At 23.9% G+C, this 72,089-nt stretch overlaps 4 protein-coding genes across 4 annotated transcripts; 2 read left to right on the top strand and 2 right to left on the bottom strand.

Moving 5' to 3' along the window:
* Positions 1–8,957: 8,957 nt before the first annotated feature.
* Positions 8,958–10,172, top strand: LOC145842460 (kelch-like protein 25). Its single transcript, XM_082949917.1, has one exon. It carries the CDS (start codon positions 8,958–8,960, stop codon positions 10,170–10,172), a length of 1,215 nt encoding a protein of 404 aa, XP_082806043.1.
* A 27,107-nt stretch (positions 10,173–37,279) lies between these two features.
* Positions 37,280–39,349, bottom strand: LOC145842450 (uncharacterized). The gene is made up of 2 exons (XM_082949905.1): positions 37,882–39,349; positions 37,280–37,293 (listed from the first exon to the last, which is right to left on the bottom strand). The coding sequence occupies exons 1-2, from the start codon at positions 39,347–39,349 to the stop codon at positions 37,280–37,282; spliced, it is 1,482 nt and encodes a 493-aa protein (XP_082806031.1).
* A 535-nt stretch (positions 39,350–39,884) lies between these two features.
* LOC145842441 (uncharacterized) lies at positions 39,885–42,038 on the bottom strand. The gene has a single exon (XM_082949894.1). It carries the CDS (start codon positions 42,036–42,038, stop codon positions 39,885–39,887), a length of 2,154 nt encoding a protein of 717 aa, XP_082806020.1.
* Positions 42,039–62,443: 20,405 nt separating this feature from the next.
* Positions 62,444–66,475, top strand: LOC145842432 (kelch-like protein 25). Its single transcript, XM_082949881.1, has 3 exons — positions 62,444–62,639; positions 64,236–65,200; positions 66,452–66,475. The coding sequence occupies exons 1-3, from the start codon at positions 62,444–62,446 to the stop codon at positions 66,473–66,475; spliced, it is 1,185 nt and encodes a 394-aa protein (XP_082806007.1).
* Positions 66,476–72,089: the final 5,614 nt, after the last annotated feature.

Genomic DNA, 72,089 nt, shown 5'->3' with positions numbered 1-72,089 from the left:
ATTTTTGTGAGCTTGAGACAATCATAGTTTTTTCTTAATTATTAATGAGAAATTGTTGAACTATATTTACTTATATCATATTTTAGAACAAAACTGCTTTTAATTTTACTTTTTAGATATTGTTTAAATTTTACTTGACAATCACTTGAAGAATTAAAATATTCAGGATTACTCATGACATTTTTAGGTCACTCAGGACAGATTTAAGCAAGGTTTCGACAAAATCTTAATATTAAAAAGAGTTTAACTTTTCAAAAATCTCAGGACTTTACAATAACTCAGGGTTGTTCGAAATTTTAAACAAGCTCAGGTTGAGTTAGGCCACTTAGTTGTTTTATAAAAACTCAAATTAAAATTTTTAAAAAATATCAAGTTAGTTTTGTAAACCTTCAAAAGGTTTTAGTTGTTTTAATTAAAACATTTTAAATTATTTATAATAAAAAACTATTTTATTACCATGACGAAATATTTTAAAAACTCAAGTTGGAATGCTTGAAAAGCTAATTAGTTATATCCTCAAACAAAATTGGCAACTGTCATATCAAGATATTGTATATTTAAGGAAGACTCTACTCAATGGTATGTTACTGATTTTTTGATTAGTGAATATTGATATAACAAGAAACCAAATCTTGATGTCATACAATGCAATCAGTTGTAGTAATTCGAGCTGAGAGCAAAAACTTGAATCAGGTTTGCAACAAACTAAGTATCCTTAAAACAATTTAATTTTTTTTTAAACTCTAAGATAAGGTAACGTAAGATATCAAATGATATTTAGCAGCTGAAACAAATAGTGTTATAAAAAAATTTAAATAGTTGATGGTTTTAATGATTTCTGGAGTTTACCATTAAAACTAATTGAAAAAACATTTACTGAATAAATGCTTAATAAATTACAACAGTTGTGTTAAATTAAATGCTTGAATAAATATAATGATTTTTTGAATAGTGAATATTTAAATAATAACAGGGTTAAAAATTTAATGCCATTACAATAAAATCAGTTGTAGCTGGTAGAGCTTAAAGAAACAACATTTAAATAGGGTTAAATAAAAGTTAGATACTCATAATAATTTGTTTTTTTAAATCAAGGTAACTATAGCTAGATTTTTTTAATATATTTCAGATGATAAAGACTAGTAAGGTTTTGTTAAAGATTTTTCAGTTTTAATTTTAAATTGTTAAAGATACTCGTTTTTTATATACATCATAAATTAAATATAGTTGTAACTAACTCTATAATATGATATATTATAGCCATGTTTAATGTTCAAAAACTTAGTTTCTATTAATATTATATTTTTTTAGGTTATCAAAAATTTATTACGAATATAAAAGATTAAAAATAAATCAGGATGACACTAGACTTATTTAGGATTCCATGAAAGATTCCATGAAAGATTCCATCAAAGTTGCTACTTTTAAAAAATAACTTAGGATAAGTTTGGTCTATAAGGGTACTTTTTTAAACTTTAAAGTGGCAATCCTAATAATTTCAAAACTGATTAAGGATTGAAGACTGTTTTAAATAGTAAAATATAACTAAATTTCGAAAAAATAATTCTAAATTTATTCTTCAAATGAAGATTTAAATTTCAAATTTTAACTTATTTAAATGACACAGAAATTATAATAACTAACTTAATCTATTAGTAAATAGCAAATTGATTTTTAATTATAATTACAACTGTACAGGGTTGCTAAAAAAATAAAAGCTAGAATTTTACAATTTAAGCTAAGAAACCTGTGAAAACCTGGAATTTGAGAAACTTGAACGAAAATTACTAAAAAACCTGTAATTTTAAACAACTTGTACATGTTATGCATAACTTTTTTTATTTTACAAGAAATTCTATCATAGAGATAAAGTTCTTGTTTTCATTATTTCTTTTTAATTAAAAAACTGTTTCAAAAAAGCTACCAAGAATTTTTCCAAGATTTTTATACTATTTAAGTCAGTTTTTTTTACCTTAAAGTATTTACCAAGTATATCAGACTATAACCTAGAGTCTCTGCTACTATTATTAAATGGAATTAGATGTGAAAATTTCTTTCATTAATTAAATTTGTAGGTCAAAAACTGCATATATGTTGCAAAAAGTGCTCATGGATATTATAAAGTTTTATTTTGTAATAGTGAATATTTAAGTTACAATACATGAAACTTGATGTTATACAAAGCAATCAGTGGTGTCTGGTAGAACAAAGACTAACGTCATTCATTAAGAGTTGCCACAAGCCCAAGATACTCAAGAATTATTTTAAATCTCACGGTGACTCAAGGTATCTAAGGAAAAAACTAAATTAAGATCAAAACAAGTTTTGATAATTCAGAACATTTTGAAGTATTTAAAATCTTCAGGGCGACTTAAAAATCTAAAGATAGTTTGAAGTTTATAAAATAATTTTAGATAACTCAAAATATATTATTCTCAGGGTAACTTAGGCTAGCACATTTTTAATACGCAAAGTATATTAGACCAGTTTGGTAATATCTTAAAGGAATCCAGGTAGTTTATGTGAGTTTGAGAAAATTATAGTCCTTTTTCTTAATACTAATGAAAAATTGTTGTTCCATATTATCTAATTGTTTTTATTTTAGAACAAAAATTGTTTTAATTATTTTTTTATGCTTCTATAAGTTATTAGATTGTATATAATTAATTTTTGATAATTATTTGAAGGATTATAAAAATCAGGATCACTCAAGACATTGTAAGGTCACTCAGGACAGATTTAAGCAAGGTTTCTACACAATCTTAACACTAAAAAGAGTTATAATTATTCAAAATCTCAAGGTTTTACAATAACTCAGACTTGTTTGAAATTTTAAACCAGCTCATGTTGACTTGAGCCAGTTAGTTGTTTTATAAAAACTGAAGTTAAGGTTTCTAAAAAATATCAAGATAATTTTTTATATCATAAAACGTTTTAGTTGTTTCAGTTTAACTATTTTAATTTATTTTGAATTGAAACTATTGTATTAACATGACGAAATATTGTAAAACTAAAGTTAGAATGCTTGAAAAGCTCAAAAGTGATATCCTCAAACAAATTTGGCAACTGTCATACTAAGATATTGTATATTTAAGGATGACTCTACTCAATGGTATTTTATTAAATTTGTGATTAGTGAATATTGAAATAACAAGAAATCAAATCTTGATGTCATATAATGCATTCAGTTATAGCAATTAGAGCTGTGAGTAACAAATTGAACAAGGTTTGTCACAAACTCAGGATACTTAAAAAAATTTGATTTTTTTTTATAAATCTCATAGTAACGTAAGATATCAAAGGATATTTATTAGCTAAAAAAAATGTATAATAAAAACTATTGAATAAGTTGATGATTTTTATGATTGAATTTCTTGAGACTACCATTAAAAAAATTTGGAAAAAGATTTACTAAATAATTGCTTAATAAATTACAACACCCGTCTTAAATTAAATGCTAGTAATATAGTAGTAGTAAAGAAGTAACAATAAATGCTCTGGTAGTAATTTGATGATTTTTTGAATAGTGAATATTTAAATAATAATACGGTATTAGGGTTTACTGCAATTACAATAAAATCAGTTGTAGCTGGTAGAGCTTAAAGAAACAACATATTAATAGGGTTCATTAAAAGTTAGATACTCATGATAATTTGTTATTTTTTTAATTATTTTTAAATCAGGGTAACTAAGGCTAGATTTTTTTAATATATTTCGGATGAATAAGGCCAATACGGTGTTGTTAAAGATAATTTAGTTCAAGTTTAAAAATCATAAAAGATCCTAGTCTCTTTTATACATCATAAATTAGATTTAGTTGTTCCAAAATCTATAATATGCTCTGTTATAGCCAGGTTTAAGTTCAAAACATTAGTTGATATTAATATTATATTTTTTAGGTTATCAAAAAACTTTATTACAGATTGCAAAGATTAAAAGTAAATCAGGATGACTCAGGACTTATTAAGTTCTCTCATGAAAGAGTTCATTAAGGTTGTTGCTCTTAAAAGATAACTCAGGATAAATTTGGTCTACAAGGGTAGTTTTTTGGACTGAAAAGTGGCAATCCTAATAATTTCAAAACTTATTAAGGATTTAAGACTGTTTTTTACAATAAAGTATAACTTAAATTCTGATAAAAAGTTCTAAATTTTTTCTCAGAATCAAGATTTACATTTCAATAGTTTTAACTTATTTAAATTACAAAGAAATTATGATAACTAATTTGATATACTAGTAATTAGCAAATTTATTATAAATTATAGTTACAACTATACAGGGTTGTTAAATAAATAGAAACCTGATAATTCTAGAATTTTACAATTTAAGCTAATAAACCTGTGAAAACCTGGAATTTCAGAAACTTGAACAAAACTACTGAAAAACCTGTAATTTTAAACAACTTGTAAATTTTAAGAAGAAATTTTTATTTTACAAGATAATCTATCATACAGAAAATGTTATTTTTATTTTTTCAATTAAAAGACATTTCATAACAGCTTTCAAGTATTTATACTATAAGAAACAGTTTTTTTTCTTTAAGTAATTACCATGTATATCAGACTATAACATAGATCCACTGTTCTATTATTAAAAAGAATTAAATGTGAAAGTTGCTTTCATTAATTAAATTTTAAGGTCAAATATTGCATATATGTTGCAAAAAGTGCTCATGGGTATTGTTAAGATATTTTTTTAACAGTGAATATTTAAATTACAATAAATGAAACTTATTTTTATACAAAGCAATCAGTTGTGTCTCGTAGAACAAAGACTAAAGCTATTCAATAAGAGTTGCCCAAGATACTCAGTAATTTTTTTTTATGTCAGGGTGACAGGGAAAAAACTAAATTAAGATAAAAACAAGTTATGATAATTCAGAACATTTTGAAATATTTAAAATCTTCAGGGTGACTTAAAAATTTAAGGATAGTTTGAAGTTTATAAAATAATTTGGATAACTCAAAATAGCTCAGAATGTATTAATCTCAGGGAAACTTAGGCTAGCTTATTGTTAATACTCAAAGTGTATTAGACCAGTTTGGTGTTATCTTTAAGGAATCCAGGTAGATTTTGTGAGTTTTAGAAAATTATAGTCCTTTTTTCTCAATTATTAATGAGAAATTGTTGTTTCATAATTAATAATATCATATTTTAAAACAAAATTTGTTTTAATTTTTTTTTTTGATTTTGTAAGTTATTAGATTGTTATTAAATTTGTTGGAAATTATTTGAAGAATTAAAAATAATCAGGATTACTTAAGACATTTTAAGGTCACTCAGGAATGATTAAAGCAAGGTTTCCACACACTCAGAAAATTAAAGACGATTTTATTTTTTTTTAATTTCAGAGTTTTACAATAACTCGGTTTGTTTGAAATTTTTTAAAGCAACTCAGGATGACTTAGTTTTTTTATAAGAGGTTCAAACGAAGATTTTTAGAAGATATCAAGCTTCTTTTTTTTTCAAAAAAGGTTTTAGTTGTTTTAGTTCAAACATTTTGATTTATTTATATATTTAAAAATATTCTAAGACCACGACGAAATTTTTTAAAAACTAAAGTTGAAATTCTTTAAAAGCTAATTAGTGATTTTCTCAAACAAATTTGACAACTATCATATTTAAATATTGTATAATTAAGGATGAGTCTACTCAATGGTATTTTACTGAATTTTTGATTAGTGAATATTAAAATAACAAGAAATCAAATCTTGATGTCATACAATGCAATCAGTTGTAGCAATTAGAGCTGAGAGCAACAACTTGAATCAGGTATACCACAATTTCTAATTTTGATAATTTGAAATTTTTATTATTCTCAGGGTAACTTAAAATATCTAAGGATATTTAGCAACTATAAAAAAGAATAACTGAAAAAAAAATAAATAGCTGAGGATTTTCAAGATTGATTTTCTGGAGTCTACCATATAAAAAAAAATATGAAAAAATATATACTAAATAAATGCTTACTAAATTACAGCATCTTTGTTAGTTTAAACTCTGGTGGCAATGTAATGATTTTTTTGAATAGTGAATATTTAAATAATTACAGGGTATAAAGGTTTAATGCTATTACAATAAAATCAGTTATAGATGGTATAGCTAGGAGAAACAACATAGAATTAGGGTTGATTAAAAGTTAGATACTCATGATAATTTTTTTTTTGATTAAGGTAACTAAGGCTAGATACATTTTATTTATGATGAATGAGGCCATTTTGGTGTTATTAAGGTAAATTCAGTTTTATTTTAATAGTTATTATGAATCCTAGTCTTGTTTTATACATCATAAGTTAGATATAGTTGTTCAAAGTTCTATAATATATTATATTGTAGCCAGGTTTAAAGTTTTAAAAACTAAACTTTTTTGATAATATACGTATTAGATTACCAAAAATAAAGTAATTGCGGATTATACAAAACATTAAAATAAAAGATTTTATTAATTAAACTAAACTTTAGATTTTTTTAGTTACAATTCTATTTACTACCATTAAAATATTTTGTTTCTAAACTTAAATCCATTATTAACGAATAGATTAAAATAATTTTCTAAATTAAATTAGAATTAGTTAGTATAAAAATAGCTGAATATAAATTACTATGTTTAGAATTTTTAATACAAGTTAAAAGTACATTATTAAGTGATGTCAGGTGAAAGTAATATGGACCACATTGATGTTAAAGTAATAGAAGTTGAAAATGACCAAGAAGGTATAACAAGTCTAAGTGGAACTTGTAAAAATTCAGTAGTTGATTGTTTTAAAAACAAATGCATGAAGTTTTATATAAAACAATTAGATGATAAAAGTGAACAAGCTTACAACACTTTCAACACTACAGGTAAGATAATTTATAAAATATTTCAATACTGATCTTATTGTTAAAGTTCGTTTTAAACTTTTTCTCTTATTTTATAAGTTTAATGTTCAAATCAAAGTAATTTTTAGCGTATATAAAAGCTTATAAATTTAGAAAAAGAAGGCTTAATACTACTTTATAGATGTTATAAAGCATTGTTTAACAGTTTTGATTACTGTAAACTACTACAAAATATCAACTTAGATAATTATAAGTGAGCTCAAAGATATTAAAGGCATATACGATTTTAGTGATCTATATTAATGTTAGCATTTAGTTTTATATCAAAGATTAAACTTAAAACTATAAGTTTTTTGCTTTAAACACAAAAGTTTTCAAAAAATTTAAGATATAGTCATTTTCTTTGAATTTTAGCAATATATTCATATTAATTGCAATATTTTTACCGTAAAACTATTTAAAAAATTAAAATATCAATATAAATATTTTTTTGTTTTTTTCTTGGTATTTAACTCAAGTTGTCAGGTAATATTTTTTGAACTAAGAAAAATCCTCTTTATCAGACTTAGAAAATTTATGACCAATAAAAGACAAAACATCTTAAAAATGCCTAATTAGAAGATTAATATTTCGATATTTTTAACAATTAAAATGATTATATTTAGAAGATAAGTTAATTGCTTAAGCTATAAAAAAGTTATAATTTTAAACACTTACTTCTTTTTCAAGTTTATTAGCTTTGCTTTTATCTAAATTTTTTTAAATCTTTTGTATTTGTCCTCTTATATTTCAAAAGTTTGTTGAGTTATCAGAAAAGTCAACAAAATAAAGTTCTTTGATATAGTATAAAATTATAAAAACAAATGTCTTCAATAAAGATTACAAATGTGTTCTAATGACAAAAGAGGATATGAGGTTTAGTTTACTAAACTTTGATGAATAAAACCTTCAAATAACTACATCATATAGAACAACCTTATATTATCCATTGTTTTTGTTTACAATATACAAATATATCCAAATTTATAGAAATAACGACATAGTTCAACATTAAACTCATTTTTAAACACAGCAATAAAGAAAATTCTATATTAAGAAAACAATTTAAAACATTTATATTATTATTTAAATTTTACTTTAGACATTTTAATTTAATTTTAATTTCAAGCCTTAAAATGTCAAATTGAATTTTTAAAACTCTTGTAGATGTCTAGATTTACATTCTTGTGGGTTTTTCTTTTACAGCTCGATTTCACTTTAAGTTTATAAACATTGGCAAGCCACACCTTATATTATGCGTTCGTAGCCTACTTTTCACTTATAATGTTTTAATTTAAAATAATAGTTTTTTTACTTATTGACTACAATTAACAACTATTTGTATTGCAGCAAATAACGGCATAATATAAACAGGGTTGCTTAATAATTTTGAATAAATTAAAACCTAAAATTTGACAAATTAGGTTTAAGAAATATACAGTTGAGAAATTTTGAAAAAACCCTGGATTTTTGAACAAAAGTCACCATCGTGAATTAAAAACTTTTAAATCTTAAATTGTGATATTTTGATTTGGCAAAAAACATCCTGATATCCATCTATCTTATAAAAAAATTATTGCTAGCATGAAAAGTTTACTTATCAAAAAACAACATTCAAGAAACTTTAAGATTTTTGTTCATTGCATATATTTTTATTCTTTATACTTTGAAATCAGTTTTAAACTAAAAGTATATACTAAAAGCAATTTTAAAATAAGAAAAAATCTTAAAGACCACGGTAAAAGTTTCAAAAAAACATTGACAATCCTATTAAAACCAATTAAAACGTTAGAATCATTACTGAAAATTTAGATTATCAGTTTCAAAATGTTTCAATAACTTTAAACAACTTTAAAATTTTATACTTAAACATTGGTATTTTTTCAGATGTACCAAATATAAAAGAAGACAAAAACATTTTATTTTTAAAAAGAAATAAGCTTATGTTAAAAGAAGATACAAGCACAAAGATCTGCCAAATGATTAAAAGTAAAATAGCTTTTTATAATGTTTCTACTTTTTATAGTTTAGCTAAACTACACAAGCTAGCGACTGTATCTGAACTATCCTTAAGATACATAGAACGTTGCTTTCCAATGGTAGTTGAAACTCAAAACTTTCTGCACTTAGATTTTAATATGATTGCAAACATACTTTCAAGTTCTGAACTAGATATTCACTCGGAAATTGAAGTATTTAATGCAGCAATTACTTGGTTGAAATACAACAGTGAAGAACGTTTCAAATATGCAAAACAATTGCTTCTAAAAGTCCGACTTCCTTTGTTGTCAGAACAAACATTGAAATATGTTATGGAAAAAAATTCATTACTTTATGAAAATAATGATTGTGTAAAAATGTTGAATAAAGTTTTAGTTGACGAATACTACTTTCAATGTAAGTCAAGTATTTATTACACAAGTAGGTATTGTTACCAAAATAAATATAACTTATTAATTTGTGGTGGTAATGATGATAGTTTGGATGAAGTTGTAAGTAAGGTACAACAAATTGATGGAAATTTTGTGAATAATACTGAAAATCTAACTCAAATGAAAAGTGAAAGATATAGTTTCAAAGCTGTTAGTTTAAAAGGTGAAGTTTATGTTTTAGGTGGTTTTTATGATGAAAGTAAATTGATAAAATCTGTCGAAAAATATTCACCTTCTTCTAATACATGGAGTGTTGTAACTTATATGTTTGATGTACGTTTTAACTTTTGTGCTTGTGCATTTATGGATACAATTTTAGTTTTTGGAGGTAGCTATGATGAAGACGACTTTGTAACTAATACTTGCCTACAATTTGATACAAAAAAAGAAAATTTGTCAGTCGAATGTTGGAATAAAATAACTAAAATGAATGTAGCTAGAAAGGATGCAGCTTGTTCAATTTTTAAAGGAAACATTGTAGTTTCAGGTGGATCAGATAGTTATGATAATGATTTCAACTCAGTAGAATTATTTGATGTGTTTAGTAATAAGTGGTCACCAATGCCTGATATGATAAATTATCAAAGTGGTCATAGTTTAGTTGTTGTAAAAGATAAACTGTTTGTGATCGGTTTTGTAATGAAAAATTGTGAAGTTTTTGACAACGTTTTTAATAAGTTTATTGCTCTGAAATCACCTTACAGTGAATTTATTTTTTCAAATAAAGCTTTATCTATTGGAAATAAAGTTGTAATACTTCAAAATATAGAAGCATTAGTAATTTGTTATGACGTTGATAAAGATGAATGGTCTGAAGAAACTTGTGACATAACAAAAGATCTTGAAGATTTTTCTGGTGCGAAGTTACCTTGGTGTTAAAAATAATTTCTCAAATTAGACTGAATACTTTTTAACTTTTATTTAAAGCCTAGATTGATAGTTGAAGTTTATGTATTATAAAAGGATTGTTAATTAACCAATAAGTAGTTTGACTGTTGTGTTTTTGTTTATTGTGTAAAAAAAATTTTAAATTAAAAAATATAATAGTTTAATTTGTTGTAATGTTAACTTAAATATTATATTAGTTATTTCAATACATAAAAGTATTACAATACTATATTGATTTGAAACAATTGCTCAAGGTAGAAGTTGGTTGTTTTTTGTCGGCAGACGAATACGATGTCTTTGATCGGTCGCAGCATATAGTTAAATAAAAAATAAGTATTTAATGGTTGAGCGTGACATTTTTAATTAAGACTGATAAAACATTTTGTTTTAATTCTAAAATACTTCGATTTAATTGTTTTATTACAAGAGCTTAATGAATAATACAAATGGTTTGTGACCATTAAATAACCACTGTCTCAGTCTTTTACCAAACAATAAATTTTTTTTTAAACATTATTAACTCATATTCAAGTTGAAGCTGTTAATTTAACCTGTTCGAGCGTAATTTATAACTGATGTTTAATTGGAGGTTTATAAAACTGTAGATAGCTTGTACTACTTATACAAATACAATTGCGACTGTTAGTTAAGAATGTTATTACAATGAAAAAACGTGCAAAATAAAAATTAGAAATTAACGCAAAATAAAATAATTCAGCATAACAGTCTGAGTTAAAAACAATCGACATCGTAACGCTACTAACGAAATTTAATAAATATGCATGGTTGATTATGAATAACAATCACATAAAAAAAGTACAGACAAAATCAACAAAAAGCTGAAAAGCAAAATCCAAAAGCTACATTTAACTTATTAACTGCTTATAACATGAAACAATTTTATATTATTTATACAATATATATAATAGATTATATACTACTGTAGAGAAAGAATTCGGTAAACGGTTCCCGGAAATTGTTAACCAAAACTTTAGCCCAACGCACCCGTGCCATTAAATTTTCAATAGAAAACTGTTGAAAGATTCAAAATACATAAAGATTTCATCCAAACATAAAGAGCCAGATAATGTCAAAAAGTTAGAAGATAAAGCAAAGGAACAAAAGCAATGCAGCTGCAGAGATAAATGCATGGTGGATGGCAACTGTTTATTAACAAATGTTATCTCTAGAGTGATGGCAATAACATCAGAGAAAAGTAAGCAGTATGTTGGCTCATCAGGTTTATCGTTTGAAAGTAGGTACACACGGCATAAATGTTCTTTCAACAACAGTAAATACAGAATAAAAACTACGCTTTCGAAATATATCAGGTATTTGAAGGATAGAAATAAAAAGTTTAGCATTAACTGGGACACTTTAACAAGAAAAAAAAAATATTTAAAGCATGGCTTTACTATTTGCAATATAGAAAAACATGAGATCTCAAAATTAAACTAAAATCTAGCTTTAAATATACGAAATGAACTTTTTAATAAATGTAAACATTTTTCAAGGTTGTTTTTTAAACAGTTTTGAACATATATGCAATCTTAGTATGTCCTACATTTTTAAATTATTTACTTAGTGACGTAATAATACCTAAAATTTTCGTTTAATTTCATGTACACTTTTTCATATGTTTTAAAATATTATCACAATAAACAAAACTAAAATATGTTCTGTTTAACAGAATAGTGGAACAATTGTGTTAGTAAAACGTTTTGAACTACTAATATATATAATTTATTGGGAAAATTCAATTTTAAAAATTCCAGTACATACGTCTCAAAAAAAAAAGATATTGTCTTTAATATTCAGCTGGTTCAATTTGAAATAAAAAGCATTTTGGTAAACAGAGATGCAAAAGTTATACAAAAAGCAATATGAAGTAATAATTTAACCCGTTGTCGATTGTTAAATTAACTTTTGTACAAGCCGTTTTGCATGATTCAAGTTTACGTCATAATCTATTTATGCTTAAATTTTTAACATTCATTTGTGTGTTTTGTTTTGTGCTTTATTTTGAACTTGTTTTGAAGTTGATGAGTGCATAAGCAAAAAACTCGAGTCCTTTGAGTTTTGCATCTTTAAATAAACCTTTTTATTAAAATAGCCCTCAAGGTGGGCTCCGTGTGAAAGTTTTAATTTATAGATTTAAATAACTTATTTCTATGTATATATATATATATATATATATATATAGATATATAAAGTAGTTTTATTAAATTTTTCATAGTGTTTAGTAAAGACTATATATATATAAATATATTTTATAGTTATTGTATATTACATCAAAGATAAATATATATAAATACATCGTTAAACAGGTTGTATATGCACTGAAAGACAAGAGATGCCTAAACAAAAGAAGCGAGTTTTTATCGTCTTGTATATATATAAAATAATCGTATTTAAAATTAAAAGTTTTAATTTCATCTTAAAATAACCTAAATTTCAATTTGCATCTTAATTTTATCTTTACCATTTTCAATTATCTGTCCTAATATATAGTTACTCACTGAGGTTATATAAATTTTTGTTAGTTATTGTCGATTAGTAAATTAATTTTTGCACAAGCCGTTTTGCATGATTTTTGATAGTTTCAAAATTACGTCACAATCTATTTATGCAAAAATTTTTTAACTTTCATTAGTGATTTTGTTTTGTGTTTTATTTTAAACTTGTTTTGAAGCTGATGAGTGAATAGTCACAAAACTCGAGTCCTTTGAGTTTTGCATCTTAAAATAAACCTTTTTAATAATAAAGCCCTCAAGGTAGGCTCAGTGTAAAAAATTTAATTTATTAAGTTAAGTAACTTAATTCTAAATATATCATTTTATATATATATAATAAAAAGTATCATATATGAGAATTTGATATAACATGAAACTTGTATGAATAAAAACTAAATATAGTATTATTTAGTTCTAGCACAACCAAGTGAAGAAGCATAGAAATTCCAAAAGTGTAGTTTTATAAATAACATTCAAGTATAAATCTGTATTTTAAAATCAATAGACTAAAAATAAGTATTTAAGTAAAGCTTTCAGTATTTTAAGTAAATCTAAAAAATTTTGTTTTACAATAATTTTTTTAGCAAAATCATTAACAAGCTATGCTTTTTGATTATCATAATAGTACCAATTTACAGTTAAAAGTTCAGGAAGTTTATGACGTCATAACACATCAAAAGCAGCTACTATGTTTTTTAATCTATGTTAATAAGTATAAGCTTTCAAATCAGGTATAAGTTATAAGTCTAGGACATGCATAAGTGATTTATTTACTGATTAGGTCAAAAAGTCGTAAAATTGCTAATTTTTAGGGTTGAAATTAGCTTTCTTGGCAGAATACTTTTATATATATTTTTTTTAGATATTTCTTAATGAAGCAAAAACACATCAGAATCATATGGACTTTTACGAATTTTTCAATATAACCAAAAAATGTGCTGTACTCCCTACATTTACTATATCTTGATTGTATTCGTTTTAATTATTGAAAAGTATATTATAGTAAATAGTATTATATTTTTGGTTTTAAGAAAACAAATAGAGAGATCTCAACTGCAGGAGGAGAAGTAATATATTTATTCTTTCAAAAATTTATTTTAAAAACTAATATAACAAACTTTATAGTTAATAGTTTTAGCTTTCATTTAAGGGCAATGTTAATTAGTTAAAAGAAAATTTTAGTTCCATTATGTCTTTAATGTTATAAAGTGACTTTCCTGCACAGTACCAAATTAACTGTTAGCTTTGTTATTAATGCTAAACTAAGTTTGTTACAAAGATGAGATTATTAATTCTATTAGGCGTAAGATAATTGTTTTAACCACAAGGTTTTTTTATGCTCGAAATTTTTTAATTTACTTCAAAATATTTTTTATACAACAACAGAAAACTCATAATTATCTACGGAATCTAGACAATTGAGAAGAATTGAGATAAGTGGTCATATCAACCATGAATGTCAGTATACATTAGGAAATGTAATATGTAAGAAATTTAAAAGAATGTTAAGTTTTTGCCTCAAAAATGTAAATAAATTTTTTTTTATAAAGTTAATAGCTAAAAATTTAGAGTATGCTCAAACAATGTTTTAACTTCTATTTATTTCATTCAGTATTATGACTATAAAGTTTATCGTGTTATTTTAAAAACTTAAAGATCAAGACTTATGTTAATTGTTAAATATAAAAACTTTGACTAGATACCAAACATCTAATTATATACAATATTTGTTTTCTAGTATCATTTAGATTTTTATTTTAGAACATTTAAACAATTACAAAATACTTAAAGAAAAATGACAGTGTATTTTTAATACTTCTATGCAGTGCAAGACCTTTAATTCAGCAATATACTTTTTTTCATTTTTTAGACATTCAACTTTTAAAAAATTTTTAAATACTTGAAATTACTATAGTTTACGATTTTCCGCATTTAGTTTTACAAACTTATGCTTGATTTATGGTTTTTTTCTTTGAGTTTATTTTAAGCAAAAAGCACAATTTAAACTAGTAAAGGAAATTTATTATTAAGAAACGAAAAAATTAATTAGTTATGAATGATAAGCAATACTTCAGCCTCTTTTTTTTTTTTTGCAAAAATAATAACGTTGCTACGTCAACTGAATATTGAAAATAAAATTGTTTCAATTTATAATGCCATGCTATAGTAAAGAGTTGCTTTAAAATAACTAAATTTCTGTAACTTTTTATCAGCTTATGATTTGTAGTTTGTTAAATAAAATTTGTGCTAAATTTATGTTTTAAAATAAATAGAGAACTATTTTATAGTTGAATTTTTTAATATGGTTTAATAGTTACTAATAAGTGTAGTTAGCAACTCTTGTTTTATCACATTTTTATTTGGTTACCATTTATATTTGTTTAACTGCAGACATTGAGCAACTTTTCTAAAAAAAACTTTACAAAGATGCTGAAGGCGACACGAGTAATTGATAAAATTTCATTATAAATATTGTTGTTAAAATTACTCGAGCATGACACTTTAAGTTTGTACTAACATAAGTTTGTTATAAGTTTAGTTTACTACCGAGTTTTATGCAAATCAATCTAAGTAGAAAATTAAGTTTAGCTGATTTCAGTATTTAACGAAAAAATTAAATAATATTTTTAATTAATAACTTACTTAAAGTTCTTAACCAAGTTGACTCTAGTATAAATATAGTATGTTAATTTTGATATAATATTAAATAAACCCCTGCTTGACCTTAAGATTTCAAGCATTTTGGTCTTTTTCATATCAGAATTTAACTAATATACGAGTGTGAAGTTAGCTTGAATTTTTTTTTCAAATGTCCAAACTTTGAATCTAATTATCATCCTTATTTTAATAGCTAATAATTTCTATTTTTCTTTTTTTCTATTCTAGAGAACGGTCCTTTGTCTTTATTTAGAAAATATTTGGATTTGGGTTTGATTTTTTGAGTGGGGCCCTTTACTAAAATTTGTTGTATTTTTGTTGGTTGAAACACGATAGTGAAGAACGTACCGAATATGCAAAATAATTGTTACTAAAAGTTCGAATTTCTTTGTTGTCAGCACATGCATTGACTATGTTTCAGATAAAATAACTTTATTTTCCTAAAAATATTGAGTTTAAAAATATTTTTAAAGAAGTTTTATCAGAAAATAACTACTTTAAAAATAAATGAAGTATTTATTTGATAGTATTGTTATCAAAAAATATATAGTATTTTTGTATTGTAGTTTCAATTGTAGGAAGTATTGTAGTTTCTGGTAGTTTCAGGATTTTAATGGAGACGAATTAAATTCAGTAGAATCATATGATGTTTATGCTGAAAAATGGTCAACAATAGCTAATATGATAAATGCTCACTGTTTTCACAGTTTAGTTGTTGTAAAAAATAAATTATTTGTTATGGTAGTGGAAAAACAATTTTAAGTTTTTGATAATGTTTGTAAGAGTTTTGTTGCTCTTCAATCATCTTACAATTTAAGTTTGAATAAAGCTATGTCGATTGGAAATAAAATTGTAATATTTCAAATTAATAATTCATCAGTATTTTTTTATGATGTTGATAAAGATGAATGGTGTGAAGAATCATGTGTTGCTACAAGAAATCTTTTCATTTTTTTTACTGTGAAGTTGCCTAAATTTTAAATTTTCCTTAAATTGAATACACTCTCTTAAACACGAAATTTATAGTGACTTAAACACGTATGTATTTAGTTTAGATTTAATATTAGATTCAAGGAATAAAGTTCACATTTTGATTTCTGTATTACTTGTCTTAAAAAAGTATAACTATTAAAATTGCAGTTTTTATAAATTTTAAGCTATAGTAGTTTGTTTTTTTTTTTTTTGCGAAATCTTAGTACTATGGATTTTAAGTAAATAGTATAAATATCTAAAAATACATTAGTCTACTAGTTTTTATTTGCAATTTATTTTGAAAATAATGAAAAATATTTTGAACTTCTATTTTTCAGTTTTTTATATACTTTAAGCTGAGATGACTTTACAATATATTAATTACAGGCAGTTGCTTAATTTTTCCAAATTTTATTGCAATCTTAATCAAATGGTTTTATAAAATAAATGGTAATTTTTTAAAGGTCAAGCAGTAATGAAATGATATAAACTTTATTAAATTTAGCTTATTAAAGCGTTAAATTGATTATTATTTTATTCTAGTTTTATCATTTATTAGAAAGTGTTTTAGTATTTAACTGAACAAAAAAATGAATAAAAATGTAAATAAAAATATATTATTAAGATAATTTTAACAAGTAAAACATAATTATTATCAAATATAGTTTGTTAACGAAAGAAAAAGTTAAAAACTTTTTTTAACAATATCAACTTTTTTATTTATTATACTAAAATTTAAAATAAAATATAAAAAAAAAATTATTTATTTTTGATTGAAAATTTAAAAAACATTATACAATCGAATTAAATTTAATGTTTTTATTGTATTAGAGCCTTTTTATCGGAAAGATTAGTCTAAATTTTTTTGACTTAATGTTTTTGCATATCTAAGATATGTACACTTTTTTTTATTTGAAAATAAATATATTAATTCGAATACTGTTTTTTTTCTAAATTAAATCAGTTTCTAATATGACGGAACAATCAAAATGCATATTTGCGGACCTGCTTATGAAAACTTTATTTTGCATTGATATTTTAGTTTGGTAACTTTGTCACTTTTTTGAATTTTGGCCATAACAACAGCTTAAGTCAATCATAACAACAGATGATTCTCAAAAGTACTTATTTTAAACAAATTTTTTGGTTCAAATTAAGTTATATTTACTTGATTTTGTTTGTATTCTTATTATATAAGATGCATCTGAATGTGTTATAATTTTGTTAACAAAAATACACATGTGTAAACCACTGGGTTTAAAACTCAAAATTTTCAAAGCTGTAATTAGGATTGGTATTATTTCATTTCAATACTAAATATGTAATTTACCTGAACAAAACATTAAGGACCTAGGGAGGGTAAATCACCTTTTTCACACTTTAGTCTTATTAAGTTTTAACTAAGCTACAAGTTGCCTTCACAGATTAAAAAATCAAATTTTGATAAATAACCATAGCCGGTCATACTAAAATACTGGGAGGGGCAAATAAACTAAAATAAAACAGCAAATAACTAGAAATTGATAACAATTTATCTCCTTCTAAATTTTATGAAATAACTGCCTCAAACTTTTAGGGAATGATCCTTGCTATATTCCCCAGAAAACGTTTATCGTTGCAAGGGGTAGAGTTTGAGACTGATGTTTTTTTACCATATAAAAAAATATTTGAAAAATTCTGTTGTAACAAAATTGAAAAATATTAAAAAAAATTTTATGATAAAAAAACTTTTTTTTTTGTTTTTTTTTTTAATAAGATTTTAATAGTTTTTTAATTCTTTCTGACAGAATTTTCTTACTATTGCAAGAAACTTTTCCTTTTAATTAGAGGTAGTTTTCACAAAAAACGTAGGAAAACGTATATTTTTAGTGAAAGAAATTTTCAGTTATAGTTTGAGCTTACCATAAGGAACCTATTGTTGCCTCTGACTTTGACGTGCTATATCTTGAAAAAAGGTATTTTGAACTTTTTGAATCTCTTAAAAACATCTTGTAGCTTGGTTAAAATTGTAGTTTTTAAAATATTAGTTTAAACATCTTGTAGCTTACTTCAAAAATAAGATCAAACTGTGAAAAAAAGTGATTTATCTCCCTTATGCCCTTAAAAGGTATCTGTTGTGTGAAACTCAATAACAAAAAGGTTCTTTGCGCACCAGATTGTAGGGGCAAATATTTCAAGCCTTTTTTCATTGTTCAATAAACTACAATATGTTACAAAAGTTTTTATTTTCTATTGTCTAATGTTAATAAGTGGTAAAAATTTGTCAAAGTTAATAATTGTACAACAGGTTTGCCTTTAAACTTAAATATAATCTTTAGTTTTACAAATAAAACATAAAAAATCTAAAATTTCAAATTGTTTGAAAAAAATGGAAATTTAATCAAAAAATAGTACAAACTAGATTTTTAAACAGTTTTTATATGTCAAATAACGTAAGTTAGATTAGATACAAAAATGCATCATGTACAGCATCTTTTTTTTTTTTTTGAAACTTTATTTTTTATAAAACATCTTTAAAGTAGCATTACTGTATATTTTTTAAATTTTTATTGTTTTAAAGACAGTGATTTTACCTTGATTATAATTTTATTATATAAATTGACATAGAATTCTTATAATTTTAAAAACCTGAAAGAACTTTTGAATTTCTAAATTCAACATAAAAGCTTCTCTTGTATATTAGTTATATTTTATCTTTTACAAATGGTAGATAAAGTTTTTTAGATTTTGTTTCTAGCTTAGACAATATTTGGGTTAAGGGCATAATAGGGGGGGGGGGGTTAAACACCCTTTTTTGGTTTTTGATCTTATTTTATATAGTTTTTACTAAGCTACAAGATGCTTTTTACAGATTTAAAAAATTCAAAATAATTTTTGAGATGTAGTGGTCAAAGTCGGAGGCAACAATAGGATCCTTATGGGAGGCGCAAACTAAAACTAATTTAGGCAACTAATTCTAACAAATAACTAGAAATATCTAAAAATCTATCTCCTCCTATGTTTTTTGAGATAACTACCTCAAATTTTCAGGAAATGTTCCTTGCAGTATTTAGAAAATTCTGTCGGAACAGAATTTTTAAAAAATAAAAAAATTAAAAATTTATAACAAAAAAACAAAAAAAAAAACTGTTTTACCCCCCTCCCTATGCCCTTAAAACATAGCAATAACAGATCAACAGGGTTGCCAAAAAACCTGGAATTTAATAACTTTTGAAAAAAATTTAGAATTACAAATAACAGTTTATAATAAACGAGGAGTTATATAGAACTTTTACATGCAAAAAAAAAAAAAACTTTGAGTAGATATGAAAGATCTATCACAAAATTTAAAAAAGGTTTTGTTCACTTGAAAATATTTTCATCAAAAAACACATTTACAGTATCTATTCACTGTTGTTATACTATTTAAAACAAATTTTATCTTACCTTAGGTTTAAATTTATACTAAATATGATTCAAAAAACTTGTTTTGTAAAAATCTGGAAGACATTCAGAAAATCTGTAACAAATTTACAATTTAAAAACTTTGCAGCAACTCTGTAGTACTTATATACATAATAACAAACACAAAAGTATTGATAGTTATTTTAAGCCATAAAGAAAGATAGTCCAATATTTTTTTTGACAAAATAACATTTACTTTAGTTTTATTATTTTTTAAAGTTTATACTAAGATACACTTAAACTTAGATTAAATTAACTTAGTTAAGGCTTAGGGGGTACAATATTAAAAAAAATTGCATTAGCTTTTATATGAAAGCTTTAAATAGAAACTACAAGCTAGTTTTTATAGTTTTAAAAATTATTTTTAACTTATGAGGTTTTTTTTAACTATAACTTTTGTAAACAGTTTACAATACAAGTGTATAAATTGTAAATTTTTCAGGGTTAATTTTCTTGAGTTTTTTAAAAATCACTAATAGTCTATCTTCTTCTTTTTTTGAGCTAGAGACCTCAAACTTTTAGGAAATGTTCCTTACATAGTTAAAAAGAATTTTAATGTTGCAATTTTATAAATATTTAAAACTGAAGTTTTTAGATAAAAAGAAGCAACATATATTTTTTTAATAAACATTTTAATTTATTAAAATAAAATAATATTTTGCATTCCATCTACTTTAATTATAGTAATAGATTATGTGTGAAAATTTAAACAAGATTAGTTAAAAAATGAAGAAGAAAGTAGATTTTTTTTAGAATAACCTTTTTTTTTAGATACTCCTATTAAGAACCTATTGAGCACACCAATTTTGATTGATTGTGTCTCAAAAGTTATTTTGAGTTTTTTTAAGCAGTTGAAAATGTCTAATAGCTTAAATAACACTCTACAAAATAAGATCAACTTACAAAAGTCAAGTTAAACCCCCTATGCCCTTAAATTTTAGAACATTTTAAACAATTTCTTTACTCAATTTTGACCAATATCTATTTTGACAATCATCAACTAAGTTTAGATGTGCGCCATCAAAAATAAATAATGAACTTTACATGACTAAGAACAACAGCATCCAAGACAACTGGTTTTGTCCTAATTAAGATACTTATCAGACAGGCATAGTTGCAGCTTACCAAGCGGGTTTTAGTTCTAAGCTCTGAAGCAACCGTTTGTGAGTATAGTAGAAAAAATACTACTACATCTTGAATAATTTTTTATACAGGTTTACAGCAATTTTTTGCAGAAAAAAAAGGCTTTCAAAAATTGATATAGGCTCTTGATATAGGCTTTAAATATGTCATGTAATATACTTTTTAGAGAACTAAATATTTGATGAATTTTGAGTTATTTATTAATTTGTAAAAAGTTTTTAATACAAAAAAGCCTATGTAAGTTTGACTAAAAAATATCTGTCCCTATCTATGTCTATGACTAAATAATATATGTCCCTTACTTGTCAGAAACAATGATCCTTGTGGCCAAAATTATAACATTTTTAAATGAAACGTATATACTTATCTAAAACATAAAATGACCTATTTATTTGTTATGAATTTAAAAATAACTAAACTTAGAAAAAAGAAATAAATATTCAATTAAAACAAAATTTAAGTTGTTTCTGCATAGTTTGTAGTTATTTAGACTAAATTTATTAAATAACTATTTAAGGCCATAGGGGGGGGGGTCCACTTTGTTTTTTACAACTTGATCTTATTTTGTAGAATTTAATCTGAGCTATCAGACACTTTTAACCGCTTAAAAAAACTCAAAGTAACTTTTGAGATATAAGCGATCAAAGAAAGGGCATTTAATAGGTTCCTTAAGGAAGGCAAAAACTAAAAATTCAAAAAAAGACTATTTCACTAAAAATCTATCTTCTCCTTCATTTTTTGAGTAATCTTTCTCAAATTTTTACAGATTGTGTATCATTAAACTTTAAAGAGATCTATTGTAGGAATTTTTTAAATTTTGAGTAAAAAAAAATATTGTCAAAAACTATCTTTTTTTTTAGTTTTTTGTGGATAAAATTTTTATTTTTCAAAATTTCAAAAATTCCAACATTCAGATTCTTCAAAATATTAAAAGTAACATTTCCTGAAAATTTGAAGTCTCGGTCAAAAAATGAAGGAGGAGATAGGTTTTTAGTGAATTTTTAAATTTCCGAGAAAATTGGCCCTGAAAAACTTGCGGTCCATACGTTTGTATCGGAAACTTTTTACAAAAATAAAATATCTCAAAAGTTAAATTATATTTTTGAATTCTATAAAAACAAGCTTGTAGTTTGTATTTAAAGCTTTCATATAAAATCCAAAGTTATTTTTTGTAAAAAAAAAAAGTTGGACCCCCCCCTATGGCCTTAAACTTGAGCCTGTCCCACATAATACAAAAGTTCAAGCTTTGGTTCTGTAGAATTTTGCCAATGTTTTTGTTCATTTAGTTTGAGATAGTTTGTATAAATGTTGATTAACTATATTTGCATTTACAAACATTGACATTTTTTTATATAATATTTGGGTAATTTATATCAAATAACACTTTAACGCCAATGATAAAATTTTAAACTGTTGTAAAAGTAAAATATATAGTAAAATAGGAGCTTTAACTTAGCTGCAAAAGCTATTTAGAACTTTTTTAAAAACTCAAAACTTTAAATTATATTTATTCCCTTGTATTTAAAACTTACTAGCATTTTTTTTATTCAAAAGAATTATCCTTTGCCAACCTATTACAATAATATTCTTCAAATAGGGGTTTGACCTTTAAAAATTGTTGACTTTTTTTGTATGTTCTATTTTAAACCCTTAAGTAAGAAAGTAATAATTTTTATTATTTTTTTTTGAATAAACTTATGTTTGCATGTGTACTACAGTTTTTTCCGAATTGTTTTTGTTTTTTATCATATGCCAAATTAAATATTTTGGGAAGCATTTATTGATTTTGTCTGTAGCATATCTTGAAAGTAATAAATACTTTTCGAAATCTTGAATTGGGCATTTCATAAAAAATGAAAGTGTAAAATTTTATGACCAAAAATAATCAATTTTTTCACTAAAAAAATATCATATTGACTAAAAACAAGTTTTTCCAGAAAAACTTTTTAAAGGTTAGACTACACAACTTAAAAACTTATGAACAAAAATATTTAATGAAATTTGTTTTTATTTGGGTTATCTATCTATTAAATTTATAAAAAAAGATTGAAATTAATTTAATTTAAAGCTTGATTTTTATTAAAATAGAAACGTTTAGAATTTTCAGATCTTTCAATTTACATTAACAATTTTGTTAAGCTCACCTTAAAAAAAGTTTCAATCTTACTTTTATTTTTTTGAAAACATCCACAATCCTTTTAACCAATGTTTAACATTTAACCTGATAATGTATCTATGAAATCTCTAATTTTAGCTTTTGAGACTATGTTAAAATATGGTAGAATAGGACTTAAAGCCATTTAATACATTTAAACAAACGTAAATTATGTAAAAAGAAAGAGTTCGATTACACTATAGCCTTATTTAGCTGATAACATTTGTGTAAATTTGAAGTTTAATTTTTTTTGATTACATTTGTCTTTAATTAATTAAATTTTTTTGTACTATTAATGTTTTGTGTCTTATTATATTGTTTCAATTGTATTTTCCTTGACAAAAATTGATGAAATATATTGAAAGAAAATAAAATGTTTTTCTTGTTTAGTAAAAATAGTTAACTTGTAGCTAAACTGCTTATACAACAAAAACTTATTATTACAGGTTTCACAAATCAGTAATATGTACTCAAGTACCATGACATTATTAAAAGCTTGAAAGTAGCAGTTTGTGTAATCCAACTTTACTGAGATGTCAACTACCACATACTTATCAAAATCCTGAGAGTACTTCTTTACAAATAGCATCCCAAATGGTCAGTTGCATTAATAGTTTAAACTAAGCATTAACGTTTAGGAAATGTAGAAGATTTTTTAAATCAAAAAAAAATATTTTTTTTTACATAGAGCTTTAAAAATGTACTATAAGTTATTTTTCATAAAATTAAAGCTATTTTTTGAAAACTATTTACCTTAAATTTTCAGGAAATATTCCCTACAATGTTCAAATTAGTTGACAAATTTTTCCTGATAAAGAAAATTTTATAACCAAAAAGAGAAAATTACTTTTTTTTAAAACTAAAATAACACATGTATTTTAATTAAAAACTAAATAGTTTCAGCTGACAATTTTTTCAAAGATTAAACTAAAAAGTTTCAAAGATATTATTTTAAAGTTCTGAGTGAAAAAACGTTACAATTGTTTTTAGTATTCTATAAGAATTTTTTAGATCTCTCTTTTCTGATCATTTATATCCCAAAAGTAGGAATCTACCAGATCCACAAACCTAAATGTAAATAATTTAAAGCTTCAACGCTACTAATGCTAAACTGACTATAAATATACATTTTATTCCTATACTACCTATAATAGGAGTGTGAAGTTTTTCTAATTAATGGGAAGTATTTATTTTAATAATTAAAACAAACAAATAATAATTTGAAATTTTAACAATTCTTTTTTTTAGAATAATGAGTGGGCAGAAAATTTTTAATTTTTATGGTATAAGTTTTTTATAATGATTGATTTTTAAAGTTTCAAATACCTTGTAAACTAAGTTTAGAAAAATACCTGTGGCAAAATACCCTTAAGCCAAATTTCATTGTTATATTGTTACAATTTATTGTTAAGACAATTAAACAGTCTTTTTTAAAACAATCTTTTAAAAGTGAAGCTACCTAAAAAGAGTCTATGCCAAATATATCAGGTCTTCTATGTATAACAAGTTTGTATGAAATCTTGTCCATGTAACAATCATCATGGAACATATTAGAAATTTAAGAAAGTTTCATGTTGAAATATTTTTTTTTGTCTGTACTTTTTTACCATGATAAATTTTTTTTTGAGAAAATAAAGAAGTTCCTCTATAAAACTTTCTTTAAATTTTTTTAAAACGCCTAAAGTGTGTTTTTGTGATAGTTGCTACAAGTACTAAAATTCCTAGCCAAAAACTTGAAAGTAAAATTTTAAGCTCCCATTCAACTTACATTTTTAAAGAAAAATAAAAAAGCGCAATAATGGTAGTAGCTAGGAAGCTTTTTTTTTTTTATGTTGTTTCCTTATGTGATCTGCTATGCACTAAAAATTAAACTAAGCTACAAAAATTTAATTTTTAATGCACCCCAATGCCCGCTGACTGGAGAAACTTTCCAACTCTATTATCAAACATTTAAAAAGTATATATAAGTGTTAATATATAGAGATATTAAAACTATAAAATTTTTCAAAACTGTACATAAACAACATACAACTGTTGGTTTGTCATAAAAAAGGAAACATTTTTATAAAAATCAATTAGACACTATGATGTTATTGAACCAACTAAAGAAAGTGTATACCAACAAGATTAAATATGTAAATTTACCTCTGAACTTTTTTATTGAAAACATAGTGGCCATAAAACCTGAATCCTTGAAAAACCACATAAATTTAGAGAATTTAGGATAAAAAACCTGAAATTATAGAAGTTTTGAATTAAGTCTGGTACAAACTGCAATTTCGAACAAAAATCACTAAAAAGTTGAACAATTTTTACACTTTAACTTGTATAAATTTGATTTGACACAAAAAATCTATCATATAGATATGAAGTTTTTGTGATCATAAAAATTTTTTCATTAATTTTTTTAAAGTAGCTTTACAGTATCTTTTAAATGTTTTTTTTTACTATTTAAAACAGTTTTTACTCTCAAACTTAACTTTGAACTAAAAATAGACCCATAAACGTTTATTTGTAAAAAATTTGATGAAATCTCTTAAAAACCAGTGGTCACCCTGTTAAAATGTTTGTATCTTCTAAATATTTTCACTAGCACTTACATTTTGTAATAAAAGTTTGTTTGGCTTAAATTGAATAATATTTAGCACATACATTTTAATGTTATAAACTATCACAGTAGGAAAGGGCTTATTAAATGTTTTAAAAAATATTAAATGACCAAAATTTATTAAACATTATTGAATTTTTCGTAAATTTTTCAGAAAACATGATAATTCAACATCAAAATTATAAACTTAACTTTCTACAAGTTGTTTGTACATTTGAAAGCTGATACTAGGAAAGTTTTAAAACAATTGTTTAAAAATGATAGGAGAAAATCGATTTTATCGAAATAGTTTTTTTTCCTTTTTTATTTTGCATCTTCTGTGAAGTATCTATTGAAATCTCCAATTTTGATTTCTAAAATCAAAAACTACTTTTAGTTTTTAAACAAACAGTAGCTAACTTATAATTACCATAAGAAGAGGGTAAATAACTATTACATGTAGATCTTATTTTAAGGATTTTAAACTTTTGTCAAATAGAAAATCCTTTTTACCGTTCTGTAAAGTTAAGATTAATTTTTGTGATATTAGGGTACAATTTCTTAAAGTTCAACTTTTTAAAAAGGAACCAAAGTAAAAAAAAAACTTTTTTTTAAACCTATTTTCTCCTACATTTCTTTGGCAATTGTTTTGAAGTAGTTTTTAAAATATGAGTTTTTGTATTATTGAATGACATTTTCCATAAAGTTTAAAGTTAATTGATAAAAATTGAAGGAGAAGATTTTTAATTAGTTATTTTTGTAACTATTTTTATCATTGCTAATTTAAAAAAATGCAATGAAAAACCTCTACTTTATGCGTTAGTATGACAAAATTTTTTATAAAATTAAGTAAACCTCAAATTTTTTTTTATTCTGTAAATAGTACATTAAGTTATATAGTTTTAGCTTTCATTTAACGGTCTATGTTACAATTAATCTTAAACCCCCTCTATGGCTCTTGATGTTTTGTTTTATGTACAAGGTTTCTTTTCAAGTTTTTCTTAAATAACTTGTGAAAATTCTTGTACCACAACAGAAAACTCACCATTATCTACGGAATCTAGACAATTGAGAAGAATTGATGAGATTGAGATAAGTGGTCATATAAACCATGAATGTCAATTTATACATTTTGGACTGAATTTGTAAGAAATTTGAAACAATGTTAAGTATTAACATAAAGTTGCTAAATATAATGATTGCTACCATTTTAAAGTTTGCTCAAACAAATTTTACTTCTTCTTATTTTATCAAATATAATGACTATAAAGTTTATTTTTAATGTATAATTTTTGTGTAAAAAACTGTAATTTGTTCAAAATAATATTAGTTATATGTTAGTTTCAATCAGTATTAAAAAATGTTTTTTAGTAAACTTTTTATTTGATAATTTAAACTTCTCAATCTTTGATTTAAATTTTAAGGATTCAAATTTTTTTTTTCAAATTTTGTCTTATTTTTTACATAACTAGATAAGCCACTCTACCACTTGTAAAAATTTAAAGTAACTTTTAGTAACAATAAGCTATCAAAGTTAAGGCGTTTAATAGGTTTCTTATAAGAGGCCGGAACTAAAAGGGCAAAAATAGACCATTTCGCTAAAAATCTATCTCCTCCTCCAGTATTTGATTATTTTTTTTTAAAGTTTTAAGAGTAATCTTTAATATACTATAAACAACTTGTAAAAAGCTTTTTTTTTATTTGAGTAAATAAAAAAGAAATTATATAAAACAAAATTTATCACAATTTTTTTTTAATGATTGTCATAAATTTTTTATGACTTTTGTTTACAGAAATCTGCTTTCTACAAGTTGTTTGTAATATTGAACATAATTTATTTTCTGTTCAATATTACAAACAGAATGTTAATAGTATATAAAATATTATTCTAAAAACTTTTAAAATAATCTTTAATATACTATAAACAACTTGTAAGAAGCTTTTTTTTTATTTGTGTAAAAAAAAAATTATAATAAACAAAATTAATAAAAAAATTTTTTTACATTTTTTTCATAATTTTTTTATGACTTTTTTTTTTACAGAAATCTGCTTTCTACAAATTGTTTGTAATATTGAACAGAACATTTCCTGGAAATTTGAATTAAATTGTTTTAAAAAGAAATAAATTTTCAGTGACTTTTTTATAAATTCTGAGAAAATTGCTCTTGAAATTTTTCAATTTTATACGGTTGTATCGGAGTATGTTGTATCTCAAAAGTTAATTGATTTTTTTTTGTTTTTGTATAAGCTACTTTATAGTATATACTCTTAGCTTTGAAATAAGGGCCAATGTTTTATTTTTTATTTTTGAGCCCCTATATACCCTTAAGATCTGCATTATGTTTTAAGAAGTTCAATATAAGATCATAAAAAAAAAGGTTTTAATTACTACTATTAAGTCGTATGAGCAGTTATTAATTTCAATAAAATTATTTTATTTAAATTATTTTTACAAGCGAAACAATTTATTTGTAAAAAGTGAATTAATTTCTTATACAGTTAACTTAATATGATTCTTGTTAATGATTTTTATTATAAATAATATAAACAGTTTCAATATTGTACTATACTTACAATTATGTGTCATAAACTAATCTAATATTATATCACAATAAAATTATCATCATTCATAAAATATACTAGTATTGTTTATTAAACATAAACATTGTCAGTCTGTACTATAAAATAATTTCAAGTCAAAACAATTTCATTATTGTATATTATATATTTAACAGACATAATATCTTTCAATATTATATTATAACTAAATGTCATGATTAATATTTAAAAACTGATTTTTTTTTCTAAAAAAATTAAATGAGTAAAAGTAAATTGAATTTTACGTAGTATAATATATTGCTTGATACTTATAGTTTATAATTAAGGGCATAGGGGGGGTAAACACCCTTTTTTGGTTTTTGATCTTATTTTATAAAGTTTTTACTAAGCTACAAGATGCTTTTTACAGATTTAAAAAATTCAAAATAATTTTTGAGATATAGCCGGTCAAAGTCGGAGGCAACAATAGGATCCTTATGGGAGACGCAAACTAAAACAGCAAATAACTAGAAATCACTAAAAATCTATCTCCTCCTACGTTTTTTGAGATAACTACCTCAAACTTTCAGGAAACGTTCCTTGCAGTATTTAGAAAATTTTGTCGGAACAGAATTTAAAAAAAATAAAAATTATATAACAAAAAAACAAAAAAAAAACTGTTTTTTTTTGTTTATTTTTTATATAAAATTTTTATTTTTTTTTAAATTCCTTCCGACAGAATTTTCAAAATATATTAAGAAACATTTCCTGAAAGTTTGAGGTAGTTATCTCAAAAAACGTAGGAGAAGATAGATTTTTAGTAAAATAGTCTATTTTTGCCGTTTTAGTTTGTGCCTCCCATAAGGAACCTATTTTTGGCTCCGACTTTGACCGGTTATATCTCAAATATTATTTTGAATTTTTAAAATCTGTAAAAAGCATCTTGTAGCTTAGTAAAAACTATATAAGTTAAGATCAAAAACCAAAAAAGGGTGTTTACCCCCCCCCCCCCTATGCCCTTAATATAAGTTTGAAAATTAAAAAAAAAAATGTTTGAGTTTCTATTAGCGTGTATAATTTAAAAGATAAACATCTTAACTGGAAACTAAATCTGAGAATAAAATATATAAATATTTATGATTTTTAATTATGTAAGCTAATAGGAACTCGTACTTTAGTAATTTCAAAATATTCTTAAAATGTTAAAGTAGAATTTAGTAACTTTTTAATATATTTAAGACAACATAAAAATAAATATATTCATATTTCACCTTTATATATTAAAGAATTACACATGGATGTAACATATTTAGATTATGACTGATAGCTAAATATTAAAAGAATCAAATTGATTAATTAATTTGTTTCTCGTTCATGATTTTTTATCATAAAAAACATAAATAGTTTCAATATTTTACTATGCTTACAATTTTAAGTCATAAACTAATCCAGTATTATATCACGTTAAAATTATCATCAGTCATAAAAGACACTAATATTTTTTATTAAACATAAATATTGTCATTCATGTACTATTTCAATATTGTATATAAAATTAATAGTCATAAATAATTTTGTACTATAATATAATTTCAAGTCAAAACATTTTCGTTATTGTATTTTATATATAATTATGAGTCGTAATCTATTTCAATATTATACTATGGTTTAATGTTATAGTTAACATTTAAAAATTGAATTATGTTATTTATTAAAGTATTAAATGAAAATCAACTAAATTTTTAAGAATTTAGTTACTGATAAAATTAACTGAATAAAAACCAATTAAGTTTTATAAGTATGATATGTTGCTTGTTACATATACTTAATAATTAGTATAAGTTAGAAAATTTTTATTTAATTTAAATTTCAAGTTTCTATTAGCGTGCACAATTAAAAAGATAAACATCTTAACTGGAAACTGAATCTGAGAATAAAAAATACAAATTATTAAATTTTTAATTTTGCATGCTAATAGAAACTAGAAATTTAATAATTTCAAAAATAATTAAAGTATTATTTAGTGACTTGTAAATAAATTTTGGACAGAAAAAAAAAAATCAGCTGTAACTTTTAAATAAACTGGTTTATTATTTTTGAAAAATTTTTATTCAACTTCTTTCAATTTTATGCTGGCCAGTAAATTTGTATTATTATTTAATTACCAGTCTAATAGTTTTCAAGTTACAAGTATTGATATTATTCATATTCAATAAAAAAACTTTCTAATATTATGCTTATCACTAATCATTTGTTTGGTACAACATTTTTATTACTTTACTATAATAACAAATTTATAAGTTTTTTAATTATTAATAATACAAACTTATAAATAAGTAAAAAAACAAACAGTTTTAATACTTTGATTAAATATAACTTCTGTTTGCACTTAATTTAAATAGTATAAATTTTACCAAGTAAACTATTTTGTATTAGGCTAAAGATAAAAATCAAATAGCAAGGTCATCAAAGTTATAAGTTCCAAGATATTAAAATTTCAGATATTTTTAATATACTAGTAATTATACTGAATTTGTATCTACAAGTCTAATGAAAATGGTTTACCTGTGTTTTTTTCACTAAACAAAATCCAAATTATATGATAGTTATATTTTTTATCAGATTTTTTGTGAACTATGCTTAAGTATAAGTTTGTATTGTAACATATTTATTGTTCCATTAACACCAAAAATAGTTCTTCTTGAATTGAAAAATTATGTTTGAGTTTCTACTAGCGTGTATAATTTAAAAGATAAACATCATAACTGGAAACTGAATCTGAGAATAAAATATATAAATATTTATAATTTTAATTATGCAAGCTAATAGGAACCCTTACTTTAGTAATTTCAAAATATTCTTAAAATGTTAAAGTAGAATTTAGTAACTTTTTAATATATTTAAGACAACATAAAAATAAATATATTCATAATTCAGCTTTATATATTAAAGAATTACACATGGATGTATTATATTTAGATTATGGCTGATAACTAAATTTTAGTACAATTAATTTGATTTATTACTTTTACTCTTGTTCATGATTTTTTATCATATATGTTTATCATAAACTAATCTAATATTACATCACATTAAAATTATCATCAGTCATAAAAGAGACTAATATTGTTTATTAAACATAAATATTGTAATTCATGTACTATTTCAATATTGTATATAAAATTATCAGTCATAAACAATGTTGTACTATAATATAATTTCAAGTCAAACATTTTCATTATTGTATTTTATATATAATTATAAGTCGTAATCTATTTCAATACTATACTAGAGTTAATGTTATGATTAACATTTAAAAACTTAATTTTGTTTCTTATAAAAGTAATTGAATGAAATCCAACTAAATTTTATAAGTATAATATATTGCTTGTTACATATAATTATAATTAGTATTAGTTGAAGAGTTTTAATAAAGTTTCAAGTTTAAGTTTCTATTAGCGTGCAGAATTAAAAAGATAAACATCTTAACTGGAAACTGAATCTGAGAACAAAATACATAAATATTTATAATTTTAATTGTGCAAGCTAATACAAACTAGAATTTTAGTTATATCAAAAATAATTAAAGTAGAATTTAGTGGCTTGTAAATATATTTAGGACAGTATAATAATAAATGTTTTCACTTTCAGCTTTAATTTTTAAATTAACTTACACTTATTTTATTAATTAATTAATGTATTATGTTTAAACAATTTTTATACAACTTCTTTCAGTTTTAGCCGTCCAGTAAATTTATAATATTATTTGATTACCAGTCTCAATAGTTTTGAAGTTGGTAAACATTGGTAATATTCATATTAAATTAAAAAATAAACTAAACATTCTGCTTATCATTTGTTTGGTACAAAATTTTGGTTACTTTAGTATAGTAGTAAATTTAAAAGTTTTATTTTTAATTAGTTGTATTACAAACTTATAATTAAGTACATAAACAAACAATTTTATACATTGATTAAATATAACTTCGTTTGCACTTAATTTAAATAGTATAAATATTATCAAGTAAACTATTTTGTATTACACTAAAGATATATAACAAATAGGAAGGTGATCAAATTTCTAAGATATTAAAATTGCAGTTATTTGTAGTATACTACTAATTATACTGAATTTGTATCTATAAGTCTAAAGAAAATAGTTTACTTGGTAATTTTTTTCACTTAATATAATGCAAATTATATGATAATTATGAGTTTTTGTCTTTTATACTTAAATATAAGTTGTACAATAATTTGTACATATTTTGTACTTGAACCATATTTATCTTTACCTTATCACTTAATATTATTCGTGGCTTGTAAATTTTAAATTTACTTTTGATAAAATTAAAGTGTAGGTTTTGTATCAAACAATGGTTTCTTATATTTACAAAATCTTTGTAATATACTTATCTACTAATTTAGTATTTAATAATCTTTGAAACTATTTCTCAACCTAATATAAGTTTTGCCAACTAAATTTAATACTTTCTATATACCCCAAAGCTATAACTTAATATTTTTAATGAAGATCAATTTAAAACATTTTTTTATTAATTATAGTTTCTCAAGTACGTTTATTAAAATTAAATACATGATTTACATATTTTTTTTTTCTAAATTTTATTATGATCCAAAAAGTGGACAAGTTACAACTTAATTTATGTAATAAAATGAATTAAACACAGTTACATACGAGATTCATTCGAACAAGTTTAACTAAATTACATAAATTCAATTGTAAATTGATCATATTTAGTATTATAAATTAAACTTCGAAAAAAAAATCCTATTCAATATTTTACCTAAATTTAAAAAACAACATTTTATGCTTATTTTATATTTTACTTGTAGCTTGAGTATTTTCTTTTTAATTTGCAAGTATGATTTAAAAAAACTATTGCAAAAACTCTTGAGGTTTTCAACATTACTATATATTAAAAAGAAAATATTAAATTAATCTCGTTCAAAAATATTTAGTATAAGATTTGGGGTGTATACAAAATATTAAATTTAATCTTCAAAATTTTTTAAATCAGACATATATTTCATTAAATAAATGCAGATTAACTTAATAAAAATGTTAACAAATTAATTTAAAACATTTTATGTATAAAGTTTCGAAGTAAATTTAGTAATGCTATATTTTCCAAAAGAAAAACTTTTTCTTTCTAATTTTTTAGAGAAAAAGTTTATTTCAAACTTTTTAATTTAATTTAAACTTTATTATATAAATTAATTTCTGCATTAATTTTAATTATATTATATTTGTTTTGACCTTAAGTAACTAAAGCTACTTTAATTCAAATATTAAAAAATAAAGTAGATGAGTTATTGTAAATTTTTTATCAAGTTTTTTAAAATATCAAAAATTACTCAAGGTATTGTTTTATATTTCAATTTAAATCTATAAAAGTACATTGCTTATTATTTTTTTGTTTGAGCAAACACTATTTGTTTTAATTTTTTTAGGCAGTTTAATTATTGTTTTTACATTCAAAAAAAGTTTGTATCTAAACACTGATCAATTTTGAATTAATATTATGTTTTTATAATATATAATAAATCTTTTATTTTGAACATAATTTGGTTTGTTACACTCAAAAATTTTTGTATTTAACACTGATATTTTGCTTAAATATAATAGCAATTCGTTTTTGTCGTAAGTTATAAATGTTCTAAATTTAAATTATTACTTAAATTTTTTTGTTATTGCATATATATAACTTTTTTCTAATATTCTGTTAAAGTTCATGATAATTTTTAATGTTTTTTTTAGCAAATATTGTTCTATACTTTAGTGTCATTTTTTTTGTGTTATTGTTTTCTCTACATTTTGCCATTTTTTTCCTGTGTACTTATTTTTCTTTATTTTTTTTGTATATTTTACCCGCTTGAGTCTTGTTTATATTTAATTATAAGTAACTAGTTGGTGCACAACTACTTAAGTTCGGACAATTCAAATTACACAAAAAAGTTTAAAGGACAACAATTCAAAAAATTATATTCATTTGATAAAAATAAAGAAAAAGTTGTAGGCTTAAGCAAAACCTACAAACCATTTTTTAACAAAACTTTAAATATGTATGTAGATGTTCCTAAAGTACGCTTTAAATTTAAAACATAGTAATTTTCATTATTTTAAAAATTCTTTTAAATTTACTTTTTCAATTATTTTGACTGTCATACTATTATATATTATTTTTATAATATAAATTTCTTTTATTAATATGTATTGTTTTTTGATTTGTTTCCCTTTTAACAGTTTTATGGAATTTGAATTGTCATGTAACTATTAACTCAAGTGAAGTTGATTAATAGATATAATAGTTAAAACACTTGTATATAGGTTGTCACTTATTCACTCCATATAGTAATTTAGAATCAAATAGTAATGATTTGAATAGTCATCGAACCAATTTTAAGACAACATAAAGTTATATTAATAGTCCATCTAGTTGAGCTCCTTTTTAACTTATCAACAACAAATACATTTAATTAGTCCTTAATTATTCTGTATACACGTTAATATTCTAAATCCAAAAGACAGTTATTTTCAAAATGAAATCAATAAAAAAGGTTTTGTATTCAATTTTTTAATGACAGTTTCTTAAAAACTCTTATTTAGTACTTCTAGAAAATATCTAACTTTTTAAACTAATGCAAGGTTTACGATATTAGATAGCATTAAATAAACAAGGGCGACCATTGGATTGAGTTTAGGAAACTTTTTATAATATTTTCAATATGTTATACTCTATACACGAACAATAAGAAACATTTTTTATATTGAGAGTTAACCAGTTGGTGTTTTGCGACCATAATTGTTATCATGTCTCCACTATTAAAGGGAAGCAAACACCCTGTTGGAGACTAACAACATGATAAAACATAAAAACTTGTTTTAATACACGAGCGTAAACCTAGCTTGAGAGCGTTTTTAGTAATTTGATAAAAATGTCTAAACTTAAGACCCAATTGTTTTCCTTTTCTTAATAGCTAATTAAAATCTTTTTTTTTTGTTTTAGAGAATAGTGCTTTGTCTTTAAATGAAAAACCATGAATTGGGGTTTGACTATTTTAGTGGGGTCCATTTAGAAATTTTTTTATGTTTACAGCCTTTCTCCAAAAATAATCGTTTTTCAAAATATCTTTTTAAACATAGATATTAAATGAGTTAATGATAATAACATATTTTTTTTAACTTTTGTACCATAAACTATTCAGAAAAATTCAAATTTTCACATGAACAACCTATTATACAAAAATTCTTAACAGACTTGTATAGTTTTGTTATGTAATATTTTTTCCAGTTTATTATTGCTTTTTGATTAATGACCCATACAAGTTTTACCTAAAGTCTTAGCAACGCTACTTGAGGGACTTTTTGCTAAAGTGCTAAGAGTTTATGTATAACTTGTATGGGTCTTTTATTTTATAAGCAATTATAAACTGGAAAAAAATAAGACAACATCATAAAACATAACTATACAAACCTGTTAAAAATTATAAAAAGATTGTTTTGTTTTCGCACTAATGGTTGTATATGTGAAATCGTGCAAAATTAGAACTTTTCTGAATAGTTTATTCAGGCTTATGGTATAAAAATATGTAGACTCATTTTGATAAGTATGTTTAAAAAGATATTTAGAAAAATACTATTATTTATGGAGAAAAGGTTGTATAAAAATTTCAAAATGGATTCACTCAAAAAGTCAAACCCCAATTCAATGGTTTTTTTTTTAATTAAAGGCAAAGGACTGTTCTCTACAACAGAAAAATAAACTTGATTAGCTATTAAGATAAGGACATAATTGGGTCTTAAGTTTGGACATTTTTAAAAAACTCCTAAAAACGCTCTCAAGCTATGTTCACGGTGGTTTTTAATAAAACATGAGAACTAATAATGCGAGTAAATAATTCGTACAGTTATAAGATTTTGTCGTCAAGTGATAGAATTTTAAATGTTTAAAAAAAATTAGCGTTTGTCGACAAAGATCCGAGCAAAACAAGTAAATTAGAATATCAAATTTCAACAAATTATACTGTATTCTTTATTACATTAACAAAAGTTTCTGTGTCTTAACCCTAAACATTAACGAAGAAACTAATTATTACAAAATTAGTTAACAAATGTAGTTTTGGGCATCTTTGGCTTCAGTATATAATTTTCTTAAATGCTATCTTACTGACAAGTTTGTTTGGCATTTTAATCTTGTACTACATTTGAAGAACAATTTTTTTACCCTAAATTCTTTTTTTTGTCATTAGTTATTCTTTTAACCTAGCGTCCAGCAGCTATCAATAACTAACGAATTTCTGAGTACCACTGTTGTATACGATACAAGTATTGTTTTTAAATCAATTAACTTCATTATAATTTTATATTTTTTAGCTTAAATCATTATTATTAGTAAAAAATATCTTTTTGAAATTAAATTTAGATACAATATGTTTATCATAATAGTTTAAAAAAAATTTTAAATAATAAATTGTCGTTATCAATGTTTTTAAATAAAAGTTAAGATGACTTTTTTCTGTACAGTTTTAAGTAAGCAATAATTTGAAATTTTTTAAAGTAAAATTAAATATTTAAAGATACAACTTTTGTATCACATTAATTTAATATATTATACTTGTTTTGACCTTCAGTAATCGAAGCTATTATTAAAATTTTTCTTTATTTGTGTATCCGATTTAATTCTCGTAACTAAATTGTACACATTTGTTTATAGATAATCGCTTTTGTCCTACAACAACTAATATATTGTTAACATATATAATTTAATATTGTATAGTGACAGTATGTTTATATTTAAGTGGTATGAAGTAGTTAAATTTTAGACCTGCGTCTCAGTTGATGATCCCAGTTTTACCATTAAGAGGCTAATGATCAAGTATTTTAATATATTATCGTACATTATAGGGTTGTCACACACCCATGAAATATTCAAACTAAAAGGGAATATCAGGGGTTTAATATGTTTTATAAACTCAAGGTAGTTTTGATTTTTTCTAAAAATTTCAGGAAAGCTCTTAGACTTTTTTTTTAAATCTCAGGGAAAACTTTCTAGACATAAAATGAAGTTCAGTTACCAATCTCTGTTTTACAATTTAATATACAATGACATGCTTATAAAAATTAATAATATGCCGCAGTGATTCAAAAAGTTATTGTATAAAATAGAATACTAGTGTTACTGTATCAAATAAAGATTTTAATTACAAATTGAACTTTATAAAAAAAAAAGAAAATCTTGCTTTACGTTGATATATATTTTGAACAGCTTTAACATTGACTACTTTTGAATTAGAGCTTTGACATTTAATTTCTAATACACTCCAAAATATTACTGCAAAGTTTTAGTTAACTCTCTAAAGAGTTGTCAAACCAAAGTTCAAAAATTAAATTTTTGGTTCTTTTGAGCAATAATTCAAACGGCTATAAATTACTTTTAAAATGGAAACTTTATTTATTTACTGCAAATTTTAAGTACTTTCTAAAATTTTGTTCCTTTTTAAAAGTCTTATTTCGGCCGTAGTAGCATAAACAAAACTTAAGTATACGTTTACTACAAAATGATTGGAAGTTTAAGTAGTTGTTGTTGAAGGTAGGTTTTCTGTAAACTTTAGTTGTGAATTTTCTATCTTTCTTAACAATCAGAACATCTAGAAAAGCTAATTGGTTACTTGTTTCAGATTCTTTGGTGAACTTAATGGATTGATGTGCTTTGTTTAGTTCTAGGAATAAAAGATTGTTTTCTTCTTCACTGGTTGTTATTATGAAACAGTCATCAACGTACCTCATATATTTGGTGTTTGGGTGCTTAGTTATGAATTTGGGTATCACTTTATACTCAATAAATCCCATTAGGATATTTGCTAATGTCGGTCCTAGAGGGGATCCCATTGCAACTCCGTCAATTTGACTGAACATTATGTTATTGAAACTGAACTCGACTTCATTCGTGGCTATTTTCATAAGCTGAATGAAACTTTCTTTTCTAAGTAAAGGTTTATCAATTTCATATAACTTTTCCACACTGATTTCAATTATCTCATTTAAAGGAACATTGGTGAACAAACTTTTGACATCAAAAGATGACATAAAAGTATTTTCAGCATTTAGTTTTCGAATCTCCTCTACAAAGGTAAAAGAGTCCTTCACAGTGTAACGGGAAAAATACTGTAGAACAGGTTCTAATAGAAAATTTAAGAATTTTGCTATTTTGTGTTGAGGGGACTTAATCATTGATAATATTGGTCTTAGAGGAACATCAGGTTTATGTATTTTGGGTAGTCCATATAACCTTGGTCTTACTGAACCAATAGGTTTTATTGAATCAAAAATCACAGGAGATATTTCCTTTTTATATAATAAATCTTTTAGGACGAGGCAAATTTTCTTTTCAATTTTAAATGTTTTATCAAATTCCTTAACTGGACCTAAGTACTTGAACTTAGAATTGTCGTTTATTATTGTCGACATTTTTGCTATATATTCACTTTTGTTCAAAATAACTACGTTTGAACCTTTATCGGCTTTAGTTATCATAATTTCCTGTTTTGATTTGATATTTTGTAAGGCCTCTTTAATTTGTTTTCCATCAATTTTACTATTATGGTTAGTTTTCATTTCACAAAAATTGTGTGCTTCAGCGACAATATTAGCTTTAAAACAAGATTCAGCTTCTTTACTGATTGGTTTATGTTGTATTGTTTGTTTTATAAAGTTTTCAAACCCTAAATAAGTGATATCCTTTTCAATTTTTCGTGGAAGCGCAAAATTGAATCCAAAACTTAAAGCGTACAACTCCTTTTCATCTAGTTTGTAATTAGAAAGATTGATTACGTTTTGTTTTGCAATTGAACCAAACTTAGATTCAACCAACTTTTTCAAATTAACTGTGTTTCTAGGTTTGTACTTTGATGCTACTTTCTGTATAATTTCATTAACATACTTTAAAAATTGATTACAATGCTCCTTTTCTAACTTTTGTTTTACTAGTTTAATATCAGAATCAACAATGACCTTCAATCTTTTAATACTTTCTTCATTTTTATATATTTCACTTTTGATAAAAATATTTTCCACTTTATAGTTAACACTCAATTTGGACTTGAAGATTCTTGCTGTTAAGAATTTTGGGCATACCATTTTAGATGAACAATCCTTTAGAAACTCTACTAATAAAGCTTTTTTGCAAATTTTGCTTTGAGTATATATTAGCTTACTGCATAATTTTGTAGTTGACTGATCATACTTAATTTTTAATAATTTAAACATCAGACTTTATTTTATAATTTTTTAATGAATAAAAGAACACTCAATTTTTTTTTTTTTTCATTCCAATATATTTCGTCAAATTCTCTTCAGGGAAACTACAATTGAAACAATAAAATAAAACACAACAAGTATATATACAAAATAATATTTTTTACAAACTAATTAACTGATCAATTTAGTAAACGTAAATGTAATCAACAAAAATGTAATCAACAAAGCTTTAAAAATCAACACAAAATGGTCTTAACTAAATAAGGCTAGGGTGTAATCAAACTCTTTCTTTTTACATAAATTTGGTTTGTTTAAGTGTATTAAAATGGCTTCAAGTCTAACTAGTTCCAATGTATTTGAACATTGTCTCATTACACTGAAATTAGATAATGCAAACTTTTTTCCACAACTTGGATTATTCACAAGGTGTTCTGCTATCGCAGATTTTTTTATTGCATTTTTTTACTGCAATACTCTTTTCATCTTTTTCGTCTTTAATATATGAAGTGATACACTTGGGAACATGTTCTTTTATTCTAGTTGTGAGGTGTCGAGAAGTTTGACCAATGTAGCTGCTGTCACAGCAGCATTTAAACTTGTAAACTACAAGACTCTTTTCTTGAGGTGTCATTAGGTCTTTTCCCGAACGTTGAAGTATTGGTTTTGACATGAACAGAACCCTAGGATTTACCGCATGATATGTTTTAGTTGTTATATCCACTATTTTCTTCTCGATTAGTTTCGATTCAACACCAATATATGGAAGTTTTAACAAAATTGGGCATTTATCCGGTCCATAAGGTTTGGCTATATTTGAATTGGTAGATTGTGACTTAATTACTCGGTTTACCAGCATTTCGGGATAACCATTGAGTTTAAGAATTGACTTTATGTTATTAACTTCATCGGATAAGTATTCTGGTGAGCAGATTTTTTGTGCTCTACTGTATAGAGTCTTAATCAAACCAATTTTTCTACGTTTACTACAAAATGATTGGAAGTTTAAGTAGTTGTTGTTGAAGGTAGGTTTTCTGTAAACTTTAGTTGTGAATTTTCTATCTTTCTTAACAATCAGAACATCTAGAAAAGCTAATTGGTTACTTGTTTCAGATTCTTTGGTGAACTTAATGGATTGATGTGCTTTGTTTAGTTCTAGGAATAAAAGATTGTTTTCTTCTTCACTGGTTGTTATTATGAAACAGTCATCAACGTACCTCATATATTTGGTGTTTGGGTGCTTAGTTATGAATTTGGGTATCACTTTATACTCAATAAATCCCATTAGGATATTTGCTAATGTCGGTCCTAGAGGGGATCCCATTGCAACTCCGTCAATTTGACTGAACATTATGTTATTGAAACTGAACTCGACTTCATTCGTGGCTATTTTCATAAGCTGAATGAAACTTTCTTTTCTAAGTAAAGGTTTATCAATTTCATATAACTTTTCCACACTGATTTCAATTATCTCATTTAAAGGAACATTGGTGAACAAACTTTTGACATCAAAAGATGACATAAAAGTATTTTCAGCATTTAGTTTTCGAATCTCCTCTACAAAGGTAAAAGAGTCCTTCACAGTGTAACGGGAAAAATACTGTAGAACAGGTTCTAATAGAAAATTTAAGAATTTTGCTATTTTGTGTTGAGGGGACTTAATCATTGATAATATTGGTCTTAGAGGAACATCAGGTTTATGTATTTTGGGTAGTCCATATAACCTTGGTCTTACTGAACCAATAGGTTTTATTGAATCAAAAATCACAGGAGATATTTCCTTTTTATATAATAAATCTTTTAGGACGAGGCAAATTTTCTTTTCAATTTTAAATGTTTTATCAAATTCCTTAACTGGACCTAAGTACTTGAACTTAGAATTGTCGTTTATTATTGTCGACATTTTTGCTATATATTCACTTTTGTTCAAAATAACTACGTTTGAACCTTTATCGGCTTTAGTTATCATAATTTCCTGTTTTGATTTGATATTTTGTAAGGCCTCTTTAATTTGTTTTCCATCAATTTTACTATTATGGTTAGTTTTCATTTCACAAAAATTGTGTGCTTCAGCGACAATATTAGCTTTAAAACAAGATTCAGCTTCTTTACTGATTGGTTTATGTTGTATTGTTTGTTTTATAAAGTTTTCAAACCCTAAATAAGTGATATCCTTTTCAATTTTTCGTGGAAGCGCAAAATTGAATCCAAAACTTAAAGCGTACAACTCCTTTTCATCTAGTTTGTAATTAGAAAGATTGATTACGTTTTGTTTTGCAATTGAACCAAACTTAGATTCAACCAACTTTTTCAAATTAACTGTGTTTCTAGGTTTGTACTTTGATGCTACTTTCTGTATAATTTCATTAACATACTTTAAAAATTGATTACAATGCTCCTTTTCTAACTTTTGTTTTACTAGTTTAATATCAGAATCAACAATGACCTTCAATCTTTTAATACTTTCTTCATTTTTATATATTTCACTTTTGATAAAAATATTTTCCACTTTATAGTTAACACTCAATTTGGACTTGAAGATTCTTGCTGTTAAGAATTTTGGGCATACCATTTTAGATGAACAATCCTTTAGAAACTCTACTAATAAAGCTTTTTTGCAAATTTTGCTTTGAGTATATATTAGCTTACTGCATAATTTTGTAGTTGACTGATCATACTTAATTTTTAATAATTTAAACATCAGACTTTATTTTATAATTTTTTAATGAATAAAAGAACACTCAATTTTTTTTTTTTTCATTCCAATATATTTCGTCAAATTCTCTTCAGGGAAACTACAATTGAAACAATAAAATAAAACACAACAAGTATATATACAAAATAATATTTTTTACAAACTAATTAAATGATCAATTTAGTAAACATAAATGTAATCAACAAAAATGTAATCAACAAAGCTTTAAAAATCAACACAAAATGGTCTTAACTAAATAAGGCTAGGGTGTAATCAAACTCTTTCTTTTTACATAAATTTGGTTTGTTTAAGTGTATTAAAATGGCTTCAAGTCTAACTAGTTCCAATGTATTTGAACATTGTCTCATTACACTGAAATTAGATAATGCAAACTTTTTTCCACAACTTGGATTATTCACAAGGTGTTCTGCTATCGCAGATTTTTTTATTGCATTTTTTACTGCAATACTCTTTTCATCTTTTTCGTCTTTAATATATGAAGTGATACACTTGGGAAATATGTTGGTGTAATTGAATATATGAAACTTTTATGTTCTCAACTTGTAAAATACAGCTTTTTCAAGAAATTTTAATTCTATTGCCGGGGATTTTATTTTTTTATTCTACTGCGGGGATTTTGTGCTCTGCGATTTAACATCTCTGCACAGTATTGAAACGTTTTGAAATAAACTGCGTATTATTAGTTTGACAAAGTGTTGTAAATTATATATGAAATTTTCTTCTATTTTTAACTTTTTTTTTGTTAACAATTTTCTAGATGTTTTTTTTCTATTGTTTCAGTAAATAGTTTTCAGTTCATCAAACATAAGTGTTATTAATTGACTTGAGTTACTTGTTTTAACAACTCACTGCTTAGAAAAAAAACAAAAAAAAGCCATTTTAGTTCAAAATAGAGCTCATACCATAGTAATAATGAAAATCAAAAAGTAATAAACTAAGTAAAATTTACATATTGTTTACTAAAAAAAAGACGTATTAGTTATTTTAAATAATATTAATAAATATAAAGTTTTTACTACAAGTTTGCTACTCTTTTGTTTATGTTTATAAATTTTTGCACATTTAAAAAGCTCCCAAAAGTAAAAGTTTGAACAAAAGAAACAAATATAAAATTATACATTTTTCATACTTGTATTAGTTTTAAAAATTCCAAGTTATTTATCAATATTGAAGTTATGTTATCAAAAATCTTAAACCATTTGCCACAACTTAGTAGAGTATGTCATTTAATAAAAAAAAATTATAATTATTTTTGAGTTGGACAAATACTCTTTATAATCTCTATTTCTTGAATTCTATCATAAACTATTGTAACAGGTTGTCTTATTTGTATATGTGTCAACCACTTTGATTGAATCCTGGAATATTGTGCACTTAAGAGAGTTTTAAAAGCCTTAATTAGGACCCATTAAACATCAGGCCACACAAATTTGAGTGAAGCAAAATTATTATATAAATTGCAAGTGACACAAATTATTAAATCATTATCATTTTAAATGTGGAAAATATTTATTCAGCGTTGCTGCACATCCAGAATATTCCGTAATACTCAAACTATTTTTAAATTTTTGAAAATCCCAGGATGACTCAGTATAGTTTAAACTTAACTTTAAACTAAAGCTGTTCTAGATATTTATGATTTTAATTAGAAAACTGAGAATTGTTTTCAGATTTTGTAAATCCTAGGCCATTTTTTTAGACTTTAAATTAAATTTAGTTGTATTGATTGAAAAAAAATTTATTCCTAATTTTATTGGAGAAATTTTTTTTTAGTGAATTTTAAAAGTTTCAAGTTTTTTCTTATGATTTGAAAAATTTCAGGGTGACTCAAGCAAATAAATGGTCACTCAGGACAGTTTTTTAACTAAAGCAGTAGAATCCCTGTTTATATTAATAAGTATTTACAACAAAAAAGATATTTTACTCATTTATTAATATAAAGTTTATTTACTTGACTGTTTTAAGCTAATTTGCACAGTAATAAAACACTGTTACAAAGGGTAAACTATGAGACGGATGTATTTTATAGAAATCAATAATTATGCATTTATGTTAAATAACTGAAGATTAAATAGTTTAGAAAATTTTGATAATAATGAAATATATTATGTTATCAAATGTAATATTTCATTCTATAATATTTGAAAAACATCAGTTTCAATCTTCAATCTACAAGGTTAAGTCGGGGTGTCCACAAAACATAAAAAACTTAATAGAAAACCGAGAATTTGAGAAGTATTTGAAATAAAATTTGAATAACATGGAATTTTGAACAAATATCATTAAAAAATCTGTTGTTTTACACTTATTAATAAAAGTAAATTCTTTTTTTTTTTCGTTAAAAAATACTTTTGGTGACATGTTGTTTGGCTAATACTCAAAAGATAAAATTTTAACACTTAAAAACATAGAGAGAAAATTGTTGAGCTTAAAATCCTAAGCAATCAACATAACTACATCAAACAACCCAATCATTTGATCATGACATGTGAATTTGATATGTTTTAACCTTAAAAGTTAAAGTTTAATTAAAATCTATCAATGGTACTTAAATATTGGAAAAGAAATCAAAGCAAAAGTTAAATTAGTTTTTAATGTGGCTATTTAACTTTATAACTATGGCATATAAAATTCAAGCTACAAAAAAGAAATCAAGTACTTTGATATTGGATTTAAGAAAAAACTTTGAATGTTAAAGTTATGTAAAATCCGGAAAAATTACATGTTTTATTTTTAAAACTTTAACTATACTTAGTAACGAAAATGCAATTATATCAACATTAATCAAAAAAAATTCTTGTTTAAATTTATATTATTTAGAAATTAAACTCACACACATCTAGAGTATCATTTTAGTTATTATATAAATTTTAAAATGTTTGTTTTTTATGTTTAATTTTTTATTAAAAAGAAAAAATTATGCTTAAAAAACCTGGAAAAATATTGTAAAAATTAATTGTCACTATGGTATATGATAGAAAGTCAAAATATGTTAGTCGCAGTCTTTGTCATAAATATAAAACTTAATTCTTAATATTGTATCTATTTATTATATTGTTGGTTTAGTGATAAAAATTCCCTTTAAATATTGATCTAAGGGCCTAGTCTACTAAAAACCTTTTAGTTATCGAGTTCTACACACATAGTTAAAGTGAAAAAACTTAATTATCATTAAATTTAAGAAGTCTTCAGCTATTTGAGTGGACAGAAAAAAAATATTCACCCCAGTTAAAGCCATAAGAAAGATAAAGGTTTAAAAAACATTTAACTTAAGCTGCTTAGTAACAAATTAATAAAGAACTTGCAAACTCTAAGTAACTTTTTATAAAACAAAAAATTTACTTAACTTTTAATATTTAGTGAAGCTATCTCATCTTGCAAGGGATATGGTAAGTTTTGTAAAAAAAATAATATAGAAGTCTATAGAGGAATAATGTTTTTTAAAATGGTTTAAATATGTTATATTTATCCTTTATTTTCTTTAATGAGAAAAATTTAAATTTTTTACAAAAAGTTTCTGAGAGATGTATAAAGTTTAAAATGTCAAAAAAGCCTTTAGTGACTAAAACAACAAAAAACTTTTTTTATAATGCAGCTTTATCCTAAAACACTCATTGAATCCAAAACTCTTTATTTGCTTTATATGAATTTTTCAAATGGTAAAAAAACAACTGTTGTTAGATAAAGGGTTGCTTTGTTGCAATACACCATAACTCAGGCTAGGTGACCTTTCTTGTAATTTTAGTTAGTTTAAAACTATCTATTTTATTATTACTATTCATATTTAGTAACCTTTAGTCTCTTAAGCTGGTTTAAGGGTAATTTATGTCAAGTTTTTTGATTATCAATATTTTTAAAGTTCTTATTAAGACATGGTGACTCAGAATAATTGGCCTAAGTACATGCTCTATTTTCTTGTACTCCAAGAATGACACCTTGTTAAAGTTTTTTCACACTATCTAAATTACAGTCAGCAGTGTCACTATTTATTTTTATTTGTTCTTAAATTAAATTCTATTAGTACTTTACTTTGTAAATAAAAGTAATTATTTTATTGTATAGTTAGATAAGCTTTTAAAGAAGACCCTATTTTTTCGAATTGAATCTAGTTATAAAGCTTGGTAAAAAACATATAAAAAACTAATAACTTAATCTTCATATAAATTTAAGAGGCCAAAATAAATTTAAAATTTTACTTAATGCAAGTTTTCATAAAAAAATTAAATTTTATCTTGGTTGTTGATGTACCATTTAGACCTAGAAAAATAATTAACCCCTACCAACTAATTCATTAAAATTAAAAAGATATATATTTTATTGAAATCATGTAAAAGAAGTGTTTAATGCAATTTTTCATTTTAAATTTTATTTCAATCTAGGTTAAAATGAAATACCCAAGTAACCTAACTTTATTGGTACTCATTAGGTTTTAAATGTTTTATTTAGTTAGTACAATTTATTATTTTAAAAAGTTATTAAAATAAAAGATGTTGTTATTAATCCGGAATTTAAAAAAATTAAATTTATACGTAAATAATTTAGGTATAAAAGTTGTCACAAATTCAAAATAACTATATTATTTGATATACTTGCTTATATTTCCCAACATGAATTTTTTTCTTTATAAGAAAAACCATAATAGCATTAAAAGAGTATTCAAATACTCAGGATTACTAGATAAACACCAAAGATAAATAAATAAAGAAAATCTCCGCATCACTCGGAACTATTTAGGTTTTCTAAAATGAACTCAATCTAGTTTTAATCTCAGGCAAGTATATTAGACATAAGGTTAAGGATATTTTTACTATGTAAAATATTATTTATAAAGTTTAAAACAACAAACTTAAACTTTTTACTTCTTGTAAAAATTTAGTGGTAAGTTTAATGTAACAAATATTCAAATAGTTTTTACATACTCTACTTAGTTTGATTCAGGCTCATTTGTTCTTTTTATCAAAACTCAGGTTGGCTAGCTTTATTTAATATAGTTTTAATTATTTCAAGTGTTTTTTCTTAATTTTATTTTTGTTATACTATGTTTATCTTTATTACTGTTAATAAAAGTTTTTATTCTTTATTTATAGTCATATATTACTCCCTGCCTAAACTCCTTTAAACATATTAGTCGTTTTTATTTAAACAATATTTTAGTATTTATAATGATGTCTATTATTTGTAGTGTTAGGTATCTGTGAATTACAAAACAAAAGTATAAGCTCAATTAAATGAATATTATCATATTTATAGTGTGGTTGAATATTTCATTATTTCTATCGTTTAATTTAGTACTTTAATACTATTAAAAAAATTACACAGTAGAAGTTCACAGATTTATTCATGTTATAATATCTATACATATTCAAAACAATATTTTAAAATTTTTTATAATAAGATTATACAAAGTATCATCAAGTCATGTCAGGTGAAAATGTTATGGACCAAATTGGTGTCAAAAGAATAATAATTAATAATAACCATGAAAAATTAGCAAGTGTTGGTGCAACTTCTAGAAGTTCAGTAGTTGATTGTTTTAAAAACAAATGCATGAAGTTTTTAACAAAACAATTAGATGATAAAAGTGTACGAGCTTACAACACTTTTGAAAGTACAGGTAATAAAATTTAAAAAATATATTAGATTGATCTATTTGTTATATTTAGTTTTTATAATATTTATTAATTTTAATTTTGTATAGACTTAATTTCTTAGTTAAAGCATAACTTTTATTCTTAGAAAGGATTGAAAATTTAAAAGAAAAGACTTAGTATTAATATTAGACGTTGTTAAAAATGTTTAAAAAAATTTAAAGACTGTAAACTATATTAAAAAAATTAAAATGAATCGATACAAAGAGCATATTAGGAGTTATTGATATTTTTCAATCTTATGATTGACTTTTATGTTAATTATAAAGGTGAACTATAAATAATTAATTCAATTATAAAAAAATATAAAACGCTTGAGATATAGTCATTTTGTTTAAATGTTACCAATTAATCCAATTTACTGGAATATTTTTAGAGTAAAACTGATCAGAAATCCAAAAAAGCAAAAAAAAAATTTTACCCATCATTTTTCAGACTTAAGTATTCAGGAGATATTTTTGTTATTGAAAAAATATTATTCTAAAGATTAAGAAAAAATATGACCCAAAAATAGAGAAGCACATCTGAAAATGTCTTTTCAAATTAAATAAAGACAACTTTATTTTTTGGTTCAATAGTATGGTTTATTATTTTTTTAAGATTTGAAAAAGACTGTTTAAAGTGTAGGAAAAGATATTCTTCTAACAAAAAAGTCTCTTTTTGCATTTTAATTTTGCATTTATGTGAGGATTTTATTAAATTTTTTGACTTCGTCTTAAGATATCTCAGAAAATAGTGGATATAAAGAAACTGTTACAAAATTTAATTCTATAAAATAAGATTAGTGAATAAAACAATTATTTTGATAAACTTTGTGTTTAATAAATACTACAAAGGTGTTAAAATGACAATTAAGATGTTTCTTTGTTTTTGAAAAATTTAGTGATTTTATATCTTATTTAATTTAAATGCATTTTTATCTGATAATAATTTTAAAACAAACTATATCAAATTTGAGTTTCAAATTTTGTTGTAAAGGGCCAGATTTTTATTCTTGTCGGTTTTTCTTTTACAGTTTAAAATTTTACTAAACATCTTAAACAAGGCAAAGCCAAATCTCTTATCAGAGATCTGCTAGTAGACTACCATATCTTAAAATGTTAAATTAAAAAAATTAATACTGTAATATTATTTTTATTTTTTAACAATAATTACAAAAAATTTTATTGAATTTAAAGTTTTAATTTTTTATTATATATAAAATAACAGCATTATGTAATAAAACATTATATTGTTATTAATTACGTAGATTTCTAGTTCTAAAAATCTATCAACTATTCTAAGCAAATTTACAAACATGATATTTACACATAATTAATTTTTTAGATATACCAAATATGAAAGAATATGAAATTGTTTTAGCTTTGAAAATAAATAAGCTTTTGCAAAAAGAAGACACAATCATAAAGATCAGCAAAATCCTTCAAGACAAGTTAACAGTTAAAAATGTTGTCGTATTTTATTGTTTAGCTAAATGTTACAACCTAGCTACTATTTCTGAGTCGTCTTTAAATTATATAGAACGATGTTTTCCAATGGTAGTTGAAACTCAAGACTTTTTACATTTAGACTTCAGTCTTGTCGCAAAAATGCTTTCAAGTTCTGAATTGGATATTCACTCAGAAGTTGAAGTATTTAATGCAGCAAATAATTGGATAAAATTCAACAGTGAACAACGTCGCAAACATGCAAAACAATTGTTACTAAAAGTCCGACTTTCTTTATTGTCAGAACATGCATTGAAACATATTACAGATAAAATTTCTTCAATTACTGAAATTTATGATAATGATAACAGATTAGAAGAAGTAATAGCAAACAACAAATACTTCAAAAATAAGTCAAATATTACTTACACAAGTAGGTATTGTAACCAAAACAAATATAATTTGTTAATTTGTGGAGGTTATGATGATAGATTCGAAGAAGTTGTAAGTAAAGTAAACAAATTGATGGAAGTAACATAAGTTGTGTTAAAGATCTTGCTCCAATGAATCAATGTAGAAATAACTTTGGAGCTGTTTGTTTAAAAGGAGAAGTTTATGTTTTTGGCGGTTTTGATAATGTTGCTAAACCGGTAGATATTATAGAAAAATATTCACCTTCTACTAATACTTGGAAAGTAGTAAATAAATGGGTGATAGACGTCAGCAGTTTTGTGCTTGTGCATTTATGGACAAAATATATTTTTTTGGAGGTTATTTTTCTAATGAAGACATTGACATTGAAACAACTTCCTCTTGCCTACAACTAGATACAAAAGAAGAAAATTTTTCTGACTAAATTTGGAAAGAAGTAGCTAGAATGAAAGAAACAGGAAGTATTGCAGCTTGTGCAGTTTTTCAAGGAAATATTGTTGTTTCTGGTGGGATGGACAACCATGAATTATTTGGTGATGATATAAACTCAGTAGAATCTTATGATGTATATGCTGATGAATGGTCACCAATGCCAAATATGATTAATGGTAATAGTAATCATAGTTTGGTAGTTGTAAAAGATAAACTATTTGTTATTGGATACGGAAGAGATAGTTGTGAAGTTTTTGACAATGTCAATAAAAGATTTGTTGATCTAAAATCACTTTTTAGTATTTATTTGAATAAAGCTATGTCGATTGGAAACAGAATCGTAATAATTTAAAATTACAGTTCATCAGTAATTTGTTATGATGTCGATAAAGACGAATGGTCTCTTGAATCATGTGAAGTTAAAAAAGGTCTTCGACGTTTTGCTTGCACAAAGATACCTTTGTATTAACAGAATCCGTTGAAAAATAATGCATAATCTGTGAACTTTAGGTTACAGTAAGAATTTAACTTAAATTATCATCTTCTTGTTATCTAATAAATGTTTTCTAACTTGATTGCTATGTTGTTATATTGTTAAAAATAAGAGTTTTAAATTTTTTTGAACGGTTTTTAGATCGATTTCAATACCATATTAAACACACTATCATTGTAAGTATTTAACGATAGGTAATAGAATAGTGAAAATTAAAAAATATAATCTACCAGCAGTAATTTAGCTAGATATAATTCAACTGTAAACATGGGCTACTAAATTTTCAACTTATATATATTTTCAACTAACTTACGGTTGTAATTCATAGACTTTATGGAATGTTAAAAACTCGAGTCGAGTTGTACGCCCCATCGACGTTGCAAAAGTAAAGCCATTGTTTGTAAAGTAATGCAGCAGAGGTCGATGTTAAAACTGACTATAATTATTACGAAATCTATATAAAATAACATATAAAAACTACGTACTTGCAAAGCATAAAATGAAAAGTATTTTTTTTAAATAAACAAATATTTGAATAAGACCGGTAATTCAGCTACCTTCGTATAATGGCCGATTCGGCTCAAAGCGCAAAAGGAGTTATTTTCTGCAGGGCTTGAAGTCTAAATTACTTTCTCGTTTGCTCGGCTACTTATAAATATCCTAATTGTATAATTTATTATCGATCAAAGTCTATTTGTTCGCTCGACTGCTTTTAAAATCTAGATTGCATAACATCTAGTTAGGGTGTTTGTTTTCCAATAAGTTAACAGCTCTCATGCGACAGTCAGCGGTTAGTAATACTTGTTCAAAACTATATTTTTTAAAAGCAAACTTGTAATCGTGAAAAGAGTTATTCATTATTATATTCACTTTTTATATTAAGTTTACCAAAAATTCAATATTAAAAATTTGAAACAAAATAATAAATATTTATCTGAATTTAAGAAAAAAACCCCCTTGTTTATTAAATCTTTATGTAAAAAAAATTTGTTTAAAATTATATTTCACCAAAAAGCTTAATTGAAAACAAATCATTGTTAAACAATTTCTTAGCACTTAGTGCTTGTCGGTTTAAACTATACAAGCAAATTGGTCCTTACCTATGTCATGTAGTAAAAAGATAATTAAATCGCTATTGTAACACTTGTTATTGATGTACTGAATAAATTGCAATGAAATGATTAACAAATTGAATAAAAGTTGAACATAATTAAATAAATTAGATGACTTATCTTCTTCCTAAAAAAAAACTGATGGTAATATGTAAATTGTTAAGAAAAATTAAAAACAGATTTAAGATTTTCAAAACATGGTATCTCCTTAGCTTTTATGTTAGCTTTTGTTCTACCGGCTAAAAGTTCTACCTGCGCTTGGAGTTTGTTAACATATAACCTTGGGTCTCGTTGTTTTCGGATATTTCTAAGGTGTTTTTATATTTAAATTAATAACAGCTGAGCTTCAAGCTTTCTCAACTACAAAATTAAAATTTAATTTTTTAACAAAATTATTATTTTCAAAAATACTCGGGTACAATAAACGGTAAAGAAGGTTGCTGAAACGAATCATATCTTTGAATCAGATTCTAATCCTAAGTAATATTTATTTTTAAAGCAATAATACATGTCTGTAATTGATGATATGTCAATTAAACTTGATATATTTTATATAAAAACGTTTAATTTTTTCCTTGAGTAAACTAACTAATTTCCTTTAGTTCATTATAAAAAGAGGTGTAAATACTTAAGGGAATTTTAATTATTTAAAGAAGAATAAGAGTTTTTTATTAATGTTGGCTTACCACAATAAGCGTAATAAAGTATTAAATTTACAATGAATAAAATCCATAAACTGGAGTTGCTTTTGATTGAAACCGTTTGAAATTTTACATATAACAAATAATGATGTTTTTGCTAATGGTCATCACTGCCTAATATGATAAATGATCAGTATTTTCAAAGTTTAGTTACTCTAAAAGAAAATTTATTAGTTATAGACCGTGGAGATGATAGTTGTTAAATGTTTGTAAGATATCTGTATGTTTAAAGCATCAACCAAGTATTTGTTATACTAAATATAAGGCATTAAATAATAAAACTTTATGAATTTAGTTTATCAATAATTTGTAATGATGTTAATAATAATTAATGGTCAAAAAACTCATGCAATGTAACAAAAGAATTTCAAGATTTTTCTTGTGTGAAGTTTTCATCGTATTAACTCGTTGTGTTAATATAAACTACTTATGTTTAAACACTGATATATATAAGCCACAATAGTAAATGAGTATAAATTTACATAGAAGTTTTCTAATTTTTACTGATTATTTGAAAAAAAAGTTTATCACTAAAGCTTAATTTTTTGATAACTAAATTAAGACAACTAAAAATATTTTTGTAAAAACTTAAACATGAATAGTTGATGGGACAAATTTTCTTGGATAAACAACGATTTTAATGAAAAAAGCATTTTAACATATTTAAGAACTTTTTTGTAAAGTATTGGCTGATCAACTAATTAAAACTAACTACTTCAATATTTCATTACAAGGAACATAGAAGTATTTAAAACTAAATTTACTTATCAAGAATTGAAAAAAAATTTATAATTTTTTTTAGTCAAATTAAATCATTTAGTACTCAGTTTTAGTTATATAGTTAAGGTTACTTGCGTTTAACAATAGTATTCTTTAATATGGATTTAAAAAAAAAATAAGATCAATTTTGAAGAAGAATACGTTTTATTCATAAATGAATAAAAAATCTTGATTAAAAATGCTTAATATACTTCAAAACAGAAAATAAAAATTATTTTTATGTACTAAATTTACTAGATTGTAGAACATACTTAATCATTTAAACAATCCACGAAATATTAGACATATATATTGGGGAAAAAAACTATAGAAATAATTAAATTTTCATTTTGAAAACCTAGCACACTAAGAGTAAATTTTAAATAAGCTTTTCGCAAAAATTTGAATAAAAACAATTTAATTTAGTAGTAGCCTAAGACCAGTAAATTTAAATTTAAGACTCAAAACACGAAAAATAAAAGTAAAAAATTAAGTGATTAAGAATGATGAAAAAAATTAAGACGTAATGATTAATTTGGGTGCACGACTATTCAAATTCGAACAATTCAAATTCCGACAATTCAAATTCTTAACAAAAAATTGAAACTGCTTAAAATAAAAAAGTAATGTATATTTGTCTAAAATAAAAAAATGCATATATAAATCATATAAATACCTACAGACCATTTTTTTCTTTTTGCAAAAAATTAAACATTTTTTGATATATGGCTTTATTAAAGAAAAAAATTAGTTATTTTATATAAAATTTAAAATATCTTGAAAAATATTTAAGATTTTTATAAAAAAAATAAAGTGGCTTTTAGATATTAATAAGATCTACATAAGCATTTTTTATGTTTTTTTTTAAATTTATATTACTTTTTTAGATATAGTCCTTTAAACATTTTTTTAAGAATTTGAATTGTCGGAATTTGAATTGTCCGAATTTGAATTGTCATGTAACCGATTAATTTGACGTTTTCACGATAAAATTAACTTCGTTTCAACAAATAACCAAAGTCAACAAAACTTCAATAAATGACTACAAATTTTTTCAACATTAAAATTGATTTGAAATACATTGATATAAGTAATTAAACTCATTCGCTTTGTTTAGGGACTTTGTTTACAGCAGTGGTAGATTCTTTAAACTACACACAGGGTATTACCATCATCTATATGATGTGCCTTATACAACACCTCTGAAGACATTTTTCAGTTTTTTGAGCTGTAAGCCAATTAATTACTTCGAAAATTTAGTGGTTGATTTAATTGGGATTGGGTCAATTTTGTACGAGAGATAACTTTTACACGAGGGGACACTTTTGCACATAGAATCACTTGTGCAAGGCGTCACTTTTCTATAGCTACGTTGGCAGCACAACGACAATTTCGCACAACGTCACATTTTTAAAGTGACATTTTTGCACAGCGACATTTTGCTACGATGACGTTTTTGCAGAAAACATCAATTTTGCACGCAGGCCGATCAAATGCAAGTTAGCTAATACCAAATCTGTAACATAAAAAAAAACTAAGTACTAAAACTTTATAATAGACACATATCAAAGACATAAAATCACAGATTTAAATTTTTAAACTGTAAACTTTAACGTTAGAAGCCAAAAATATTATAAAAATAACATTCGTACCAGGGACAAAAAATTAAATTCATTTTGAAACTAAGATGAAAAATACTAAAAGTGTAAAACAAATTTTTTTAATTTCTTTGAATTCTAACTTAATAATTAACTACTATGCTATTTTATATGTTTTACTTTACTATAACAAGTTTATTGTCCATATGATAGACCTAGGCCACTTAAACCAAAAGACACACAAAGAATAAAAATATTAAAGAAAAAAGTTTGTCTATTAAAACAAAGTAAAAAATATAATTTAATATAAAATTTATAGATTAATATCAAAAGAAAAGTTGAACCCTAAACTTATGCTTACTTACGCTTTAATGTAGAACGATCAAAATAAAATATTTAAGTGTATTAAATCCGGCAAAATATTTTTGGTATGTTATGGAAAGCAAATACTAAAACGCAGTCGGTATATTTATCTTTTGAAATTTGAAGGTTGGCCTGCTACCACTAAATGACCGAATCTTACTTAAAATTAAAACTAAACCAACTAATGCAAACGAATAGATTAATTAGCTTTAAAACTTTTTTAAAGTTATAATTTGTTATTATTCTTTGGTAAGTTGTAACTTATTTAACTTTTACCACAAAAATTACAAAATACTTTTAAATAATTTTCTAAGTCAAACATTGGAACATACGAGACCAGTACTGTTCATCTAATATTGTATAAATAAATATTTTAGATCTAAAAGTTAACAAGGAAGAAAAAATATTTTTATCATCGTATTAAAACGTGTACTCACAAAAGTTAATTAACATAATTTAAGTTTAAACTAATTTACATTTACATTCGAATAATTTGGATAAAATAAAGACATTGGAACCTGAAAAACATTCATTCGTTACCAAAACCTTTGAGATGTAAGAAAAGAAATTAAGACAAGTGGTAAGAAGTACTTACTATGGAACAAACCCTGGAAATGTCTTTACGTCAAAACCACTATTAACAAAAGATGCTAAAGGTCCAATTTCAAAAACAAATTTTTAAACAAATATAAAGTGTACAAATTAGTAAATATTTAAAATATGATTTCGTTATTCGCAGATCGTACACTGTAATGTGTTTTAGATAAATATTAGTCGATCTCTAGCAAGTAGAATGTATTGACATATTAAGAAAACACTTTTATAGCAAGCAAAAGTTATTTCAAAACAGTACAAATAATTTTTGTGTTCAAAACAACTTGTTGATGTGTTGTATTGAACGTATGTAATCTTGCAATTTATTGAAAAATTTTGAGTAAAAAAAAAAAATTACTCAACTTTTAAAAACCAAAAATGTTTAAAAATAGTTTATTTGAAGAAAAAAGTTTATTTATTAGGTGGTAATGATACTATCAACAATTTGATTAAAAAAATTTTGAAATATTTATATTGCACTAACAGTTGAAATAAAATAGCAAATTGATAATTGTTGAAACTTTTGCGATTGTATATTTTATAGATAAAATATTTAATTTCGGAGGTTTTCATCATAATGATGCAGATAATAACAATTTAACAAATAACTTCTGTTTAGAGTTTAATACAGAATGTCACTCTTTAAAAAAATCAACTTAAATGAATATTGCAAGAATTAATGTAGCTTGTGTAGTTCTTCAAAGAAATTTTGTTAGTTCAGGTGAAAGGAACAATAATGAAGATCAAGTAAATACAGAACAATCCTTGATATGATAAAACGTAATAATACTCAAGATTTAATTGTTGCGAATGATAAATTATTAAATACTGGTGTGAAAACAAACGGTTGTTAAATTTTTGTCAATTTTACAAAATATTACTCTTAAAAAACAACCAACCTATTTTATTTGAATAATAATAATTCAATGGAAAACAGAAAAGTAATATTTTCAAATGTCTTGTTGAAACGTGGTGGTGTTTAACTCAATATTTGCTGAGTCAGCAAGATAATTTTTTATTTAATATAAAAATGAATCATTTTATTATTTGTTTTTATCTTTATTTTATAAAGTTTAATCTTAAATTAATCTATGACATATTTTGGTATGGTGGCAAAATAGATACGGAATAAAAATAAACGAGAAATTACTGAATTAAATTTTGCTGACTCAGCAAATATGAGGGTAAACACACTAACATTAGAATCGGATCCATTTCGAAATAACAGATTTTCAGTCACTTCTTCTGATATAAGCAAATATAAATGATCAAAAGAATCGATATGTTTAATTGAAAATCATAATTTTTTGTGTGAAGATACCACAGTTTTAAAACATTTTGAAATCAATTGTTTATCATTTGTCGGACATAGTGTTGTAATTTATATTTGAAATTTTCTTCGATTTTTACCATATTTTTTTCAATAATATGTTTTCAGAAGTCATTTTTCTTTTGTTTATTAAAAAATTTAATTTAAATAAACATAAATATTTCTTATTGACTTGAATTTGTTGTTTCAACAACTCACTTTAAAAAAAAAAGCAAAAAAAAAAAGCCATTTTAGTTCAATAGCCACAGCTCATACCATAGTAGTAAGAGAAAAATAAAAAGTATTATATATAGTGGAAATTACATATTGTTTGGTAAAACAAAAAAAACTGTATTAGTTATTTTTAAAAATATTAATAGATATAATTTTTTTTGCTACAAGTTTGCTACTCTTTTGTATTTGTTTATAAAATTTTGAAAATTTAAAAAGCTTCTAAAAGTAGAAGTTTAGATAAAAGAGAAAAAATATAAATTATACCTTATTCATATTTGTATTAGTTTTAAAAATTCAAAGCTTTTTATCAATATTTAAATTATGTAATCATAAATGTTTAACAATTTGCCACAATAAAGTAGATCATGTCATTTTTGAAAATAAAGTAAATTTATTTAAAATTAAAAAAAACTCATTTTAATCTTAATTTCTGAAATTCTAGCAGAAATCACTGTAAAAGGTTGTTTTTCTTTGTATATGTGTCAACCACTTTGATTAAATCCTGGAATATTTTGCACATTAGAGAGTCTTCAAAGCTCTAATTAGGACCCATTCAACATCAGGCCACGCGAATTGGAGTTAAACAAAATGAGTACATAAATACCTAGTGACACAACTCATCAGTATTAGTATTAAAATCAAAAAATATATGTACAGGGTTGCCTCACACTCAGGATACTCAGGATTACTTAAACTATCTTAAAATTTTTGTAAATATTAGGATGTCTCAGGATAGTTTAAATCTGATTTTAAAGTCAAGCTGTTCTAGATAGTTATGATTATCTTTAGAAGCCTGAGAAATGTTTTAAGATTTTGGAAATCCTTGGCCATTTTTTAGATTTAAATAAAGTTTAGTTGAATTGATTATAATATTTTTTTTTATTTTTTACCCAATTTTGTTGAAGAAGCTGCTTTTTTATTGAATTTTAAAAGTTTTTTTTTTCTTAGGATTTCAAAAATTTCATGGTGACTCAAGCAAATAAATGGTCATTCAGGACAGTTTTTTGACTAAAGCAGTAGAATCCCTGTGTATATTAATAAGTATTTACAACAATCAAGACCTTTTATTCACTTTTTTTATAAGGTTTATTTACTTGAGTGTTTTAAGCTAACTTACATAATAATAAAACACTGTTATAAAGGGTAAACTATGAGACTGATGTATTTTGTAAATAACAATAATTATGCAATTATGTTAAATTACTAAGTATTATATACTTTAGCAAATTTTGATAATAAAGAAATATAATATGTTTTCAAATGTAATATTTCACTTTATAATATTTGATAAACATCATTTTCAATCTTCAATCTACACGGTTAAACAGGATGTCTACAAAACGTGGAAAACTAAATACAAAACCTGGAATAGGCTATAAAACCTGTAATTTGTTAAATTTTTAAATAAAATTTTAAAGAATATGGAAATGTTAACAAAAATCATTAAAAAACCTGTAGTTTTAAACACATTTTTCATTTGAATTACTAAATTTTTGATTTCACACAAAAAATATAACATAAAATTAAACTTTTTGTAATTATCAATTTAACAAAAAGCACATTCAAAGTAGCTTTACAGTATTTTATTTTAGTTGAACACTACTTCACTTAGTTTTTTATTTTAACTTAAAAATAAACACAAAAATAAGTATTTTCAAAAATAAGTGGCAACCCTGATGAATTTTTTAAGAAGGTTTATTGATGTTTAATTCTACTTTTTTAATTAAGATTTAAGTAAGCAAAAGTTAATTCTTTCTTTTTTTTCGTCAAAAAATACTTTTGGTGACATGTTGTTTGGCTAATACTCAAAAGATAAAATTTTAACCCTTAAAAACTTAGAGGGAAAATTGTTAAGCTTAAAATCCTAATCAAGCAACAAAACAACCCAATTATGTGATCCTGACCTATGAATTTAATATGTTTTAACCTTAAAAATTAGAGTTTAATTAAAATCTATCCATGGTACTTAATTATTGGAAAAAAAATGAAAGCAAAAGTTAAATTAGTTTTTAATGTGGCTATTTAACGTTAAAACTATGGCATATAAAATTCAAGCTATAAAAAAAAATCCAGCACTTTGATATTGGATTGAAGAAAAAACTTTGAATGTTAAAGTTATGTAAAATTCGGAAAAATTACATGTTTTGTTTTAATGAATTTAACTATAGTTAGTAACGAAAATGCAATTATATCAACATTAATCAAAAAAAATTCATGTTTAAATTTATATTATTTAAAAATTAAACTCCCACACATTTAGAGTATCATTTTAGTTATTATATAGATTTTGAAATGTTTTTTTTTATGTTTAAATTTTTATTAAAAGAAAATGCTTAAAAAACCTGGAAAAATGTTGTAAAAATTAATTGTCACTATGGTATATTATAGAAAGTAAAAATATGTTAGTCGCAGTCTTTGTAATAAATAAAAAACTTAATTCCTAAACTAACATCTCTTTATTATATTGTTGGTTTAGTGATAAAAATTCTCTTTAAAACTGATTTAAGGGCCTAGTCTACTAAAAACCTTTTAGTTATCGAGTTGTACACACATAGTTAAAGTAAAATAACTCAAGTATTATTAAAATCAAGAAGTCTTCAGCTATTTGAGTGGACAGAAAAAAATATTCAACCCAGTTAAACCCATAAGAAAGATAAAAGATTAAAAAAATTAACTTAAGCTGCTCAATAACAGCTTAATAATGAACTTGCAAAATCTAAATAACTTTTTATTAAAAAAAGATTGTTACTTAACTTTTAATATTAAGTGAAGCTATTTCATCTTGCATGGGATATGGTAAATTTTGTAAAAAAAAATAATATAGTTGTGTATAATGTTTTTAAAATGTTATAAATATGCTTAGATCTATCCTTTATGTTTTTGATGAGAAAAATTTAAATTTATTACAAAAAGTTTTTGAGAGATGTACAAGTTTCAAATGTCAAAAAAGCCTATAGTGACCAAAACAACAAAAAACTTTTTTTATAATGCAGCTTTATCCTAAAACACTCGTTGAATCCAAAACTTTTTTATTTGCTTTTAATGATTTTTTTAATTGGTAAAAAACAACTGTTGCTAGTCACAGGGTTGCTTTATTGCCATACACCATAACTCAGGCTAGCTGACCTTTCTTGTAATTTTAGTTAGTTTAAAATTATCTATTTTAACATTACTATTCATATTTGGTAACCTTTAGTCTATTAAGCTGATTTAAGAGTAGTTTATGTCAAGTTGTTTGCTTATTAATATTAAAAAAGTTCTTATTAAACATGGTGACTCAGACTAAATGGCTTAAGTACAGGCTCTGTTTTCTTGTACTCAAAGAATGACACCTTGTTTTAGTCTTTTTACTTAATCTAAATTACAGTCAGCAGTGTCAGTATTTATTTTTGTTTTGTCTTAAATTTAATTCTATTAGTACTTTACTTTGTAAATACAAGTAATTATTTTATTGTATATATAGATTTAAGCTTTTAAAGAAGACCCTATTTTTTCGAATTGAATCTAGTTATAAAGCTTAGTAGAAAACATATAAAAAATTGGTAACTTAATCTTTATGTAAATTTAAGAGGCCAAATAATTTTAAATTTTACTTTATGCAAGTTTTCATTAAAAAATTAAATTTTATCTTGGTTGTTGATGTAGCATTTACACCGAGAAAAATAGTTTAACCCTACCAACTAAATCCTTAAAATTAAGAAAAATATATATTTTACTGAAATCACGTAAAAGAAGTGTTTAATGCAAATGTGTTGACTGCAATTTTAAAAATTTTCAACTTTATTTCAATCTAGGTTAAAATTATAAACTTAAGTGACCTAACTTTATTGGTACTCATTAGGTTTTAAATGTATTATTTAGTAAGTACAATTTATTATTTTAAAAAGTTATTAGAATAAAAGATGTAGTTATGTATCCGGAAATTTTAAAAATATTTAATTAATACGTAAAAAATTTTGGTATAAGGGTTGTCACAAACTCAAAATAACTAAGGATATTTGTATATATTTCGGGCTGACCAGATGTTTTTTTATAATAGAAATTCATAATAGTTGGATAAGAGTATTTAAACATTCAGGATAACTAAATAAATAAATACTAAAGATAGATAAATAAAGATAATCAAGGCATGACTCGGAACTATTTAGGTTTTCTTAAATGAACTCAATCTAGTTTTAATCTCAGGCCAGTATTTTAGACATAAGTTTAGGGTTATTATAACTATCTGAAATATTCTTTATTTAGTTTAAAAAAACAAACTAAAACTATTTGATTCATTTTACTTCTTGTGAAATTTCAGTAGTAAGTTTAATGTAATAAATATTCAAATAGTTTTTACATATTCTACTAAGTTTGATTTAGGCTCATTTGTTCTTTTTATCAAAACACAGGTTGGCTAACTTTATTAGATATAGTTTTAATTATTTCAAGTGTTTTTTCTTAATTTTATTTTTACTTTGTTTTTTTTCGTTTATTTTTATTACTGTACTAATATTCTATAAATACAAGTTTTAATTCTTTATTTTTAATCATATATCACTTCCTGCCTTAACACATTTAAACATATTAGTCGTTTTTATTTAAACAATATTGCAGTATTTATAATGATGTCTATTATTTGTAGTGTTAGGTATCTGTGAAAAAACAAAACAAAAGTATAAGCTTAATTAAATGAATATTATCAATTTTATAGTGTGGTTGAATATTTTGTTATTTCTATTGTTTAATTTAGTCTTCCAAAACCATTAAAAAAATTACACATAACAAGTTTATAGTTTTATTCATGTTTACTAACAAAGTATTTTAATTAATGTTGTTTTATACAAAACAAAAGTTTTAAAGTGTTCTTACATCCCAATTTTTCAAGTTCTAAAAAGCTCTGATTTTATACTTTAATTTTTTTTTTAAATAAAAAAAGCAATAATTCAGTTAAATTTTTAAATTTATAAATTATATTTTGATATAATTAGAATTTTTTTAGTTTAAACTGTAATTTTTATAGTTAAAAACTAGTTAGTCATCGAAGTTTTTTCATAATAAACTATAAGTTTAAATACTCCTCTTAATCAAAAAGTAAATAACTATTGAAATACCTAAACATATTCAAACTAATATTTTCAGATTTTTTATAACAAGATTAAACAAAGTATCATCAAGTTATGTCAGGTGAAAGTAATATGGACAAAATTGGTGTTAAAAGAATAAAACTTGAAGATAACCAGGAAAAATTAGCAAGTTTTGGTGCAACTTGTAGAAATTCAGTAGTTGATTGTTTCAAAAACAAATGCATGAAGTTTTTTACAAAACAATTAGATGATAAAATTGTACGAGCTTACAACCCTTTTGAAAGTACAGGTAAGAAAATTAAAAAAATATTTTAGATTGATCATTTTGTTATATTTAGTTTTGATATATTTTATTAATTTTAATTTTTTATAGAGTTGTTTTGTTAGTTAAAGCATAACTTTTATGCTTAGAAAGGATTAAAAATTTAAAAGAAAAGACTTAGTATTAAAAATAGATGTTATTAAAAAGTTAAAAAAAAACTTGAAAACTGTAAACTATATAAAGAAAATTTAAATAAATAGATACAAAGAGCATATTAGGGGTTAGTGATATTTTTTAATGTTAATATTTACTTTTAGGTAAATTATAAAGGAAAACTATAAATAATTAATTCAATTACAAAAAATTATAAAATACTTGAGATTTAGTCATTTTATTTAAATGTTACCAATTTAATCTAATTTACTGGAATATTTTTACAGTAAAACTAATCAGAAATCCGAAAAATCAAAAAAAAATTTTACCCATTATTTTTAATGTATTATACTTGAGTAATCAGGATATATTCTTGTTATTAAAAATATTTATTGTAAAGATTTAGAAAAATTACGACCTAAAAAATAAAAGCACATCTGAAAAAATGTCTTTTTAGTTAAAAAAGACAACTTTTTTTTTTGGTAAAATAGTAAGGTTTATTATTTACTTAAGACTTAAAAAACACTGTTTAAAATGTAGGAAAAGATATTCTTCTAACAAAAAAGTCTCTTTTTGCATTTTATTTTTGCATTTATCAATGTATTTTATTAAATTCTTCGACTTCGTCTTATTATATCTCGAAAAATAGTGGATTTTAAGAAAAAGTTAAAAAATTAAGTTCTATAAAATATAATTAATAAATAAAAACAATTATTGTGATAAACTTTGTATTTAATAAATACTACAAAGGTGTTAAAAAGACAATTGAAATATTTTTATGTTTTAAAAAAAAATATTGATTTTATATCTTACTTAATTTTAATGCATTTTTATCTGATAATAATTTTAAACCAAAATATATCAAATTTGAGTTTCAAATTTTGTTGTAAAGGGTCAGACTTATATGCTTGTCGGTTTTTGAATTTAGAGTTTAAAATTTTACTAAACATCTATAAACAGCGCTAAGCCAAATCTCCTATCAGAGAACTGCTAGTAGACTACCATATCTTAATATGTTAAATTTAAAAAAGTAATACTGTAATATTTTTTTATTTTTTTAACAATAGTTACAAATAACTTATAAAATTAAAGATTTTCAATTTCTTATTTTATTTAAAATAAAACATTAATGTTGTTATCAATTACGTAGATTTCTAGTTCTAAAAATTAATCAATTATTCTAAGCAAATTTACAAATATGATGTTTATACATAATTAATTTTTTAGATTTACCAAATATGAAAGAATATTAAATTGTTTTAGCTTTGAAAATAAATAAGCTTTTGCAAAATGAAGATACATTCATAAAGATTAGCAAAATCCTTCAAGACAAATTAACAGTTAAAAATGTTGTCGTATTTTATTGTTTAGCTAAATGTTACAACCTAGCTACTATTTCTGAGTCGTCTTTAAATTATATAGAACGATGTTTTTCAATCGTAGTTGAAACTCAAAACTTTTTACATTTAGACTTCAGTCTTGTTGCAAAAATAGTTTCAAGTTCTGAATTGTTTATTCATTCAGAAGTTGAAATATCTAATGCAGTAATTACTTGGTTGAAATTCAATAGTGAACAACGTCACAAACATGCTAAACAATTGTTACTAAAAGTCCGACTTCCTTTATTATCAAAACATGCATTGAAATATATTACAGATAAAATTTCTTCAATTACTGAAATTTATGATAATGATAACATATTAGAAGAATTTTCAGCAAACAACAACTACTTCAAAAAAAAGTCAAATATTTATTACACTAGTAGGTATTGTAACCAAAACAAATATAATTTGTTGATTTTTGGTCGTTCTAATGATAGAATGGATAAAGTTGTAAGTAAAGTAAAACAAATTGATAGAAGTAACATGACCTGCGTAAAATATCTTGCTCCAATGAATCAATGTAGAGAAGATTTTGAAGCTGTTTGTTTAAAAGGAGAAGTTTATGTTTTTGGTGGTGTTGATAGTGCTAATAATTTTGTAAATTCAGTTGAAAAATATTCACCACCTACTAACACATGGACTGTAGTATCTAGTATGGTTGATGAACGCCATTGTTTTTGTTCTTGTGCATTTATGAATAAAATATTTATATTTGGTGGTTATATAGATGATTATGATGATGACTATGTAATAACAACTAAGCCCTGTTTAGAATTCAACACAAAACATAACAGCTTTAAAGAAATTGCTGGAATTAATGTAGCTAGATCGTATGCAGCTTGTACAATTTTTCAAGAAAATATTGTCGTTTGTGGTGGAATGGATAATGATAAAATTACTTTGAAATCAGTAGAATCATATGATGTGTTTGGTGATAAATGGTCATCAAAGGCTAACACGATAAATCGTCATGATGATCATAGTTTAGTTGTTGCTAAAAATAAACTGTTTGTTATTGATAATGGAAAAAGTAAATGTGAAGTATTTGACAATGTTTGTAAGAAGTTTATAGCTTTGAAATCACCTAATATTTATTTGAAGAAAGCTACGTCTATTGGAAATAAAATTTTAATACTTCAAAATTACAAAATTACAAAAAAATTAATTTGTTATGATGTTGACAAGGATAAATGGTCTGAAGAACAATTTGAAGTAAAAAAAGATTTTATTTACTTTTCCTTTGCTAAGTTACCTTGGTATTAAATCGTATTTTGTTAAAACATAAAGAATACTAATTAACTTATGCATAGTTAAAATTAATAGTTTAAGTTTATGAGTAGTAAAAGATATGTTTAATAAATTATGTATAATTTGACTATTGTATTTTATATTATTTGTGTAAGAAAGAGTTAAAGCTAAAAAAATTTACATTAGTTATTTTTATTACAATACATTTTAGTTTTTATGAAATTCTAAAGCTTGAAATTATAAGTTAAAACGTACAAAAGTTTATAAGAATTTGAAACAATCAAGTATTGGCAGCCCCAAGGTTGAAATAAAACATTAATAATATTTAAGTAGACATATAATATAGTTATATCATCTAGTTCAATAAGTTTAACGTATTATTTCAATAAGAGTATCGATAGTTCAGAGCATCTTGAACATGGGTAAAATTCTTACTTTACATAAAGTATAAACTTTTCAAATTTAGAACTGACAATACCTTTAAAATAGAGATTAAGAGTTTCCAATGTAATTTTTCGAAAAGGTCTATTCTACTATTTATCTTTACACTCACTATTGTTTTCACAACAAGGTTAATTGTTTGCGAATCATACTGAGATCCAATATTTGTGTTTGTTAAACTATCATAAGTTTTATTGATTTTTTAAAAGATAATTTTATATATTTAAATATATAAGTTTTTCCGTAATCGCCATGTAAAATTAACTTACATTTATAGAGGTTTCTGTTTTCGATTCTAGTTAAACTAGAAAAACTTCACATATCTTTCTCTATGATTTTCGATATAATTGTACCAACAAAAGTTTTCGAAAATATTAATTACAGCTTCAATATTTGATATTTTTGTTTTAAGGCCTAATGACTGTAAAAATTGCAAGACATTTTGTATAATTTCTAGCTCTCTAAAGATTTTATAAAACGAATTGGTACTGTATATTGCTATTTTTTTAATACTCGAACCATACTATTGTCTCGTACTAAATTTGCTTGAGTACATCTTGAAAACTAGAAGTAATGTTTCACACCTTTCTTTTCTTAATTCATTTTTGTCTCTAGGGAGTTAGCTGCTACCAGGCATAGAATAAACTATGTCAATAATAACTTTTAGACTTTTCTTCGAGTTAGCTAAATATTTTTAAAAAAATCTAATATTTTTGGGTCACCATCTACTAAAAGTAGAAACTCCAAAGAAGGTTAGGTATTGTTTGAGGTTCATGCGCAAAGCCAGAGTCACCCTAAGCCGTCTTAGGATGGATGATGGTTTATATATTTTGAACCGGTCAGCCGAAGTTTTACTTATGTTACGCGGACCTGGCAATTAACTGTCTTAACGCGTTATAACAATATCGGTGACGGTTACTTAAGCTAATGTTTAGAATTGACTTAGCTAAATAACTTAGCTAAATCGATATATTAAACGCTAATTTAAAATTACACTATCATTTAAACTTAACCTACTTAAGTAGTAAGATTGTTAGATTGCTTAAATTGATAATATAAAGAAATCGAGTCTTAAAAACAAAATATGTATTTACAAATTTATAAAAATACGATGAAACACAATACAACAAACTGTTAAAAAATGACACAACATAAACTACTTTTGCTCAAAAGCCAAAGTAAAAAACATAACTCTTTATAACTAAACGTCTTTAGTGCCAGGCTACAACAACTAAAAACATAATCGATAAAAAAGCTCTGCAACTAACTCACAAACAACAGCGCTCTCATTGAATTTAAATGGTTTGAATAATTTAAGAGTAATGAAAGAAAAAAGCCTTTTTCGACTGCAAAACACTATAAAGTGTTACAATATAACACGGGCCTTTTATCCGCCAGAGGTCCGAGCGCGAAGCCGGAGTTACCGTAGACTGTCCTAGGATGCTTGGTTATATATGTAACGCGGGCCTTGCGGTTAATGAATATAACGCGGTTATATATACAATAATCCTTAGTTCGTTTTCAGGCTAATTTTTAGACTGACAAAGCTAACTAGATTATTAAGTTTTTAAATGTTAATTGAATTATTACTACTGTTTAATTGTAATTAGTTTATAAAACTGTAGATAGCTTAAACCAGTAGTCGTCAAGCTAATCAAATTCTGTGTACACCAAGCTGTATAAACTAAAATAAGTGCACCCCGAGATCTCATTTTAATAAGCGCCGCTAGTGTTGGGACTACGTAAACACTTTTATTAGTGCATTTCTTTATAAAATTCATAACTCAAAATGTATTTACAAGCAAACCATTTAACAACTGAAGCTGAATATTTTTAATTCATCTTTTTTTTTATTGACCTCTTTATTTTTATTACCTTAATTTCACAAAGTTATATGGCTTTGTCTACATACTTATTCATTGAACACTTCTCTGCAAAATCCTAAGTTCAGTATTTTTGAAATATTTTATTAAATATTAACTACATACTTAATCTAACTTTATGATTTTTTTTCCTGCACCCCTAAAAGTTTTGTACAACCCAAAAAAAATTTGTGTATACCTTGACAACTACTGGCTATACAACTAAAATCGAGTCTGTAAGTTAAGAATGTGATTACAGTGATTAAACGTGCGAAAAAGTATAACAAACTAACTATAAAGTAAACAGAATAGAATAATCCAGCTGAACTCTTTTAAATTAAAAACAATCGACATCGTTACGCTAGTATGCTAGTAACGATGTATAATAAGTAGACATGGTTGATCATAACATACAAATACAAAGTAATAGTACAAGTAAAAGCAACAAAAACGTCAAAAGCAAAAACCAAAATCCATATTCAAGTTAACTGCTTATAATATGAAATAATTTTGAATAGTATGTAAAATATATATATACTGAAATATAATATATATAATATATTTGATATAACATGACACTTGTATGAATAAGAATAAAATTAAGTATTTTTAGTTCTAGCACAACCAAATAAAGAAGCTCAGAAATTTTAAAACAGTAGATTTTTTTTAGTACTTAAGTATGAATCTGTATTTTATAAACAATGAACTAAAAACATATATGGTTTAAGCGTTTCAATTAAAGTTTTGTTTTAATAAAGCGCATTTTATGACATGCATATTTATTTATGTTAGATCATAGGCCTGGTGTAAGAAAAAACATTTCATTTTTTGAATTATAGACCACGGATACAGTTTTATGTTTTTCCTGGACACGTTATTCGTTGTAAATAAAATAATTCTTGTTTTTTTACTTTTAGTTAAACGAGTTCCTAAAAATTATTACTTAAGTTTTAATTGTTATTTAATAGAAACATAATCTTTTTATTTTATTAATTATAATTTTTGATCTTTTATGGTATAACCAGGTTTTTAAAGAAGCTAAGATTTAAAAACTTTCTAAATTAATAATTATTATGCTTAAAAATAAGGTAAATGTGTTTTAGAAATAAAGAAATCATATAAGTGTATTGTTTTATAGTAACTTTCTTTAAAACACTGCTAGTTTTACAAAAATTGCTGAAACAGTTACCATACTTTTAAAATCATTTATTGTATATACAATAAGAATTCTTAAAATGTAGTTATACATTGCAAATTTAAAAATTATACTTAACAACTAACTACACAATGAAGATAAAATTTGATAATGTTAAATCAAAAAAAAAAAAAAAAGCTTAAAATTAGTCATTTAAAAATTTCTTACACTTTTTAAAAGCACATCTATATTTTGTAACCTTTTAACACCGATAGACAAGTTACACAAAGAGTTTATAGCTTCTACAAAACTTTATCTACATATTAAGAATTAAATTAAAATATAAACATGATAACAATCTAAGCGAGCAAAATGGCTCACTCACTACAAAAGAAAACATTTTTTAATGACGAAATGAATAAAAATACAAAATAATTTTGCAATGGATTAATACTTTAAGCAATGGGTAGGTAGGATGTTATATGTCTTGGGTCAATTATACCATAAATTGTTGCTTGCAGGTCGCCCTATTAAGAAAAAAAATCATTGGCCTCACATTATTATCATAATTATATTCATCTAAAATAAAACATACTTTTAAAATATTGAATTGGTGTGCCAGGGTTCGACAAAAATGGCCAATATTCAAAAATACGCGGCCCAGCTTATTAAGTGATCTTCAACAATTTACATATTACCATAAGTTTTCAAATCCAGCAAGAAGATTTGTCATCTAATTTATTTAATTATATTTAACTTTTGTTCAATGGACTAATCAGTTCTGTGCAACTTATATAGTTTAACCAAAACAATTATCTTCAATAATAATAATGATTTAATTATCTTTTTACTACATGACATGTGTACGGATTGAGTTAATTGTATAGATTTGACTGAAATGTACAAAGTGCTAAAAGTTTTTTAGTAATAACCAATTTTTATTTCACTTATTTGTTGTAGTATAGAACAAATTTTATATATAAGTTTTTTTACTTGAATATATGATAAATGAGATAGTTTTATTTGTAAAATCGAATTATTTTTGTAATTATTTAGCTTCATTGTCTAATTTTTAATTTTTGCTAAGTTTTTCAAAAAACATTATATATTTTAAGAAATCTTTAAATAATAGAAAACCTACTTATAGTTTTGAAAAAGTATTAATAACCGCTACCGTCGCCTTAGATCTTTTTTGTAAACAAATGCTCGATGAGTAAAAATTAATAAACACTGATGTTATTCAATAATTAGCTGAGCGAACGAACAAGTATTTCGACTTCGTGCCACGTAGAAATTAACTTAAAACGCTTGGCGCTTTGAGCGTTAGCAGCCATCTTCCGTGTCTGAATTACCGTTCTTATTCAAGTATCAGTTTGTTTTGTCTAAAACATTCACTTACCACTTTATGCTTTTATTTGTAGCGACGTAGTATGATATTTTATATATTTTGTACTAATGAAAGTCAATATAAACATCGAACAACATTTCTGGCAACTTTTGTTTTTCTCGTTAAACTAAAGCACCTCAAGACTATGTTTCGTCGAGTGATGGTTACAATAAACGTTTATCAGCTATATTATCTGATTTTGATAGAAAGGAAAGGTGTGTAGATAATACTGTATTTTATGATTCTGATTTAGAGTTGTTTTGTGTAAAAAATTGTAAAAGAAATAATAATTAACAAACTACTTCCGAAGAAGGTGGAAGTTTCAAAGAATACTTCCTTGTTGTATTTATACTAAGTAAAAATATACTGAGGCAAAAAAAAAAGTTCAAATAAGGAAATGTAGATAAATAAAAAAAAGCACTTTTCTATGCGTAACTTTGACATAATTTGAATTGATTAAATAACTAATTTTTACGTAGTCGCATAGGAAAGAAAAAATTGCATTTTATGTTTTGTACAGTGAAAAGTTTTACATATCGAAGTAAAAAATAATATTAAAAAAAGAAATACTTAGTACATCAGTATTATATTAATCCTGATTTTGTATATTTTACATTGAAAAATAATATTTCAAGACATTAAAAAACAGAGCGCAAAAGTTTGAAATATTTTGTTTAGTTTTTCTTAATTTTTCACTGTGTTTAACAGATCAACTTTATGTTTTACTATAAGTATATATAATAGTTTAAGTTAAAAAACTGTCTGAAATAGGATATTAACATTGAAAAATTTATGTAAAACTTACTCAAAGGGTGTTTTTATAAATTAAATGGATTTTATTTTTATATGATTAATATATTCCTTTGTGTATAATTAAAGTTTCATAAAATTTCAGGTTTTTATCATAATTTTCCAATTTACAGAATTTGCCCAGTTTCGTCACCTAATTTGTTTAATTCCATGTTTTTCCAAGATTTCAGTGCTTTGCCAACTTTAAAGAAAGAAATTTGAATACTCAAAAATATAACCTTGTTTTTAAATAGACCTCTGTTTATAAAGCTACAGACCATTTTCCTGTAAACACTATCTTGAACTATCTAAATTTTCTATTTTTAATATTTTGTAAAATTTCGAGATTGACAACAACATTTTTTAGTATAACACTATATGAAATATTTTTTATTTTATATACATAAATTATAACAAATTGTTGCCTGATGACAACCAATCCTAATAGTAGCTTTAGAAATTTTGAGGTGTTAACCCAGTGAATTACACATGTTGATTTTTGTTTGCAAAATTAAAAAACAATCAAGTACATGTTTCATAATAAGAATACAAAATTATGTAAATATAACTTACTTTCAATCAACTTGTTTTATAATAAGCTTATTTAGAATAACCTGTTAACAATAGAAATAACTTAAACTGTTGTTATGGTAAAAATTCAAAAAATTGACAAAGTCACCAAAAACAAATTATAAAGAAAATTAAAAATTTAAGCAGAAGGTCTGAAAAGGTTATTTAACCAAATACGTTTTCATTGTTTTATCGTGTTAAACTTTTTAAAAAAAAAGTATTATAAAATTTAGTATTTCAATTAAATACTTAAAGTTTGTAAATTTTTTCTCGTTTTGATTTTCGTGTTTTTCAAAATAAACGTTTTAATAGTACTCAATAATTAATTATTTATTCTGTTTAAATAAAAAACGAATGAATTTTTTGTTTTATTTTGATTTTAGTTTAGTTAAAATAGTTTAATATTTTATGTGTTTAGTTGTTTTGTTTTAAATTTTGTTTGGTGAATCGATCTTTTACTATTACAAAAGCATATTTAAAATTATTCATATTTTTCACTAAAAAATGTTA

This window comes from Thalia democratica, chromosome 1, assembly GCF_965202585.1.
Source record: "Thalia democratica chromosome 1, ktThaDemo2.hap1.1, whole genome shotgun sequence".
NCBI lineage: Eukaryota > Metazoa > Chordata > Thaliacea > Salpida > Salpidae > Thalia > Thalia democratica.
Note: the sequence above shows the minus strand (reverse complement) of the source record. Positions and strands in the feature narration are given on the sequence as shown.

Bases quoted from the DNA above. Each gene is read 5' to 3' on its own strand.
- LOC145842450 (XM_082949905.1), bottom strand. From the start codon at position 39,349: ATGGTATGCCCAAAATTCTTAACAGCAAGAATCTTCAAGTCCAAATTG.
- LOC145842460 (XM_082949917.1), top strand. From the start codon at position 8,958: ATGGTAGTTGAAACTCAAAACTTTCTGCACTTAGATTTTAATATGATT.
- LOC145842432 (XM_082949881.1), top strand. From the start codon at position 62,444: ATGTCAGGTGAAAGTAATATGGACAAAATTGGTGTTAAAAGAATAAAA. The intron at 62,640-64,235 runs GTAAGAAAATTA...TTTTACATTTAG, and splicing joins CAACCCTTTTGAAAGTACAG to ACTTCAGTCTTGTTGCAAAA. The intron at 65,201-66,451 runs GTTTGTAAGAAG...TTTTGTCTCTAG, and splicing joins AATGTGAAGTATTTGACAAT to GGAGTTAGCTGCTACCAGGC.
- LOC145842441 (XM_082949894.1), bottom strand. From the start codon at position 42,038: ATGGTATGCCCAAAATTCTTAACAGCAAGAATCTTCAAGTCCAAATTG.